The following is a 72,089-nucleotide window of genomic DNA, read 5'->3' on the forward strand; positions in this document are numbered from 1 at the left end:
AAAAAAAACCTTATAGTAAATTTAGTAACTGTTTAAATTATTTGCACTACATTCATGATGGTGACTGTCAGAAATATCACCGGTCTATGTCAAAATCAACAAGATTGGCATAAGAGTAATTAATTCTATAAAAACTCATCAATCATATTAATTATGTATGAAATACCACATGATATGTTAATTTCCTGTTATAAAACATTCACTTCTTACAGTTATCATAGTTTCCGCAATAAATTTAATTTTTACACATGTTTGTTCAATTCATTAGGACACGGATGATAAAGAAACGTTGATATTTAACTGTTTTTATTATGTTTTATAATAATATTGTTGTTAGAATCATGGAAATCATTAATTTTCTTATGAAAGTTTTTGTTCAATATAAGACAATAAACTATGTATTATCAATTAATTAATTTGTAATATAGACAATATTTTCAGCTCAGTTGATTGTATTTATTTAGAAGTCTTAAGTAATTATCTAATCCTGTGTTTTCTACTTTTATTGTATAAAACATATCAAGTAATATAAGTGTACACGTGTATACGAAAAGGAGATTTTTGTTGAAAATTTGTGTTGTCCATAATCAAGAACAATACACGATTATGATCGTGAAGACGTTTGATTGGAAACAGGATCAGGAATATGATTTAGTTGTCCACCGTATCGTACTTCACAACGAGACATGGTAATACTCTATGTCCACCCGTCAGTCTGTAACATACAAACCCGCGACCATTTGCCAACTAGCTCTCATAATTGGTAGGATTATTTGTCTTCATGTAATCACGACTATACTCAATAGTTATTCTGAATTGATAACTGTTGCGGTGGTTGTTTACTAAGAACTTGACATCATGTTTACTGTTATTACGCTTTGTAAACACAAATGAGACCGTTAACTCGAAAACTTTAACACATATAGGATTATTTCTTATCATATAGCTCATAGAGTTTGCCTATCATCGGTCTGTTGCAGCAAAACTCACATCATGTGACCACTATAAGGATGTAAAATGTGGAGCTGAAGTAAAGCAGTCTATAATTGAGACACTTTCATTCCCAAGATAAAGAGCGACAGGGAACATCTTTATTCAGCATGTTTATCTTATATAGACTTTAAAAACTATGAAAAAAAAACGTAATATTTAACATAAGAGTTATCTTTTATATTTACAAAACATCCTTTGCCGGACAATACAGTTACATAAAGTTGAATTTCACAAAGAAACTACAGTAACTGTTCACTCCTTCAGACAAATTTGACTCTAGGTGGAATTAGCTATTCTTCCAATCAAATAGCTCCTAAAGTGTTAAAGTTTTGATATATGTTTGGCTTTCAAATGTTTTTGAAAGCGGATCTAGCGTTCCAAATGATTAAACTCTAGGTAAGAGCTTCGAATGCAACCATTTTCATCACGCTGACTATCTAATTGCGGATCATTTGATAAAACAAAGGCGGATTTAGTCAGCAACAAAACAAATGATTTCAATGTTTATTGCTCTGACTAGCTTGATGTTTGTTGCTTTCGTTATTTTTTGGCGGATTTAAGTAACTAGTAGAGGTAGATCTGAAAAAGGGCTTTCGACGCACAATATTTATGAAGTGTTATTTTTCGTTTATTAACACGGGGTCGATACTGCTGCTGGTGGACTTTTAGTACCAGAGGGTTTATACACAGCACAGTAGTCATTGATTTGGCGTTAGTGATTTATCTCAAATTCTCCGTTTATAAATATAGAAATTGTAGAGAAACTAAGGTTACAAATTCTTTAGGCAAATTTGAGGAATTTGTTTTACATTTTTTGCTCCTTTTGGTCGTATGACTCATCACACTTTTAGTTATTTACCCATCCTTGGCTTCCTTGTGGTTAGATTTGGGCGTTTCTAACGAAGGTAGATACAGAAACCTGCGATATTTATGCATTTGAAATGTCATCTTCGTTAAATGAATATCAGATGTTTACTTTTATTATTTCAATATGAATTATTTGTACACTTATTTTTTCATTTTTTTTTTGTAATATAATTCGTATTATATATTTTTATGTATTAAACATAATGGAAATTTAATGCAAACTTTATTCTTGTCATGGGTTGTCTTTCTTTGACTTTAGGTTTAAGGCAGTCATTGTCTCAAGTTTGTTGTATCTGATGTATCTTATCCCTATTTTTTCTACCACTATTTCTGTTTGTTTTGTTAACACATTGTTGTCAAAATAATGGAATTTACTATGAATTTCGTACAAATGAGAGCTTAAGCTAGGAATATGACAGTTGTTTACCCTTCGTTTGATGTGTTTGAGCTTTTGATTTGGCCATTTGATAAGAGACTTTCCGTTAGGAATTGTCTTTGGAGTTCGGTATATTTGATATTTTGAGGGTTTTTTTCTTCTTCTAATATTTATTACGGGTATGCTTCGTCTTCAAATGGACATCAGTGGTCTCGGTATATACTTCACAATCATTCATAATCATTACAATATACAAACATCTCAAGCATTGAACTTTATGATTTACAACAAATGACTAATTATTGCTATCAACACATAATTGTGACAGGTACAAAATCATTGAAACATTAACAAATGACAATAAAAAAAAAACATAGACTCAAGACTTATAACAGACACGTTGTTCAACTATCTTGTTTTTGTATGTGTCCCTAACGCCATTTTTCTTTATTCAGATATGATTTTGCTTTAATCTTCTTGTTGGGCAAGTGTTTCAATTATGTTTGCTTGACATTACATCCACTACATCTCCTTGTAATCATAGGACTTATATACCTATCCAAATTCGTCATCGGTCATAATCTCAAATTACAGGTTACTTTAAAATATACCCTTTTTGATAGAAAATTTAATCGAAACGAGATGAATAATTTAAAAAAGTTTCCAATATTGAAATTGCGGCAATTTTGAGTTTTAGTCAAGTCAATCTAGCATAAATTTGACCCTAACCTGAAAGTAATTGCAACAGAAGATTTTTAAGTTTTAATCTTTAGCATTATACCCCAAACATACACAGAAAAAAGTCCCATAAAATCTTACTTGAGGAAGACTAAAAAATCACCATTGAAAACTCCTCTGGAGATTGGCATTGAAAAGGGAGATAACTCTTACAAAAAGGCAGAAATATCAATGAAAATTGATACAAAATAATAATTTTACCGCTTCTATTCATCAGAATGTATTGATTCTTGATTTTTTAGCGGTCTTTAGAGTATAACAAACAACTCTAACGGTGTTTTCATATCTTTGATAAAGCTATAATCTAGATTTCGTAATTTATTAGATGACCATATATTGAATTTTTCAATATGTCAATGTAAAGAATCTCAAATTTAATAAAAATAATTAAGCATGTATTCTTCTTTTTGTGGTTTAAAGTTTCTTTAGACAAGCAAGATGCTGAAAAATATAAAATACAGAAATAAACAATACCAAATTTTCACATTATTTTTTCAAAAGGGTCATAAAGCTTTAAATTTGCAATTTCTTCAATGAAAAATGCACACAAAAAAATAAAACTACCCATAACGCTTCGGTTTGGACATTTCCTGAGCAGAAGATTATATAATTTAGTCAAATACCAACTTATAACGCCATCAAAGTATCATACTTTACCTAAATTTCAAGAAAATCAACCAAAAACTGACCAAAAAGACTCATTTTTGAGAGTTATCTCCCCTTCCAATGTTAATTTTCATAGGAAATTAAAAATGCTGATTTTGAGTTTTTCTCAAGTTAGATTTTATGGGACTTTTTCTATGTATATATAGGGCATAATGTTATAGATTAGAACCAAAACATTTTCTGTTGCAATTAGTCAAGGTTAAATCTTAGTTTGACTGGACTATTTGTGTGACACTTCTAGAGAAAAGTAAAATAACAAAAATTCAGAACTCTGAGAAAAATTAAAACGGAATACGGTAAATGGGATTGATTGGAAATCCTAGACTAGTTTCTTTTGTGCTTCTTTCTTGTTTGGTCTTTTTTCACTTTTTGTATCGATTATTTTGCTACATTGTCCCGTAGAGAATCTAGTGACTTAAATTTGTAAAAGAATTTGTTGAAACATTTTGATATTAATGTTCATGTCTTTGCTCAAATAATGTTTACCGAAAACACTCATGAGATATATAATTTTATTGTTCATTCGTTTGATTTGTATGAGCTTTTGATTTTGACATTTGATTAGGGACAATCCGTTTTGAATTCGGAGTTCAATATTTTTGTTGATTTTACTTTTTAGTACACTAGATACACGTCTCGTCAATACAAGTCTCATCAGTAGAGCTTGAATCTAAACAACTGGAAACTAATATCAATATCAATAACATTGAATAACATTTGAAAATTAAAGTTTATGAAAGTTGCTAAAAAAACGGTTCAAGTTGTTTATGGATGTATGTAGGAAATCTGAAGGGTTTTCAATGCTTTCATTATTTTTTAACAGTAAATTTACCCAAATGACAGCACAAATCGAACCCAGTGAAATCAATATATTTTATAAACATTATAGAAATTCTTATTTCAAACATTCAAGCGTACGATATGTACGTTAAGAGATGCGATCGTATTAATCAAGTTTTAATTTCTTACCATATCTTTACTTGTACCTAACTGGGGAGAGAAGATAAAGCTCTGAGTAACACATTATCTTGGTGGTACAGAAGATAACATTATAACACAGCTTTAAGTGTCATAAACAGTTTTGATATTGCAGAACAGGCGTACAGTTGTTAATAATGGTTAATAAACACTCAGTTACTTTCTTCATTTGAATTGAACCGCCACTGATTTTGTAAAAAGAATACAAATTTTCATAATTTTTCAGTAAAAGTCAGAAGTTTCTAAAGGGGCAGTACAAAACAAAGGTGAAACAAAGAGACCATATTGAAAAAAACACCAACAAATATATACACATCAGTCCATATATCCCTCATTGAACGACACATTGGAACATGAAGTTGGATAAAAACAGGAGATGCTGTTATGCGATCCAGAAAGTAAGGCAGTTCTATTTAAAAAGAAGCACCTGTTGTGTTGATAATATTAAAAAGAAACAAGAGAACATACCTGTTGATATATGGTAAAACGAAATTTCTACTCTGGTGAGCTTATTTGGGTCTAAATGCTGACTTAAAGTATTCTGTTCTGTCTGGTTTGAAAACATGTACGTCTAAAGGCTGACTCATGATCAAACTTTAGACTCATCAATATATAACTAATTAGTCAAAAGAAGTTTTTGATATCTGCAGTAATCCATGACATTTTTTCCTGCTTTATCCTGTGGTATGATGCCATCTACAGTATTTTCAGTATTTTCGAGTATGTCATTTCTTAAATAATTTGATGGTTCATCTTGGTTATATTTTTCATTTGTTGATTTTAGATCTCTTTGATGGTTAACTTGGCCACTTTGCATTTATGTAAAATGATATCTTTTTTTGTTCCATTTTGGGTTGTGAATTTGGTACGGTTTTGAAATCTGTAAATACCATGTCATGGTCAGATATACCAGGTACCATATTTTATCAACCTGATGAAGCAATTTGTGTACTTTCTAATTGTGACCAGGGGAAAAGCAGCTTCATTTATTATTTTGGACTTTAATATGAAATTCTCAATTTTGATATTTTAGACTCTAATTCTCTGTTTTTTATAATTCATTTCATTTTATATTTTCGTTTCTATCAACATTTCGTATCCAGGACTTAAAATCAACATGCTTTGATATGCATTTAATTCTCAGTTTGGACATTGGGTGACATGTTATACTCTGTTAGCTAATTAGTGACAATTTACCTTGTTCATAATTGTATATGTTCTTATAATTGTCATAATCAGATTATCATTTAATATTTATTCTTCAAGTACTAAAAATAGTTTAATCTTTGTCAGTGAACAATATTACTCAAATTAATTGGTATTTGTTATGTCTATTCTTGTCTTTTCAATTGTGTATAAATACTTGTTTATAATTTTTATAAGCAAGATTTGGAATCAGGACTTTACACTGAATACAGTACATCTGTAATAAAAGTATAAGTATTCCATGCTGAATTATTGGTTTATTCATAGCTAGTTTCAGAGTCTCAAGAGTTAGTTTTCACAAGAGTTTCAGTTCCAGAGTTCTGATTGCTATTCAGAGCAATTTGTTCATTGTGTGATCAGGTGCACCACACAGTTTCATTAACAAGAGGCCATTCAGTCAGGCTCTTGTTACCCACCCTACAAGTCACCCAGATCTTGTAGATCTTGCACCACTTTTACAGCCTTATCTTTTTCAATAACCTGGTCCTTCAATTCCTGATTTTGGTGTACATATTCCTGTACGTTTATACGCGAAGCACTTTCTTCTTTCTGTTTACGAATGTTTTCAAGCTCTTGCTTGAACTGATCTCTCTCGGATTTAACATTCTCTTGATGGTTCAATTGAAATTTTAAGTCCTAAACGTACTGTTGTTGTTCTGAATTTTTCCGTTTTTCATCTAATAATTTCGACTTAACACTATTTAGTTCTGTTTTAGAACATTTGCAATGTCCAAATGTTGAATGAAGGCTGAATTTCTCATACCAGAGAACGGTAAGGCTCGAATAATATTTTTACGCTGAATAAAGCTGTGTATCCTAGCTGTGTTGCGCTCCTTTTGCTTTCTAGATTTCACTTGAACTGGTGTACTTTGTCTGTCTTTTGCTGCTTTTGAAAAACACTTAGTGGAATAGTGTCCGAATTTCCCACACGAATAGCATCTTTGATTGATTGAATTGCATAAATAGAATCTGTGAAATTTACCGCATCTACCACATGTTGGACTGTAACCTGAATGAACGTTCCATGGTCTCCATTGTGGTCGAAAGCTGTACTACATCACAGAATATTGTCTACGCGACTTGTCTGGGGAACTCGCTTGGCTGGTTGAGGTCTCTGAATTGTGTGCTGAGCATAGAAGTCTCAGCACGCCGTCGTCGTCTACCAATCTGTCACCGGGGAAACAAGGGTGACTTGTCGGGTTGTGTAATCAGGTGCATCACACAGTTTCATTAACAAGAGGCCATTCAGAGCTATGTCGTCACTCGAAAAGGGTACTTCGACTCATCACTCAAGTATAATGTTTCTTTGGCGTCTTCCAACATGACAAACACTTTGTAAATAACATTTCATAAAAATAGTTCCATATTGAGCTCATAATTTATGTACAAGTGCTGGTTAAAAACATCTATTTTTTTTTATTGTGTTGGTAAGCCACTACAGAGGAGCTTGGTGAGTTTGGTCTTGAATTCCTCACTGCTCTCAATCTCTAATAGCTCGTCTGGTAGTTTATTCCAGTCTCTAATGGTTCGAGGAAAAAAGCTGTACTTGTAAATATCTTTGTTTGGCCTGATTTGTACATACTTTTAGTATTCGGTTGGTGGATTCTCGAAGTTCTTCTTGGTTTTAAAATGTGCGATGGAATTAAAATAACTACCTTTTCATGGATGGCTTTATGAAAGAGTGTTATGCGTGCTATTTTTCTTCTGGTTCCTAAAGGTGTCAGGTTCAATTCTTCTAGAAGAGTTGTAACTGTTCCAGGCTCTCTTGAGTAGTTTCTTTTGATAAAGCGTGCTGCACGGCGCTGGATCATCTCAATCTGGTATATATGTTTTTGTAGGTGAGGGTCCCATGCGCTGCAAGCGTACTCAAGGTGAGGTCGGACAAGGGCAAGATAGGATTTTTTCTTGACAGGATCCAAATTTCTTCGGATAAAGCCAAGTGCTCTGTTTACTTTAGTGACACCTTTATTAACTTGTTTGTCCCATGACATTGTGTTGGTAAGTTCAGCTCCTAGGTATGGGTTTGATGATACTGATTCTAGGATATGTCCATTGATGGTGTAGTTGTAGTTGATGGCTTGTCTCTTTTTGGTTATTGTAAGGACATAACATTTTGACGGATGGAAAATCATTTGCCAAGTTTTGGTCAACTTTACCATTTTGTCAAGATCTTCTTGTAGATGTTTGCAATCGTCTTTTGTTGATATTGCTAGGTAAAGTAAGCTATCATCTACGAACAGGCAAATCTTTGATTTTATGTCGTTACCTATGTCATTTATGTTTTGGAGGAACAGCAATGGTCCTAAAACTGTTCCATGTGGTACGCCGGATGTTACGTTAGCAGTACTTGAACTTTCTCCTTCCAGTGTGACTTGTTGTTCTCTTTGTGTCAACCATGCTTCTACCCAAGCAAGTATGTTTTCGTCGATACCGTATGATGCAAGTTTTTTCAACAACCGCTGGTGTGGTACTGTGTCAAATGCTTTACTAAAGTCTAATATAAGCATGTCGACCTGTTGGTTATTATCCAGATTTCTAGTTATATTCTCTGCTGTTATGACAAGTTGTGACTCACGCGATCTTTTGCTTCTGAAGCCATGTTCGAAGTCCACAAGTATATAATGCTTATCAAGATGGTTCATGATGTGCTTGAATATGATATGTGCCATTATTTTACATGGATTTGACGTCAAGAATACTGGGCAGTAGTTGACTGGTTGACTTGTATTCCCTTTCTTGAATAGTGCGATGGCATTTGCAATTAGCCAGTCCTGTGATACACTTTGATCTTCTAATGATTTGGTGAAGATTAGCTGTAAATATGGTGATATTGACTCTGCACACTCTTTCAATATTTTACATGATATGTTGTCTGGACCATTTGCCTTGCTTGGGTTCACTCCCTTCAGTAGTTTGATTAATCCATCTGTACGAGTCTGTACTGATGTGTAGCTTTGGTATTTCCGGTGTTTCATTTTCATTTATATTGGGGAAGCTATCAAAGTCTTCAACATGTTCAATCCTGAATACTGATTGAAATTGTGCATTAAGTGCTCTTGCCTTTCCTTTGCTGCTGTCTATTGTTTCCCCATTAACTTTGAGTGTTGATACTCCCACTGTGTCTCTCTTTTTAGATTTTATATATTTCCAGTACTTTTTTCCTATTCTGTATTGATCTTGTGTGTTTATTGAAGCTTTTGATGTTGATGGGCTAACTTCTAAATTAACATATCAAATATATATACCTCTTATACGATAACTCAATAACTCAAGTTCTGTTTTTACTGCTTTTCTATATTGCTTGAATTTATCCCAGTGCTTTTTAATTTGGTATTTTTTTGCAACTTTATATAGACGTTCTTTTTCCGTATCATTTTCTTTATGTGTTGATTCACCCTACAAGTCACCCAGTTTCCCCGGTGACATAATTATGAGATTAAAGCCGTGTTTGATTTAGTCTTCTTGGTTCTCGTACCATTTGTAGTAGGCTATGACCATGGTCGACTTGGTGTATGTTTGCATGATGAGTATTATGTTTTTAGGATTTGGTTTTCTAATCCTGGTCTGGTAAATTGAAACCATCAACCATGATATTACTATTTGAAATGCTTGTTTATCGATTGTCCGCTCTGGTTAAGGTTTTCTCAAGTTCTAAGTACAAATGTTCATTGGATCGATGAGCTATAAAAGTATACAGCTTCAGTTTGTGTCCAATAAGTTAAAGTTTGCATTAGACAATTTCACAGTCATGCAGTTTGTAGTTCGGGGAAGAAACTTGTAAAAACGCATCCTTGATAGTAATAAGTACACGTACAACCTCCACTCCAGTTTATGATTATGTCCGTCCAGGAAGGAATATTAGACTGTCAGTGAGCTAAGTGTTTTTATTTGTTCAAAGTTTTTTTATGATCTGTGAGGTACAGCAATGAAAATAAAAATCAGATTGTTTAAAGGACCATTTAAATAAATTAGAAAACATTTTGCTTTACATAAGGATCTGTAAAAGACCAAGTAAAAACAAAACCAAAACCCCATGAGGAGGCTCTTTTATCTTTTAAAATATCACTTGAAAATGATTTTTTTTCTGTAATTCATTAGGATGATTTCTTTTTGCCTTGTAAGATCTTGTAACTTGTTCATTTCTGTATAGTCAGACCAGAGACATATAATTATATATTTTATGTCTCTGGTCACACTGATTACTTTTTTCGTAATTATAAATGTTAAATAGTTATTCTTTATTCTTTTGCTTTGCGTTCAATTATTCTTTATTCTTGACAGTATTTGCTCGTTAGTTATCCGATAAGCTATCATCGACACCTAATCGTCTACATTTATACCTTTCGTGAGCCCCACACTCACCTGTTAAAAATCACCTGATTGTCATGTGATTTAGTTGGGTCTTTACTGCGTTTTAAATTATCTATTTTGACCTTACCTTTATAAGCAGCGAAAATACATCATTTCAGTTTATTCATAACAAACAACAACACGACGGTAGAAGGATGAAAAATGTTATATTATTTCAAATTTTTACAGTCCTGTTGGCTCTGGTAAATGCTTGGGAAGTTGAAAATGTCTTAGTTTCATCAATTAAGTTCAAAGATTTCAAGCAGCCAGAACAAATTCACATATCGTTTGGAGGTAAGCATATATTTTATGAATTATGTAATTATTACACTTACATAAATTCATTCATTTCATTAGGATATTTTAGTCTGACATCCTGGCCAAAATCTCCTTTTCAGATCAGTTGCCAGGATTCAACGCTTAATGATGTTGGAAGCAGGACAAATCGCCCCACTGGAAAAACGCCCCACACCAAATCGCCCCACTTTTTCACCAACTCGCCCCACTTTAAAAAAATTGCCCCAATCTGATTTACTAACTCGCCCCACTTTTTAAAAAATCGCCTCACTTGTGAAAAGGGTTAAATCCCGTTTACTTTTCCCCTGTCAACTCCCCCCACTTATATATATAATTATTTAAAATCTACTTCAATGTATAATTTTCAGTTCTACCAACTAGCCCCACTTAAATGAAAACTAATTACACAGAATTCAAAAAAAATAATATTTTTTAAATCAAATGAATGAATGATGTTTAACATTCTTAAAATATAATTGCAAATACATTTTCGTATCATTATTGGAGAATAACTTTATACTTGTAAGCTTAGTTATTTGTATAACAATTGAAAAGAAACCTGTAAATTGTATCATAATCATAGTCACAGTCATATTGTTGGCTTTTTTCAAAACTACCTCTACCCTTTTTTATTGGGAAAATACGCGTCATTTTTATCAAATTGGGAAAATTATATCAAAGCATGAATTTGACTGGAACTTTAATTTGCAGACCCCCTTTCAAGAGGTAAACTCTCATTTGAATTAAGACCCCTTAATGTCAGTGATGATACATAAATAGACCCTCAAATCTGCACATATAATCATTTAAGGCATGAAAAATGTTTAAATGAGTGTTTTTTCAGTTTGTACATGTATTCATGCACAATTACCACTGAGACTGCATCATGTGCATTGTTTGGGAAAAAAATTGTCTTTTAATTTTAAGCCATTTTATTTTCAAATTGGGATTCCTCTCCAGGGGAAAAAGCCTTTATTCTCCGGTAATTTAAGGCAAACAATATCTAATAATCACTGATTGGGCTTGACAGTTAACTTTTCCTTAATACACTTTTCATGAAAAAGAACATTTATTTCAAAATAAAGTATAATTTACATTTTTGAGATGTACACAAATGAATAAATGTTTCAAGAAATACATATTTTTCAAATTACTTTTGAATATATGCAGTAATAATAACATTCTAATTAATTTTATATACAAATGTAAACAATACTAGGACAATACTTGTATACAATACTTGTACATTAATCATATACGAGTATTGTTGACAATACTAGTATACAAGTATTGTGGTCGCCAAGATCAGTTGATCCTTTTAAGGGAACTTTTGTGTATTAAGCTTGAATATTGTGTCCATTTTTGCCCCAACTGTTCAGGGTTGTACCTATGTGGGCATCTCCAGTTGCACTCAGCGAAGCAGTTCATTTCTGTTGTATACATATATATTTTTTTTATGTTTAAATATCTCTTTATAGATGTTCCCACAAAAATGTTAGTAACATGGAGCACCATGAACGTTACACAGAATGCAACCTGTTTGTATGGAGTTCAAACAACAAATATGATTGCCAAAGGTTACACCAGAAAATTTGTTGATGGTGGACCACAACAGCACACACAGTTTATTCACAGGGTTACACTTATAAATCTGAAACCTGGAACTCGATATGGTTATTATAAATTTTTAAATTTTTCTTTATACATAGTTGTTTTTTTTGACAGAGATTTAAATTAACCCACACAATTTTGACTGCTGTTTCCTGATTTTTGACAATTTGCCGATTATGTCTGTTTTTTCTATGCAATCATTGTTAATAATATACCGGTAATGCAATTTTAAGTGAATGTGATACATGTACAAGTGAAATGTTGACAAGCTATAAAACATTGATGTTTATCCAGGCCACCATTTTCAGCGTTATGAAATGCATGTACCAAGTCAAGAAAATCGGTATGGCTCGTTTTCAAATATTTTGGAGTTTGCCATTTTATAAGAGACTTTCCATTTGGAATTTTCTTTTGAGTGGTATTTTTGTTATTTTTATCTGACATGTCTGATGTGCTCCATGTTTCTTTTAAATTGTTAATGATGGAACAATTTATCTGCTTGTATATTATTTCCTACACATGTAATTAGATTTTCCAGTGTATTTTAAAAAGTTTATTTAAGTAAGTGTGCCTACTAGTCTTAGTATGGCATATACTCAAGTCAAGTGTAACAATCAGGCCTCCTACTTTTCTTAAGGAATTTTGCAATGTCTATATATAGATATGATATTCTACACAAACTGTATCTGTGATCATTTGTACATGTTTTTTTTTTAAAAGTATCAAGAAATCTTGTGATGTTCATGTTATACATTATAACTATATGTATTTGTGTTTCTTTTTTAAAAACAAATGTTTCAAGGAATATTGCTATGTTCAAATTATATTTATAAATGTATTGTATTTGTGTGTGTGGTTTTTTTTAAAATTTCTAATGAACACTCAAAGTGAAATGATGTACTGTATTAGCATTTAACTTGTAAAAACTGTAACATTTCAGTGTACAGTTGTGGCAATGGTGTACTTATGAGTGAAAAGTTGACTTTTGTTTCCATGAAGGATGGATCTGACTGGAGTCCAAGGATAGCTCTGTTTGGTGATCTCGGCTTTGTTAATCCTCAATCTGTACCAAGGCTTATTAATGAAACCAAAAAGGGAATGTATGATGCTATTTTCCATGTCGGTAAGTATACATGTACATGTAGAATCTCTGGTCAATGATGAACATTTGAAGTTCGTTGAACACTGAAATTGATGGTTCTCTTAAGTCTATATCCACATATACATTGCATCCACAAAACCCATGAAAATTAGTACTAAAAAATGACAATAAATCCACAGCTACAGCAGTTATCTTAAAACCACTGGGACATTTTTATTATTAAAATGTTGGAGTGATTTACACCTGAGTTCTGAAGTATTTTTAACTTCATATACAAGTACTTTGTTTCACAAATAAGACATTGCTATATTGATGTTACCCTATATTGCCCTATAATAATAGAAATACTTGTATATGATATGAGACCAACCAAAATGAAATTGATTGCTTGTATTCATATATAAAAAGACATAAAGGAAAAGAAAGACAAGTAACGGTGTACTAATATCCTGTTGATGTTACTTTTCAAGGGTTTACCCAAGTGTATCTCTTATCAAAAATGTACTTTGATATTGAATGATAACACATCTGCCAAAAAATTAGTCATCCTGTGATTTAAATAATACAGATACTATGAACACATTCTTGTTTTGAATAAAGAATTTGCTATTTTGAAAATGTAAATATTTGATTTGATTATTTATTTTTCAGGTGACTTTGGATATGACCTTGATGCAGTAAGTAATGAAATTTGCAAGTAGTCTAATGAAAACTAGCCCTAGTCAGAAAGATACCAGAGGGTCATTCAAACTCAACTGACAATGCCGTGGCTTAAAAAGAAAAATACAATCAAACAATACTACACAGAACACAACGTAGAAAACTAAAGACTAAGCAAAATTAACTCCTTCAAAAACTGGTGGTGATCTTAGGTGCTCTAGAAGGATAAGTAGATTCTGCTCAAGATGTGGCACCCATCATGTTGCTCATGTTAATACAAACCAAGAAACAAGGTTACCAATGATGAAACAAAACAGGTTCCTAAAATCTGATCTCTCATTTTTAGCTCACCTGGCCCGAAGGGCCAAGTGAGCTTTTCCCATCACATCCGTCGTCGTTAACTTTTACAAAAATCTTCTCCTCTGAAACTATTGAGCCAAATTAAACCAAACTTGGCCACAATCATCATTGGGGTATCTAGTTTAAAAAATGTGTGGCGTGACCCGGCCAACCAACCAAGATGGCCACCATGGCTAAAAATAGAACATAGGGGTAAAATGCAGTTTTTGGGTTATAACTCAAAAACCAAAGCATTTAGAGCAAATCTGACATGGGGTAAAATTGTTCATCAGGTCAAGATCTATCTGCCCTGAAATTTTCAGATGAATTGAACAATCCGTTGTTGGGTTGTTGCCCCTGAATTGATAATTTTAAGGAAATTTTATTGTTTTTGGTTATTATCTTGAATATTATTATAGATAGAGATAAACTGTAAACAGCAATAATGTTCAGCAAAGTAAGATCTACAAATAAGTCAAACATGACCAAAATGGTCAGTTGACCACTTTAGGAGTTATTGCCCTTTATAGTCCATTTTTAACCATTTTTCGTAAATCTTAGTTATCTTTTACAAAAATCTTCTCCTCTGAAACTACTGGGACAAATTAATCCAAACTTGGCCACAATCATCATTGGGGTATCTAGTTTAAAAAATGTGTGGCGTGACCCGGCCAACCAACCAAGATGGCCGCCATGGCTAAAAATAGAACATAGGGGTAAAATGCAGTTTTTGGCTTATAACTCAAAAGCCAAAGCATTTAGAGTAAATCTGACGGGGTAAAATTGTTCATCAGGTCAAGATCTATCTGCCCTGAAATTATCAGATGAATTGAACAACCCGTTGTTGGGTTGCTGCCCCTGAATTGATAATTTTAAGGAAATTTTATTGTTTTTGGTTATTATCTTGAATATTATTATAGATAGAGATAAACTGTAAACAGCAATAATGTTCAGCAAAGTAAGATCTACAAATAAGTCAACATGACCAAAATGGTCAGTTGACCACTTTAGGAGTTATTGCCCTTTATAGTCAATTTTTAACCATTTTTCGTAAATCTTAGTTATCTTTTAGAAAAATCTTCTCCTCTGAAACTACTGGGACAAATTAATCCAAACTTGGCCACAATCATCATTGGGGTATCTAGTTTAAAAAATGTGTGGCGTGACCCGGCCAACCAACCAAGATGGCCGCCATGGCTAAAAATAGAACATAGGGGTAAAATGCAGTTTTTGGGTTATAACTCAAAAACCAAAGCATTTAGAGCAAATCTGACGGGGTAAAATTGTTCATCAGGTCAAGATCTATCTGCCCTGAAATTATCAGATGAATTGAACAACCCGTTGTTGGGTTGCTGCCCCTGAATTGATAATTTTAAGGAAATTTTATTGTTTTTGGTTATTATCTTGAATATTATTATAGATAGAGATAAACTGTAAACAGCAATAATGTTCAGCAAAGTAAGATCTACAAATAAGTCAACATGACCAAAATGGTCAGTTGACCACTTTAGGAGTTATTGCCCTTTATAGTCAATTTTTAACCATTTTTCGTAAATCTTAGTAATCTTTTAGAAAAATCTTCTCCTCTGAAACTACTGGGCCAAATTTAACCAAACTTAGCCATAATTGGGGTATCTAGTTAAAAAAATGTGTCCGGTAACTCGGCCAACAAACCAAGATGGCCGTCATGGCTAAAAATAGAACATGGGGGTAAAATGCAGTTTTTGGCTTATAACTCCAAAACCAAAGCATTAAGAGCAAATCTGACAGGAAGTAAAATTGTTGATCAGGTCACGATCTATCTGCCCTGGAATTTTCAGATGAATCGGATAATTGGTTGTTAGGTTGCTGCCCCTGAATTGGTAATTTTGAGGAAATTTTGCTGTTTTTTTTGTTATGTTGAATATTATTATAAATAGAGATAAACTGTAAACAGCAATAATGTATAGCAAAGTAAGAACTAAAAATAAGTCACTATGACCAAAATAGTCAATTGACCCCCTAAGGAGTTATTGCCCTTCATAGTAAATTTTTAACAATTTTCATAAAATTTGAAGATTTTCAATAACATTTTCCACAGAAAGTACTGTTATAGATAGAGATAATTGTAAGCAGCAAGAATGTTTAGTAAAGTAAGATCTACAAACACATCACCATCACCAAAACACAATTTTGTCATGAATCCATCTGTGTCCATTGTTTAATATTCACATAGACCAAGGTGAGCGACACAGGCTCTTTAGAGCCTCTAGTTTAGTGTTTATACCAAATGGAATCCATAGAAAATTTAATTAAAATACAGGTGGAAACTTTACATTTTCTTCATATGAATCAAAGGTACAGACTGATATCCCTTCAATGCAGTGCAATAGTAAAAGATTCACAAAATCAGACATTACAAAAACAATCCAAAAAGAGACAATAAAAACAAATATTATATATATAAATGTGGTAAAATCTAAAAATTCAGAAACAATAGAAAAGAAAATATATGAATTACCAATCCATGACACAAAATCAGTACATGCACAGCAAAAAAACAGAGAAATGTCCCATGGAAATGAAAAGGGCAAACTTTTATAATAACTTATTACTTGAGATGTCATATGCATGATGTGCTTAGAGACGACATCAAAAGTTCAATGTAGGATAAAAAACTTAATTCACATAGTTTTTTCACTGACCCCCCACCCGCCCTCGTAACTTAATTTGGGAAAATTTTATTTACCTTTATGGATATCTGTAAAATCTATTTTGGATTAACAAAACTTGCAGTAATGTTGACCCCCACCCCCAAACTATTTGATTTAAGTTTTTTATCCTACATCGATCTTTTGATGTCGTCCCTTAGGTATTTCAGTATTAAATGAACCAAACTTACCATTATACATTGAATTAATTTTTAAAGAAGACAAATATTTCAATCATTGTGTAATAAAAAAAAGTTTATTTTAAAATTGATTTATGGTTTAATATTTTATTTTGAATATATAAACATACATATATTTAAGTACTGTGAATTTTAATTTTAGCAAAATGGTCATATTGGGGATGAATTCTTGAATTTAGTGCAACCAATTGCTGGTCAGGTACCATACATGACATGCCCTGGCAATCATGAAAATGCATAGTAAGTAATTACCTGTGTGTCTTAAAAGGTATCAGAGAAAATTTAGGATATATTAAATGTACTAACAGACAAATTTGTTCAGGTAACAATAGGAAACAAAAACTACTATTTTGAATATGTTTCATTAAAAAATACTATTCACTGGCATCTACACTGTTAATTTTTTATGCCCCACCTTCAATAGAAGTTAGGCATTATATTATTTGGTCTTTGTGTCTTTTCATTCGTCCGTCTTACCGTTCATTTATCTGTCCCGCTTCAGGTTAAAGTGTTTGGTTAAGTTAAGTCCAATCATCTTGAAATGTTCCCTATGATGTGATCTTTCTATTTTTAATGCCAAATTAGAGTTTTTACCTCAATTTCAAGGTTCACTTAACATAGAAAATGCGAGTGCATGACTGCAAGTGCATCTGTTTACTATGGACAATTTGTTTTGTATATTTTCTTTACAGCATAGTTATTTTTTTAGGATACAATTTTTTGGGGAATTTGTAGTCTAAATTTAGAAAACCATTTGAACAAATTACTTATTTAGTATTTAATAGTTCTGATCTTTTGCATGAAAAAAACTCTAAATTCAACGAAATTATGGTGTAACAATAATTACCTGTTCAGGTCCTTGTATTTTTTTATTAAATAGCATATACTATTTTGAGTTAAAACTGCAATGAACAGGCAATGAACAGGCTATTATAAATTTTTAACAAATTCCGTGTTTATTCTGTATTTCAATGTTCTGTGCAGTGCACAAGACCTTCTATTACAAAAAAGATAGCCCATCTTCAATAGAATGTACTGTGTGATGCACAACACCATCTATACAAAATACATTATATGGAAAGTGTTATGTATTTCTCAAAACAGAAATACAGAAAAAACATAGAATTTGTTAAAAAGTTCAAACACAAGAAATTTTGCAAATTCCATATTTAAAAATAATTCGAGGTTGAAATAAAAGCCTGTTAATGATAATAAAACCAACCCCATTGTAATATTAACTTGGATGCTAGGGGAAAGAAACGTCAGCATAAAATCATGAACTTTCTTTATTTTTCCATAAAATTATTAAAAAGGCAGATATTTTTAAGAATTTACAATCAAAACACACTGTATTCATTAAAATGTACTTTGTGAAGACATACAATTGTTAATTTCATATTAATTTTATCTTTTTAGCAATTTCTCCAATTACAAGAACAGATTTACAATGCCAGGTGATGAAGATATGGACAAGATGTTTTACAGGTATAAATATCCACTTATCATCATTCATGTCTCTAAATCATCTTATGTCTTGAAAGTTGTGAATAATTTAATAGGAACTATGCTAAGTGTGCCATTAAAACAGATAAGACTAGATGACAAAGACCAACTAGATATAACAAATGACAACTTTTATATGGCATAATTGAGAAAAAAAAATGTTTACTTTTCTATAATAAAATTTAGAATGGAAATGTGTGATTTGACAAAGAGATAATAATGCGACCAAAGAGCAGAAAACAGCCTAAGGCCACCAGTGGGTCTTCAACACAATTAGAAAATCCAGCTCCGGAGGCAAGCTTCTTATGTCTTCATATAAAAGGGGATTAACACTAGTTTCAGTAAATTTTGCATGTTAACTCTGTATCAAGGAATCTTATATTACTATGCAATTAAACTTAATATTTTGAATTTGTTGACTTCCAAAATCAAGTTGGAATTTTCATGATATCCTCAGCAGACTTCTAATAAGATTTATTGAAATGATCAGCAAAACAATATTTTGGATCACACAGTGTCCATTCAACACAAATGTTCTTGCAAAATCACATCAATTAAATGCAAAAATACTTGAGGAGAGATATACTCCTTGAAGCCTATAGTTAATTGAACTATTTTCATCTAGTCTGATATGCTTAAAATATATGTTCAATTTCAGTTTTAACATTGGACCAGCACATATAATCTCAATATCAACTGAATATTACTTTTACCTGTATTATGGTATTATGCAAGTGCCTAAACAGTATGAATGGCTGGAAAATGATCTGAAGGTCTGTATATTTTATTTGTTATTTAAAACAATTGCCATTATTTGCATTTACCATTTATACATCTATGTATGTACTGGGGATTCATTTTTATTCATGGGGTATACATTTTTGTTGATATCATGGGTTAATAGAAGGCAAAGTATATTAAAAGTTCAACCGTGCACAATTTTTTGCATACTTTGTCAAAACAACCAAATCAAATATCCATGAAGATACAAATTTTCTGCAATCCACAGTATTTAACTTTTGTCATCTTCTTCATTTATCAAAATCTGTATGTGCATTGACAAAAAACAGCACAAAATTCTAGAAAATAGAACAAAGAACACACAGTGTTTTTGTTGTTTTGACGTCATGACAGTCTTTATGAATTTTAAAGTGTACACCCCACATTTAAAATCAATGAAACAAATCTAAAATAACACACACAGGTCAATCACTTAATTGTATTGGTTAAGTCTGTCTTTGTCACCAAACAAATGAGTTTTTGTGTTGCTGGGTTTCTGTCTAGTATGTATATATATGTTAAATCTTCTTTTTGGTCAAAATATATGGAAAGAGGTTAAAAACTTTCCTTTTGTATGCATGTGTTCATGAATAGCTATAAAAGGAAGATTTGTATGTATTAACAATTGTATACTAGAAGAATTGTCAAAATTGCTGTACGTTCAAAAACAACTATCCTTTCCAGTTAATAATTTATATTATACATAATGTATAGAAATGCAGCAATTTAACAAATATCAAACTTTTCTTATATATTATATATATATATATATAACTTGTTGCAGGAAGCTGCAAAACCAGAGAACCGTGCCAAGAGACCTTGGATTATAACAATGGGACACAGACCTATGTATTGTTCTAATAATGATAATGATGACTGTACACATCATGAAAGTCTGGTAATTATCATAGAATAAATTATATTGCTCAATGTAGCTCCTATGTAATTGTGTAGTAGCTTCCATCATAGAAATAAAGGGGAGATAGTCAATTATTGGAATATAATACAAACTTTTTTTTTAAATTTCTAATCTGCATTTTATGGCTGATTTGAGGTTGTAAAATCATCAGCAAAATGAGATGATTTAAGATGGAAGTAGTTATTAGAAAGACTTTATGAAATTTAGATGCCAATTCTTAAATTGAAAACATTACGACAAAGATGCCACATATGTAGTAGAGAAGATGACTTTTTGTACTATTGAAACAAGTGAAATGATAAATTCTATATTTTTTTTGCTTGCAGATAAGAGTTGGTGTGCCATATTTACATTTTTTCGGATTGGAGAAATTATTCCATCAATATGGTGTTGATGTAATGGTATGGGCACATGAACATTCCTATGAAAGATTATGGCCAGTTTATGATAGAAAGGTAAGTTATGAGGAATAACACTACTAGCATATTATTCACCACAAGTTATGTCTACGAAAGCAAAAAATCTCATATTTTAATTTTATTCTTGAATGGACTGAATAATCCTCACTGTGAAATATCTGTTTTTTAAAAGGAAAAATGAAGTCTTGTCATATTTCTACCTCAAAATCTTGATAAGTTTTGACAAACTTTATTGTTTCAACTTGCACATCCTTATCAATTTGAAGAAGAAGAAAAATTGATATTGGTTTGGGCTGCAAGTATCTCATGATTTGCACTTTCTTCTTTAACAGATTTAATTATTCCCAATAGATTTAAAGTTTATTATAACTTTATTGATGCTGCTGGCAATGGAAATATATTTAGATTAAAACATATAAATTAGGTTATATTGTTACTATGATTGATATGTTTAAAAATAGGTTGACAGAATTATAATATGAGTTATCTCCCTTGGTATATATTTTTAACAGTTTCCATTTCACTTTATGTGTTTGGCTACATTTTTGTAAAAGTTTGTGCTAAACTTAGTTGTTCAACATTATTTTTTAAGTTAATTATATCAAATTGGTTCATGACACGATAAGGAATTTGTCCAGCAACTAATCGGTCCAGTTTTAGTAATGATTTATTTATTTTTTATTAAAATATACATATTAATTGTAGGTGATGAATGGTAGTAGAGATGAACCTTACACAAATCCTAAAGCTCCAGTTCATTTTGTCACTGGATCTGCTGTAAGTTTATTGTAAAGAGATAAGTTGAAAAGGGATAAGCTGTAGCATTATGATGACTTTGCACAATAGTTATCAAATGTATCAGGCCTATTGGTCTACATAAGACTCATCCGTGATGCTCAGATCAAAATAGATAGAAAGTCTAACAAGCATAAAGTCGAAGAGCATTGAGGATCCCAAATTCAACAACCAAAGACAATAAAAAAATATACAGGGTGAACACAGCAACATATAATTTTCTCATTGATTTTAACACCACATCTGTCATTATTCATATCTGAAGCAACAAGGTTTGAACACACATTTAAAAAAATAAAAAAAAAAAAGAAAATTTGTTGTTTGTAAATGAGACAACTAACTGCCAGAGACAAAAGGACATCATTGTTAGCAACTATAAGTAATTGACCAGCCTCTACAATTAGCAAAACATAAATCTAGGTATGAAAAAGACATTTATGGTAATTTCAGAGGTAAATTTTATGTAGATATATTATGAAATTGAGAATGGAAATTGATATATTTATGCTTTTATTCACTACACAGGGGTGTCAGGAAAGACATGATCCTTTTAAGAACCAAACAATTCCTGAATGGTCAGCTGTCAGGAGTTTAGATTACGGATATTCTAGAATGCAAATAATGAATAGTTCCCATCTATACTGGGAACAAGTTTCTGATGACAAGGTGAGAAATAAATTGATTCAATATATAGTGGTTTTTTTTTTATTGACTACCAGTTGGTGAAGAATATTTAAACTGTTTGTCAGTACAGTGTGGCATACTTTTCGTTTGAGTAAACATACTTTGACAGTCTTTTCCCACACAGTAGACAGATTGAGCATAATAATTATACAATAAATTATTATAGAATATGTAAACTGTTTATCTGTACAGTGTACTGTTCTGTTCATTTGTACAATAAATTATTATAATGAAGTAATGACCCCTAGGCTATTGTTTTTTGGTTAGAGATCAAAAGTCAATATTTAGATTTCCATGAAAACTTTGACAACTGAATGCAAACTAAACTGCTTCGTCAACTGTTTGGAATTCATTCACCTCAAATTTTTTTTGGATCGTATAGTGGTATGATGTCGTCTGCGTTGTCCGAAGACACATTTGGTGTCCGGGAAATAACTTAAGATTACATGAAATGGATCTCTTTGAAATTAAATAAGAAGGTTCAATACAAATAAAGGAAGGTTGGGATTGAATTTGCGGATGATAGCCACAACTGTTTAGGATTTAGGGGCCCAAAACAAAAACAAGCATTTTTCTACTTTCAGGATAATAACTTGTGTAAAAGTATTTCAATTGCTCTGAAATTGTACCACAATGTTAAATACCACTAGTAGAAAGTTTGGATTCATTTTAGGGGTTATGGTGCCAATAGTTTAGGAATAAATGGCCAAAAAAAGGGACAATAAACAAGTATTTTTGTAGTTTCTGGATAATAACTTGTTTGTAAGTGTATGAATTTCTCTGACATTGTACCACAAAGTTCTAAATCACAAGGTTATTGCCCCATTTATGCAGGAATTGAAAAAAGGTCTTAAAACAAAAATTTGTCTAGTTTCCAGACAATAACTTGTGTTTAAGTGTATGGATCTCTCTGAAATTGTACAAGGTTTAATACTACAATGGAAAGGCTTGGATCAAGTTTTGGGATAATTGCTCTAAGGGGGGAGATTCATAAAGTTTGGGAGTTCCAATTTTTTTAGAGGGTTCAATTTTTATCTTCAAAATTTCTCAAATTTCAAATTTTTGAAATTTCAAGAGGAAATCTTTAATTGAATAGTATTTGTAAGATCTTGACATATGTTTTGTGTCAGAAACCTATATTATGTAAAAGATCACAATCCATATTCAGACAGTATCAAGCTTGAATATTTTGTCAAAATTTGCCCTAACTGTTCAGGGTTCAACCTCTGGGTTGGTATCAGGCTGTGCTCAGCGAAGCATTTTAATCAGACTTAAATTGACTGGTTTCTGTGTTGATAGTAAAATCATATTAGTTTCTTGTCATATCTATTGATATGCATAATGGTATGAAGTCCTATTGAATTTAAGGATCAAAGACATAACTTCTAGGTTCAAAACTTGTGAAGTATGTAATAGATGATATAAGGATTTAACTAAAAAAATCAGTTCTATCCTTAGACTGTTCACTTTTATTTTAATGAATTTTACTGTAGATCATAAAATTAACCAGCTAGAATATATATGCTATTAGATCCAAAGTTTGAATGTTATTTGATTCCTCAACAGAATAAATTTCGTCTTATACAAAAATTCCTTAACATTTCATATTTGCCAATATTTTTTAACAAATTATTTATTATTTTTTTCAGGATGGAGCAGTGATTGACAAAGTGATGATAATCAAAGACAAACATGGTCCATATGAATAGACAGAAGTATTTTATCTATTTTTACATGCTGCAATCAACAATCTGTTTTATAAGTCAGAATTATTTTAATTTTGTTTATATTAAACTAAATGACTTGTTTGACAAAATATTATTGACTTCCAATGTATCTCCCATCCAATATAAAGAAGTAAAATTTTATAAATTGTGACCTTTATCATAACATTATTGCAAGTGTAATAAGGCATTATTGTATTTTTTCAGGGTCAAATCAAATTTGTTGTTTCAGAAATGGTGAAAATAAATACATTTAAAAAATGTATGATTCTGGCATATACTATTAAACAAGAACAGTATAGAATATTATTTAACTGTAATACTGTGAAATAGATGAAAAATTTATTTATTTTTAACACACTATTGTTGTCGGTTTTCTGTATTATAACATTTACTCTGTGAAATAGATTTTGACACCACAGGTTATTTTCCATGATAGTATTCACAATCACGAACTACTTTATAACCTAGCATCTCCATCCAGCAGTAGTCTTACTAGGGTATATCATTGTAATAATATGAAGTCATGAAAGTATTATTACTTTCCATCTTTTTTATATTTTACAAATTTTTGATAAAGAGCATTCAATTTTTTTTAGGGATTTATAATAATCGATTATACTTTGATTTGAATTTTTTAAAATTTTTCAGTTAAAAAAACAACCAAGTACAAAAAATATCCTAATGCTTATTTACTATTTGTATTTTAGTAAAATATAATTTTGATATTTCAAAAATTATTTTCTTTGATGACATTTTTTTCATTCATTATTAGAAATTTATTTTAAATTCAGTAAATTTTGATATATTTTAAAATGCAGATAGTGCATTACTTCTAGGTTATGGTAAACTGCTGAGTAAAGAAGCTTAAATTTATAGATTTTTTTTTTATGCTGAAATGTATTTCTCTATCATGTTATTTCTAAATTATGAAAAAAAGATGGCTGCTACTTATTCATTTTATACTTTACATTATTAATTTTTCATTGTCTCAGTTATAAATGTGGATTATATGTGATTGCATGATAAAGAGAACTGATAAATTCCTAACATTCAGGGTAAATGTGATATGCTTGATTTTTTTGTTTCTGTATATTTGATGTTAATATATAGTTGTTATTCATTCTTTCTTTGTTTTTATACGACCGCAAAAATTTTAATTTTTCGTCGTATATTGCTATCACGTTGGCGTCGTCGTCGTCCTGCGTCGTCTTGCGTCGTCGTCCGAATACTTTTAGTTTTCGCACTCTAACTTTAGTAAAAGTGAATAGAAATCTATGAAATTTTAACACAAGGTTTATAACCACAAAAGGAAGGTTGGGATTGATTTTGGGAGTTTTGGTCCCAAAATTTTAGGAATTAGGGGCCAAAAAGTGCCCAAATAAGCATTTTCTTGGTTTTTGCACTATAACTTTAGTTTAAGTAAATAGAAATCTATGAAATTTTGACACAAGGTTTATGACCACAAAAGGAAGGTTGGGATTGATTTTGGGAGTTTTAGTTGAAACAGTTTAGGAATTAGGGGCCAAAAAAGGGCCCAAATAAGCATTATTCTTGGTTTTCGCACAATAACTTTAGTATAAGTAAATAGAAATCAATGAAATTTAAACACAAGGTTTATGACCACAAAAGGAAGGTTGGGATTGATTTTGGGAGTTGAGGTCTGAACAGTTTAGGAATTAGGGGCCAAAAAGGGGCCCAAGTAAGCATTATTCTTGGTTTTTGCACCATAACTTTAGTATAAGTAAATAGAAATCTTTGAAATTTAAACACAAGGTTTATGACCATAAAAGGAAGGTTGGGTTTGATTTTGGGAGTTTTGGTCCCAACAGGGTTTTAGGAATAAGGGGCCCAAAGGGTCCAAAATTGAACTTTGTTTGATTTCATCAAAAATTGAATAATTGGGGTTCTTTGATATGCCGGATCTAACTGTGGATGTAGATTCTTAATTTTTGGTCCCGTTTTCCAATTGGTCTACATTTAGGTCCAAAGGGTCCAAAATTAAACTTAGTTTGATTTTAACAAAAATTGAATCCTTGGGGTTCTTTGATATGCTGAATCTAAAAATGTACTTAGATTTTTGATTATTGGCCCAGTTTTCAAGTTGGTCCAAATCGGGGTCCAAAATTAAACTTTGTTTGATTTCATCAAAAATTGAATAATTGGGGTTCTTTGATATGCCAAATCTAACTGTGTATGTAGATTCTTAATTTTTAGTCCCGTTTTCAAATTGGTCTACATTAAATACCAAAGGGTCCAAAATTAAACTAAGTTTGATTTTAATAAAAATTGAATTCTTTGGCTTTTTTGATATGCTGAATTTAATCATGTACTTAGATTTTTGATTATGGGCCCAGTTTTCAAGTTGGTTCAAATCAGGATCCAAAATTATTATATTAAGTATTGTGCAATAGCAAGAAATTTTCAATTGCACAGTATTCACCAATAGCAAGAAATCTTCAATTGCAAAGTATTGTGCAATAGCAAAAAATGTTCAATTGCACAGTATTGTGCAATAGCAAGAAATCTTCAATTGCACAGTATTGTGCAATAGCAAATATTTTCAATTGCACAGTATTGCACAATAGCAAGAAATATCTAATTGCACAATATTGTGCAATAGCAAGAGTTATCTTTCTTTGTCCAGAATAGTAGTTGAATCAACTTAAATCATTGTTTTATACAATGCACAATGTATATTCACTTTTACTACCAACTGATAAATTAAAACACTCTTTACCATTCAGTGATAACAAGCACTTTTTGTTACATTTTAATATTTTATGATGTATTTAAATGAGTAGTTATTGTTGCAACACAAGGTTTATGACCACAAAAGGAAGGTTGGGATTGATTTTGGGAGTTGAGGTCTGAACAGTTTAGGAATTAGGGGCCAAAAAGGGGCCCAAGTAAGCATTATTCTTGGTTTTTGCACCATAACTTTAGTATAAGTAAATAGAAATCTTTGAAATTTAAACACAAGGTTTATGACCATAAAAGGAAGGTTGGGTTTGATTTTGGGAGTTTTGGTCCCAACAGGGTTTTAGGAATAAGGGGCCCAAAGGGTCCAAAATTGAACTTTGTTTGATTTCATCAAAAATTGAATAATTGGGGTTCTTTGATATGCCGGATCTAACTGTGGATGTAGATTCTTAATTTTTGGTCCCGTTTTCCAATTGGTCTACATTTAGGTCCAAAGGGTCCAAAATTAAACTTAGTTTGATTTTAACAAAAATTGAATCCTTGGGGTTCTTTGATATGCTGAATCTAAAAATGTACTTAGATTTTTGATTATTGGCCCAGTTTTCAAGTTGGTCCAAATCGGGGTCCAAAATTAAACTTTGTTTGATTTCATCAAAAATTGAATAATTGGGGTTCTTTGATATGCCAAATCTAACTGTGTATGTAGATTCTTAATTTTTAGTCCCGTTTTCAAATTGGTCTACATTAAATACCAAAGGGTCCAAAATTAAACTAAGTTTGATTTTAATAAAAATTGAATTCTTTGGCTTTTTTGATATGCTGAATTTAATCATGTACTTAGATTTTTGATTATGGGCCCAGTTTTCAAGTTGGTTCAAATCAGGATCCAAAATTATTATATTAAGTATTGTGCAATAGCAAGAAATTTTCAATTGCACAGTATTCACCAATAGCAAGAAATCTTCAATTGCAAAGTATTGTGCAATAGCAAAAAATGTTCAATTGCACAGTATTGTGCAATAGCAAGAAATCTTCAATTGCACAGTATTGTGCAATAGCAAATATTTTCAATTGCACAGTATTGCACAATAGCAAGAAATATCTAATTGCACAATATTGTGCAATAGCAAGAGTTATCTTTCTTTGTCCAGAATAGTAGTTGAATCAACTTAAATCATTGTTTTATACAATGCACAATGTATATTCACTTTTACTACCAACTGATAAATTAAAACACTCTTTACCATTCAGTGATAACAAGCACTTTTTGTTACATTTTAATATTTTATGATGTATTTAAATGAGTAGTTATTGTTGCAAACTCCATTAGAAATTTGAATTGAGATCAGTTTTGAAAAAAAGGGAAAGGGGGATGTGAAAAAAAAATGGTGGGGGGGGTTTAATTTTTCTCATTTCAGATTTCATAAATAAAAAAAAATTTCTTCAAACATTTTTTTGAGAGGATTAGTATTCAACAGCATAGTGATTGCTCAAAGACAAAAAAATTATTTTAAGTTCATTAGACCACATTCATTCTGTGTCCAAAACCTATGCTGTGTCAACTATTTAATCACAATCCAAATTTAGAGCTGAATCCAGCTTGAATGTTGTGTCCATACTTGCCCCAACCGTTCAGGGTTCAACCTATGCGGTCGTATAAAGCTGCGCCCTGCGGAGCATCTGGTTATATTATAAACTACAAACTATTAGGAAATAAAAATTATTATTATGTTTTTAGTATGTCTTTTTATGTGTTTGAATATTGATGAAATAATGATGCAGGGTTCACTCCATTTTATTCAAAACTGTTGCATACAATATTGCAACTTTTCTTTCATGCAAAACAACAGTACACAAAACACAACATTGAAAACAAAAGACGGAGCAACCAACCCCACCAATTACTGAGGATTATCTCGCGTGCTTCACATTATACAACCTTGATAAGTTATATCAAGTGATAGTGCAGCACAAAACAATGTTATTATTTTGGTTTGAGCAGAAAGATTAGGAACCTGGTTTATGTCAAAGAATGGCTCTCCCTGTTTGTGAAAAAAAATTCCATGGAAGATACCAAGACCTTCATTGATAAATATTCAGTATAAACTTCAATAATAATAATACAGGATGGTCTTGAAGTATAGATTTTAGGTACTGACATCCTTTATCAATTATAAAATTACATGTTATAGTGTTCTTTTTGTTTGTCTTAGTATACTTTCACTCCTTTACTGTTTAGTCTATTTTGGTAATTTTCTTTTGTGTGCCTTGGTATTTATACATCCTGCCATTGTATTGTGGTTTATTTTTGGGTAAGGATTGCATGAAATGCAATAAAAACCTTATGGTACTTACTTTCTGTCTAAATCATCACTACTTTTGAGACACACAAAGTATAGGGCACTGATCATACATTAACCTATACATCCTTTCCATGAACATTTCCTGAAAGGAGTAGGTCTGGTAAGGGCTGATTTTGGCCTCAAATTTCAGATTAATCTGATGAACGATTTTGGACTGTTTTTAAACAATTAGGTATCTACTTCAGTCGATTCAATTAGTTTATGTGAAAGATGTAAACTGATTTAACAATGGCTTACTGACTAGATCTGAGCAGATTGTTTAACGGCCTTAAACAATGAGCAAAATTCATACCGTATAGTCTTCTTTAAAGACAAGACCAAACAACGGCCAATTTTAAGTCAAATTTGTGAACATTTTTTAACCGATTTTATAGGCTTTCTACACAAATATTCGCCTATTTTAAAAAATTAAAAAGAGAAATGTTTAAAAAAACAACGAGCTGAAATTGTATTGGTTTTTTTTTTTTTTACAAAATATGTGAAATAAGCTATTTACTGTTAATTGACCTTAAGTCATAAATCAATAGTCTGAGAATTGTTGAAATTGTTGTTAGGGTTTATAAATATTTTAATATAAGCATCATTGATGAGTCTTATGAAGACAAAACGCGCGTCTGGCGTACTAAATTATAATCCTGGTACCTTTGATAACTATATTCAATTTTGTCAGCAGAAACAATCAATTTGATTCAGGTAGAAAGATACACACTTAAACTCCAAGTCCAATATAGACGCATCTTCCGTTTTTACAAATTTGGCAATATTAGAGAAGTCGAAAAGAAGTTTTCATTTTCACAGAATTTCATGTTTATGACCCAAAAATTGATTTAAGAAATTTGACTCTTTCAGTTTATTTAGAAAAACGTTGTATGCACAAAACAAAAAAAATTATAAATTGCCTTGCGCATTCCTTTTTAGCTCACCTGGCCTAAAAGGCCATGTGAGCTTTTCTCATCACTTGGCGTCCGTCGTCGTCTGTCGTCGTTAACAATTTTTCAAAGGCCATGTGAGCTTTTCTCATCACTTGGCGTCCGTCGTCGTCGTCGTCGTCGTCTGTCGTCGTTAACAATTTTTCAAACATCTTCTCCTCTGAAACTACTGAATGGATTTGAATGAAACTTAAAATGATTGTTCCTTAGATTATCCTGCACAAAGTGTGTGCTTCGATTTTTGATCCGTCAAAAAACATGGCCGCCGTTACTTAAAATAGAACATAGGGGTCAAATGCAGTTTTTGGCTTATATCTCAAAAACGGAAGCATTTAGAGCAAATCTGACATGGGGTAAAAATGTTCATTAGGTCAAGATCTATCAGCCCTGAAATTTTCAGATGAATCAAACAAACCATTGTTGGGTTGCTGCCACTTAATTGGTAATTTTAAGGAAATTTTGCAGTTTTTGGTCATTATCTTGAATATTATTATAGATGAAGATAAACTGTACACAGCAAAAATGATCAGCAAAGTAAGATCTACAAATAGGTTAATATGACCAAAATTGTCAATTGACCCCTTAAGGGGTAAATGTCCTTTAATGACAATTTTTCACAATTTGTTCATCATATTTGCTACTTTTAAAAAATCTTCTCCTCTGAAACTACTGAATGGATTTGGATGAAACTTAGCATGATAGTTTCTTAGATTATCCTGCACAAAGTATGTGCTTTGATTTTTGATCCGTCAAAAAACATGGCCGCCCTTACTTTAAATAGAACATAGGGGTCAAATGCAGTTTTTGGCTTATATCTCAAAAACGAAAGCATTTAGAGCAAATCTGACAGGGGTAAAAATGTTCATTAGGTCAAGATCTATCAGCCCTGAAATTTTCAGACGAATCAAACAAACCATTGTTGGGTTGCTGCCACTTAATTGGTAATTGTAAGGAAATTTTGCAGTTTTTGGTCATTATCTTGAATATCATTATAGATAAAGATAAACTGTAAACAGCAAAAATGATCAGCAAAGTAAGATCTACAAATAGGTTAATATGACCAAAATTGTCAATTGACCCCTTAAGGGGTAAATGTCCTTTAATGACAATTTTTCACAATTTGTTCATCATATTTGCTTACTTTAAAAAATCTTCTCCTCTGAAACTACTGAATGGATTTGGATGAAACTTAGCATGATAGTTCCTTAGATTATCCTGCACAAAGTATGTGCTTTGATTTTTGATCCGTCAAAAAACATGGCCGCCCTTACTTTAAATAGAACATAGGGGTCAAATGCAGTTTTTTGGCTTATATCTCAAAAACGAAAGCATTTAGAGCAAATCTGACAGGGGTAAAAATGTTCATTAGGTCAAGATCTATCAGCCCTGAAATTTTCAGACGAATCAAACAAACCATTGTTGGGTTGCTGCCACTTAATTGGTAATTTTAAGGAAATTTTGCAGTTTTTGGTCATTATCTTGAATATCATTATAGATAAAGATAAACTGTAAACAGCAAAAATGATCAGCAAAGTAAGATCTACAAATAAGTTAAATATGACCAAAATTGTCAATTGACCCGATCAGCAAAGTAAGATCTACAAATAGGTTAATATGACCAAAATTGTCATTTTAATACTTTATGCATTAGGTCAACTATATTTGGTGTATGAAAATATTTTATGATCTATATGTCGGTTACGCAGGTTTTATTTGAACTTGACCTCATTTTCACAGTCCATTGCTAAGTTTTAAGTGTTTGTGTTTTGGTCTCATTTTCTTTATTTATAAACAGTAAGTCATATATATTTGTAATATTGAAGAATTGTTAGCTGTACATGTTTGCCTGGCATGGTTCAATATGTTCAATAAGGCATTGTTTACCAGGTGAGCTATTCAGGCTCTTGAGAGCATCTTGTTTGTTCAGTAAAGACAGATTTTGTTCATATAAAAATATCATGTCTACAAAAGTGTTGCTATAATATGTGTTTCATGTTTTTCCATTATTACGAGATAATAGTTATCAAAGGTACCAGGATTATAATTAAATACGCCAGACGCGCGTTTCTTCTACATAAGACTCATTAGTAACGCTCAGATCAAAATAGCCAAACAAGCACAAAGTCGAAGAGCATTGAGGACCAAACATTCCAAAAAGTTATACCAAATACGTCTAAGGTAATCTATTTCTGGGATAAGAAAATCCTTAGTTTTTCGAAAAATTCAAAGTTTTGTAACAGGAAATTTATAAAAGTGACATTTATATTCATGAACACGGAAGAGCTGACTTGGATACACAAGATTTAAAAGTATCTACCATAAGAGGGAGTATAATTCACTCGATCTCTAAACACATACATGCATAAAGATTATAAATAAAGGAAACATTAGTATACCGCTGTTTAATTTTCAAAATTCGATTACTACATGTAGTAAGTGAAACAAATCCGTTTCAAAAACAAGGGCACAACAGAAATACTGAACTACAACAAAAGCAAAGGCTTACATTCTTGGAAACGAACAATAGATTGTTGTAATTTATCGGATATCTCGAATATGATACATGTTTCTGGTAAAACCGTCAGGTGCTTCAGAGTAAAAGTCTTTAAAAGAAGCTAAATACATAAACCGTAAGGAGTATAAAAGCAACGTTACAAAAGTTGTGGTTTCGGGTCTGATATGAAGCTGCCGAGCTTCGGAACGAATAGACTGATAAACCAGGTAATTTGAAATACCAGACAACAGCAATAATCAACCTGAAACATCGCTATAAAATTATTGCAAAAAGTACTCAAAAAAACTATAAAAAAATCATACAATTTCGATAGTAATACTACTTTTGTAATGCTGGTGGACGTTTCGTCCCCGTGTGTATCACCAGCCCAGTAGTCAACACTTAAGCGATTAAGTGTTGACATGAATATCAATAATGTGGTTCGTGTTTAAAAAACTTTGAATTTTACGAACAAGTAAGGATTTTCTTACCCCAGGCATAGATTACCTTAGCCGTATTTGGCAAAACTTTTTGGAATTTTGGATCCTCAATGCTCTTCAACTTTGTACTTGTTTGGCTTTATAAATATTTTGATATGAGCGTCACTGATGAGTGTTATGTAGACGAGTGTGCGTCTGGCGTACTAAATTATAATCCTGGTACCTTTGATACTATTTGATCTCAAGTTACAAGAATGGTTTGAAATGATCCTGCTCCTGTGTAGAAAAGGGCGGGGAAATTTGTGAACGAAGCCCAAAGAGAAGTGTGTGACACAACATGATATTGGAATTTTTATATTCTAAATTGTTTTAATCTTTGCCATAAATTAAGTTCTGGACAAAATTGCGATATGTACTTCTCAAAAGAAGCAACTAAACATTCAATGAAAATGAACGTCATAATATACCCAAAAGCTTACAAATGAACAAAAAATAAAAACGAAACAAAACATATAAGACTAACAAAGGCATGAGGATCCGACTGGCGCAAAAATGGACTGGTAATTATGTTACCTCCTATACATTTCTAGGAATATGACTGGTTAAAAGCGACCTCGTGGAGACCGTGTATATTCAATATTAGGTTAATAGGGAGGCGGGGGTTAATTCAATACCCGGTTAGTAGTGGATTTACGACTTTGGCACTGTTTGATCATTTAAAAGTATTGAAAGTTCTGTTTATTATTGTTAAATCAAGGTTGTTGATAATAAAAAGTTATTGTTTGCATTTTTTTCAGTGCAGACCAATTGAAGAAAAATTGAACACTTGAACACCTTGATATAGAAATAAGATGTGTTATGATAGCAAATGAGACAACTCTAGTCTTAATTCAACAAATAAAGATAGTCGGTAAGATAAATTCGTTACAATATACGGGGTCAGTAAATTCCATATGGGGTTCGAGCTTCGTTCTCACCCCATATGGAATTTACTGACCCAGATATATCATATTAGGTCACTAATACACTATGTTACTAATAATATCTGCTAGGTAAAAACACTCTTGCTTAGTTTAGGTATGAAATATCATATATTGCAAAGCTGTCTTTGCCATATACAAACCATTATAAAGGAGAAACTAGCATTACAGTAATTGATGAAGAAGGGGTAACATATCGTCACATTTTGAAGATGTCTAATTACAGAAGTGAAACATCATTGAAATCCCAAGCAAACCGTGCTCGTGAAATAAAAGGGAAATATTTGATAGTTTGAGCAACGCAATCTCTATATCTTGAAATGGATATTCATGGAAAGTAAAATGTTTATTTTTTTCAAAACACTCCAGAAGTACAGCATAATCTCTCCCTTTAACATTTAGAACTATATTTTATATGATATTGAAAAGAAAGTAAAGTAAACGAAAATGTCATCGGTGATACTTATATAATGCAGTGTTTGAACACTATTTATATAAATGTGAAATGAATGAAAAGCATATTCAATCACTAAAGGAACATTGCATTAATGTGAAAATGTCCAAAACAAACAGGTTAGGTGTTGTTGGTCAAGAGGCATGTTATTGTCGATCCAATATACCCTATTTTTGTCAGTGATAGTCCAAATGTCCCTTGAATCCGGTTAACCTATTTTATTTATTTATATTGTGTTCTCTTCCTGAACATGCATATAATATGTTTCAGTGGATGTTAAGTTAACAACAACCGATTCCACTATAATAATACAGGGTAATAGATTTGAAAGCGTAAACATAGGTTTTTAAATAAATATTTCTATTAATGATTATGTCACCAATTGTATCCTCTTTATCGTAGTATTTGGTCGTCCTGAATATGCATGAAATATTTGCCACTGGACGTTAAGCAACCAACAATCAATCAATCAATCGTAGTATTTGGAAAAACATATTATTAGGAGATTGCATGTTAGTAGCGTAAGCGCGTCACTGTTTGTGATATCATGTGGCGCCTGTCGTTGGTGTTATATATTCGTTGTTGTTCTGTGGTTTGCATGTTGTGTCGACTTATATATTTTTTGTTTGCACTTTTCTCTGTAATGAATGTTCTTGCATGTGTTTGTTCTGCATTTTTGTCACGTAGTGTTGTCATTTAAGCGATATTTTTTTTTTAACATTGTCATAAAGCGTGATTTGGCTAGCCATTAAACCAGGTTCAATCCGTCACTTTCCGCTGTTCCATTGTTTTCCTGTTATAGTCAATGTGTTTCCATCGTTTTTTTTTTATTTGTAACCCGGATTTGTTTTCCTCAATCGATTTATGACTTTTGAACACCGGTATACTACTGCTGCCTTTATTTACCCTTTATCCAAATGCTTGTTCATTTGGATACTTTATTAAATGCGACTGTTGTTACTTACATCTTGATACCATAAGAAGAATAACATTATTTTGAAATGTCTAATTGTACTTCTAGTATCACTTGATTTTTTGGTGTAATGAATAACCCGTCTAAACATGGTTTATATGTTTAATATCTTTTCGTAGACTTTTAGTATCTTAATATTGACAGATTAAGTAAATTAAAGATTACCCTGTCATTTTCATAAAACGAACTTTTTTTTCAAACAGCATACACATGATAAATGAAATAACAAATCATTACAAATTGACATTGTATCACGTTTAAGTGACATTGCCTGATATCTAATGATCAAACAAAATAATTAAAACAAACATTTATTATCTCAACAAGGTTTTCCTAAGCTTTCCTCTGAGAGTCACCAATGCAGGAGGAGGTTTTGTTATTTGTTTTACTTTTTTCCTACCGTCAAAGACTTTCCACATCTCTGGAATTTTAAAAATATCGGTCCATTTTGCATTTTTGTCATCGAAGTCACTGCCACTCTCTGATGGATTTGCAACCACAGATGAAGCTGGCTCTATATCCGGAAGCACTGTTACATCATCTACAATGTCATTAGGGACTTCTTCACTAGAAATATCAATATCACTATCAATTTTTACCTCTGCATTTTGAATGTTTCCCTCTTTATTTATAATGTTGCCCTTTTTAATTACAATGGTATCCTCTTTATTTATATAAAAATCATCTTTATTATTGCCGTCAAATGTAACGGAAGTACTCGCTTTATCGACAACCAGTATTTCACGTTCGGTCGTCTTTTCGGATGACGATCGTTGTTTTTGTTTGTGCAATTCTAAATCCTTGAGTAATTCTTTATTTCGAGTATATAACTTTGCCTCGTCTAACAAGACGCTATTATTTTGTCTAATGATTTTAACAGCTTCTTTTATATAAGAATTTCTTTCCTGTTTACGTTTGTAAAGTCGATGTAAATTTCTTGTCACTACATCTGCTTTCTTCATATAAACAGTAACTATATCTATCGGAGGATTTGTTTCTACTGATGGCGTAAAGTTTACTTCCGCTGAATATCTCAAATCCACCGAAGTAATAGTTCCGTGTCGACGAAATGAATGGCTTCTTTGAGTTGTACTTCCATTCGAAGAACTGTCACTAAAATTGGATTTAACTAAAGAGTTACTGGATTTCGTTATAGCGGGAAGTTTCCGCGCCCTTTTTATAAGTTCTGCCTCTTCCTCTTTTTTTAATCCTTTACCAAGGGACGCTGATTTAAGTTTTATAATGTGTAATTCCTGCTGAATATTATTTTTCTCCCAATCTTGTCTCTTTATCAACACAGTATGTGCACGTTCCAATGTTGTATTAAACCGTTTCAGTTGTTTCTCCTCTCTAGCATGTGCTTGTCTAGTTCTCATTTTTTCTTTCGCGTCCAATGATGTAAAATTGCTAGAAATGTCTGCATCGTGGTATAAATGCTCTATTCCGAAATTCATATCGTTCTTAAATATCTACGGCTATAGATAACAATAGTCGCACAATTGGAATTTTAAAACAAAAATATTTTCATCAACAATTTTTGCTCAGTTACATTATAAGGCATATACTATTTCCATTTGATCTGTAAATCGTATATACCATGACTGAATCGCAATCTTTAAAGATCTTTTATTTATCGATCTGCAAAATAATTTCACAAATTATTAAACATTCAAATAAATATACGAGAATTTAAAAATTAATCTTCCTGTCAAATATAGCAAAGTTACTTTCTACTATAAATAATGATTGGAAAAAGGTTACTTTATATTGAAAACTTAAATCAATGACTCGGAAAAATTTAAATGCATTGGTCTACAATGCTATGTCAACGTTCCGTCCTACAGTATCAAGTGTCGCACTTTACAATGAATCTTTGATTTAATTTTTTTTTCATTCAGTATTTTAACCTATACTTTAAAGTGATTAACATCAAACATGAAAATTAAGGGAATGCTTGTAAGGTTATTTCAATAAATTTAACCGGTAATTGAAAAACTGCTTAACTTTTTTGGCCTGGATATATACAATGAAACGAAAAGGGGACTGCTATCCCTGTTTCCTTTATAGTGATTAATGAATGAACAAAACACAATATTATCCCGTGTATAGCTATGTCAACGTTATATACTTAATACCAATTAAATCTATTGTTAAGTAATTGAATAATACACTTCATATACACCAACGTAACAACTGATGGTGATATGTCGTTTTAAAAGAAATTCAGTTTTGTTAATAGCCTTAAGTTTTGTAGTTCTCTGTAAATATAAATGGAGTTTTCATTTAATGGGAACAGGAATGCGTTTTCTACACATCTTTCTGCAAATGCACATCACGCGAAAGTAATAAAATAAATGATACTTGGCTGTTTTTAGTATAACCTGTCATTACAAATTCATATACTTCTATCTAATGTATTTCGTATACTTCATTATGTCATACATTTAATTGAATACATGATTAAAAGAGAGCAACGAAGTTTAAGAATTCCGTGTTCAAATTCATCAATTCGCTGATCATTTAAAAAATTTCTAATTGTACCAAAAACACACAGAGCGCGATTTCAACTTTAACTATTACTCAAATATGTAAAGGAAAGCTCGTTGACAAATAGTTTTACTTAATAGTTAAAATTGATGAGATATGGTATACATGTAGTTGATAATCAGACAGTAACTTAATCAATTCGACATGAAAAAAGTGTGAATAAATTAAATTCATAATAACACTGCCGAAATCCTGTCAAACTTCTAGCAACGACTATTCGTGGGGTTAGTTGGAGGCATGTTGCAAAATATCTATGCCTATTAAACGTTCCCTTATTTTTCAGTAGCGGTCTAAGTTTTCAGCCCTTCATCCCTTAATATTTTTCATTGTGAATTGGTTTCTCGTCCTGAATATGTATGACATGTTTTCCACTGGACGTTCATTTTTCAGTAGCGGTCTAAGTTTTCAGCCCTTCATCCCTTAATATTTTTCATTGTGAATTGGTTTCTCGTCCTGAATAAGTATGACATGTTTTCCACGGGACGTTCATCAAACAACTAATAATCAATATTATGAAAATATATCCAAATACATATGTGCTAACTTGATTTTGCATGCTGATTCTCACTGCACGCGTTTTTAACGTCTTTAATGTAAATTCAATTTTATACAAATATAAATTTAATTCCATACAGATGTAAATTTCTTCGGAGGAATTTTTACAGGTATATACGTTTTAAAGGATGTTTAATAATGATAACACCTGTCCAATATATGAAAAGTCTGGAATTCGACTTCCTTAATCCGTCTTTAAACAATCTTGTCAAATTTATAAGATTTCTCTATCGCTTTTTAAACAGAAACGAAGATCAAATTAAATATCAGATATATTTATGTCTTTTGTTGTTTACATATATCGGTAATGTCAAAAGTACAATCTTATTTAAAGCTTACAAGTTCAAACCGTTTTATCTCCCCCCATGAGATCTTTTGGTATCTATATACCAATTTCTGTAACATCAATTGTATATGTCTTCACGTAAGTCAAAACCAAAGCGTTGAATATAAAATTTAATTGAAAAAGTTACAGAATATTAAAGTATAAAATGCAATATGATTGTTCAAAATAAACCAAATTTAGAAAGAAATTTAAAAGTAAAACAAATATTTATTAATTTCTTGTATACAAGTAGGTTAAATATGTAAATTAAAAGTGAGAAAATATTGAACTCCGTTACAAGTATATTCACTTTAAGATATTGGATAGATTTAGTGAAACATGCGAAAAAGAACCAACGTTCCAATTGTTGGCTTGGGTCAGAAAACTTTGTTCAGTGAAGTTTTCACATATTTGCATGTATAAATTGAACCGCTGTCAATAAACCAAAAACCTCCGCGAGCGAATGTATTATAAAGAAAATCGGTCAACATTAGGACTTTAACTTTTTTATTTTTGTCACGGTCAGCGCATTCAAACTCGAAGAAGGACTGATGAAGTTATGATTTGGTTTACATGGATGTAAAGAAGAAAAAAATAAAATAAAGGAATTGACCTTTCCGGCTCAGGAAATGTAGATAACATCCCACACTTCGAAGGTCTATGTTGATTTTAAATTCTTGATACTTATTAAAAGCTATACAATAGAAATACTTATTGAAATATATTCAAGTATAAAAAAAAAATTATCAAGAAGAAAATCATAACTTCACTTCAAGCTGACATTCTGTAAACTGAAAATATGTTTTTAGGGAATGGAGTACTGATAAATATCAATCGAACCAAGTACATTACCTCCACAGGACGGATATAGTTACCAAAAATACAAATATTTAATTGTAATTAATCATTTTACGTTAATAAAATTTGAAAGTTAGACCTATTTAAATTCATTCTAAAGCATATTATGAACTTGGTCATATTTGTAATACGCATTCCAGCATTTTTATAAGCTTCTGCATATGTTTTAATCAACAATAATTATTATTTATGATGTTTCTTTCCATTACTGCCATTGTTCCTTATCAAGTTTCAAGTTTTTAAATATTTTGTAATTTATATAATTTTGAAAGTTTTTAATAAATAACACTCCTCAAAGCACAAAAAACACAATTCTTTTAATATCAATTTGTTATCCATTTTTTTATCCAGTATTATCAATAAGTAGAGAAAATTATTTTCAGGAATATCAAGAAACTATTTGATTTGTAATAATAAAAGTTTAGGAAAAACAAACCTCATGTGAAAAAAAACCCCAATTCAAATGAAGAATTTTGATAATTGACATTTAAAACACAAACTATTTTACTAGCTTAATAAAATGTTTACAGTATGTGAGTGAATGCAGGGTCTGAGGAGTAAAGTGTGTGAATGTCCAAATTATTTAAGAAACCACAGAGTTTAAAAAAAAAAGATATTTTTCCCTATCAAAACCCTCGAATCCATTCATCCTATCCACATATTTACACGTTTGTTGACATTTAGAAGAAAAAGTCATTTTTCCTTTCCTGGGAAGAGTGCTGCTCTATCTTAAGTACTAATATTCAGTGGGCTAATATATGTATATTCCTCCTTTTCCTTTTTCCTTTTTTTTATTCTCCTATGCATCTTCTCATTATTTCGCACAATTATATCTATAAAACAACAACCGATAGGTCAGGTCTATATTTATATATGTTACATAGTTCGACCGGTGCTGTGAGGTTAAAGATCAAGAAATGGTGTACAAAAGCCGTATAATTGTAATGTGTTGATCTTATTTAATTATTAAATAAATATTTTGGAGAGGTTATAGAGGCACAACGTATTTTGACTTTTTTGATATGAAATTCTTTGACATTAATCTTTGTGATAACGATAACAAGAAGCTCCAAGAATAGAGACTTATAGGTTTCATAACGAGTGAGAATTAGATATCGATTGATATCAAGCGATATCTAATTCTCACAAGTTGTTAAACCTATTTCTCTTATGGCAAAAAGTTGTATGTGCGTGGCCTATTTGTTGTGAGTTGTGTTGCTACGGCCGTTTTTCTTTGCAACGCGTACTGATATGTATACTTTTTGAACTAATATGGTTTTATTTTATTGTGTTGTATGTTCTTGTGTGAACAGAATACTGTTCCATTGACTCCCAGATATATCTTTTTTTTTTATATTTTTATAGGTTTCATAACGAGTGCACGGGTTCCTTTCTTTATTTCTTCGTCCATGATAAGATTTATATTAGATAATGCAGACGATAAAGCAGACGAAAATCGCGAAAACCGGAAGTAAACAATCAGTTGTCAAGAAAAAAAGTAGTCCCGGCATGACCTTTTCCAGTGAATAATGACCTGATCAACGGCCAATGAAAATATTGGAAATTTACGAGATAAGCCAATCAAATTAACGTAATTTTGATATCACTTTTTCATATCACACTCCGTACGGTGTGATACGAAAAATATCTATTCACGTGGGAGTTAGATAACAGACCCCAACCATAAGAGAATATTACTAATCCAACAGGATTTGTAGTAAACGTTCTTATTGTCGAAAATGTGTATTTAAATAGTTTTACTTATCACATTTTTGGTACTTCTCAATAATAATAAACAAGCCTATGGCGAGTTTATTATTATTGAAATTAAATAACGAGAGTTGATATCAAGCGATATCTAATTCTCACAAGTTGTTAAACCTATTTCTCTTATGGCAAAAAGTTGTATGTGCGTGGCCTATTTGTTGTGAGTTGTGTTGCTACGGCCGTTTTTCTTTGCAACGCGTACTGATATGTATACTTTTTGAACTAATATGGTTTTATTTTATTGTGTTGTATGTTCTTGTGTGAACAGAATACTGTTCCATTGACTCCCAGATATATCTTTTTTTTTATATTTTTATAGGTTTCATAACGAGTGCACGGGTTCCTTTCTTTATTTCTTCGTCCATGATAAGATTTATATTAGATAATGCAGACGATAAAGCAGACGAAAATCGCGAAAACCAGAAGTAAACAATCAGTTGTCAAGAAAAAAAGTAGTCCCGGCTACATATAGTTCACACTATACGGACTTCATATACAGGAGTGTGCTCCTTACGCAGAAACTGTTCCAACAAAGTTATGAGGAGGACAGATTAAAATTGACACTCCGTAAATTTTATGGACACCATCACGAATTGGTGGATCCATATGATGTCTCTTTAACCAAACTAGCTAAGGACATTTTTACCACATGGTAGATTGTGGTTTGTCATTATGTCGTCTAATCTTTTAATTACCAAACGTGACTTATTCCCGATTGTGACTGTTTTGCTGAATGTGAATTCGCATTACTATAAGACGTGTTTCTGTGTTAAATAGCATTATGTATTCGGGTTTAGTTTTCTGTAATTAGTTAATACTTCAGTTTCATTATGTATATCTCTTTCATATTCATTTGTTAAAATTTACTGTTTGCAATAGCATGAATTGTTCTATATAATAAGGATGTTCTTATCCCGGGCATAAAAACAATGCCGTATTTGGCAAAACCTTTTCAACTTTTGATCTTCAGTGCTGTACAACTTTGTACCTTTTTCACTTTCGATCTTTTATATCTGGGCGTTATGTATTCGGGTTTAGTTTTCTGTAATTAGTTAATACTTCAGTTTCTTTATGTATATCTCTTTCATATTCATTTGATAAAATTTACTGTTTGCAATAGCATGAATTGTTCTATATAATAAGAATGTTCTTATCCCGGGCATAAAAACAATGCCGTATTTGGCGAAACCTTTTCAACTTTTTATCTTCAGTGCTGTACAACTTTGTACTTTTTTCACTTTCGATCTTTTATATCTGGGCGTCACTTGTAAGTCCTGTGTGGACAAGGCGCGTTTTTGGCGTATTGAATTTTAAACCTGATGCTTTTTGTTATCTATTAATCATGTTTTTCTTTGTCTAATATGTTCTCCTATTTATTTGTATTGACGTAGTCCTGTAATATTATGTTGTCATTTCAATGTTATATTTAACTTTGCCATTAAAGTGCGAGGTTTGGCATGCCACAAAACCAGGTTCAACCCACCACTTTTATTCCCCTTTAAAAGTGTCCTGTACCAAGTCAGGAAGATGGCCATTGTTATATTATTGTTCGTTTCTGTGTGTGTTGCATTTTAACGTTGAGTCGTTTGTGTTTTCTCTTATTTTTGAGATATTGAGATCAGACGTGGCACGGTACTTGTCTATCCCAAATTCATGTATTTGGTTTTCTTGTTATATTTGTTATTCTCGTGGTGTTTTGTCTGATGCTTGGTCCGTTTCTGTGTGTGTTACGTTTCGGTGTTATGTCGTTGTTCTCTTATATTTAATGCGTTTCCCTCGGTTTTAGTTTGTTACCCCGATTTTGTTTTTTGTCCCTGGATTTATGAGTTTTGAACAGCGGTATACTACTGTTGCCTTTATTTAGTGTAAATCAATTTTTGGGTCTATTATTGTAAAGATTTCAATTATTACAAGAATTTAAAGGAACAATTGTTTATTGTCTTCAAACAACGTGCCATCAGTTTTCAAATGCCAACAGCACAAGATTAAAGCCAATAGATGACTATAAGAGTGTTTTTCTGCCATGTGCGGTCACGTTTTTAATATCTAATATAATAGTTTGACAATCACTAAGTATTGGAGATGGCCTGTTGATATTGGGTTTTATTTATCAAAGTGAATTATAGGTCTAACGAGATAAAAAATAAAAAAAGGGTAGCAATTGTTTAAAACAAATAAATTTTATATCTTTGAAAAAACTTTGACCAATAAAAAAGCCTATGTAGCTACAAGAAAATTGTTAGACGGCATTGGAACATATTACCATAATTTGTTTATACTGATCAAGTTTCAGCTGTATCCCTGTAAGTAAGTGACAATATGTTTACAGTGAATAAGTCAGTTGAAAGAGCGTCGATTCCATAGCAACTCATATCTGTGTCAAATAACATTTTTGATAAAGACAATTTATATCAAAATTAAGAAATTAATATTTTTTACACTGTCTGCTCGAATTTGAACTAATTTCAATCATACCAATAGCAACCCTAATCATTATATCTAGAGAACAAGTGAAACTCAACAATCGAATTGAAAAGTCGAATATTTTTAGCGAACTTATTTACAGGGTTCCACGTGTGAAAGACACTAATAATGACTCTGTGAATATTTTATGTATATATTTACATTTTTACTATGGATTTTGCCAAATATAAAATGAATGCCTTCCTTAATCGGTATTTGTCTTTTTTAAAATGAAGCAGGTGATGTTATTATAAACAAATAAACAATAAGTGCATTATAACTTATAAGCTAACAATTTAACATTTGTTAAATAACAAATGCAATAAAACTGCCAGTTTGTCTGTAGTAACATTAAAACATTAAGGCCAAGATGACATTTTGTTCATGTAAATAAAGTCTTTGTTTGATTTAAATTCAAATGATGAACTCTCACGATCTTTTTTATCCTTTTTGTTTCGACTCCACCTTTTTACCATTAACATAAACCGTTTTTTTTTTCACAGAAGAAAGGCTTGAAAAGACATTAAAGCTACTGAGAATTAGATTTGTCGAAAAAGTACAATTTTGCCATAATTCTTCACCTTTCGCATGATCTATACCTACATGATAGACGTTTAATGCAGTATGATTACAAAGTGAAAATTAAAAGAGCATAAATTTTGCACTTTGTTTGCTATACTTATCGAAACTTGATTCAATCAAGTGGGGTAGGTTTAATATTACGACATAAAATTGAATAAAATTTCAATTTCACTGAAATTTAAAAAGGCAAATTACAATATAATGCACAGCATTTATAAATATTAGTAGGCTTTATTTAAAAATATAATTTAATAAAAACATGCCAAGTATATACTTTTTATTTTGCATTTAAAAGCATGAACTGAGAGAAAACAAACTTTTACTAATATGTTATGTCTCAAGAAAGTTTGAGCTGATCTGAAAGCAGTTGTATTAAGCAAGCTATCAATAATGTATGAGCCGAGCTAAATACAATTTTATCAAATTGTGTAGCATTAATAAGCTGTGGTGCATTTCGATTATCAAGTCATAAAAGCAAGTAGACATATGGTGTACCATTCTATTTTCAATATAACTGCAAATTATGTTTTGTCGAGTTTTTGCTAGACAAGTGCAAATAATTGCAACACGAACATATTTATGATTGTCTATTTATTAGAGGTTAAATTTATCAACCACCCTACAATCTCCTTTGGCAATAGGTCCAAGGACACAGTTATCGTCCTTTGGTTACGAATATAGTCCCTAGTGTAAACAGTGTATAACTTGCATGTTTTATTTAATACACTTTCCCAATTTATTTCTTGATATTAAATGCATGAAATATTAAGTTGGGGGATGTAATTACATGTTAAAAAAATTTGGGTGCTGAATCTATATGATAAGTAGTGATTTGGTCCAGTTCAAAAAGGTCAAATTTCATCATGTCTGAAGCTGTCAAACTGAATTTTACACCCCCTTAACACAGAATTGTCAATATTTTAAGTTAGAGCTGATAGAAGTTTCTATAATTTTGATATTATTTGTGTCACTGGTAGTACACTACACTGTAAAAATCTTTTTGAGAAAGAGCAGGTGGGATTTTTTTAATTTGAATTTATGGTCTAAAAGAAACGCACTACGAAATAACTGTTCTCGGGCCAATAACATAAAAATAATACTCGTTTAGATGCAAAGAGTCCCAAACACTTTCGGGGCTTACTTTCATTAGGTACTGTTGATAAATTGTACAATTTTACTAAAAACAAGGCTTCTTTCAATAATAATGTGCTAATGTAGGCTATTTTGGGTGAATATCTGTCCTTATTGGTATATGCGATTGGGGTAAATGTTATACGTGTATTTGTCTTTCTGAACTTTAAACTTTTAGTAAAACCATAAGAAGGTTAACACAGAACATATAATATTGCTATACAAGTGGTTTCCGTTTCATAATATCAATTTCCACCGGTGCAATTTCCGCTTGTTTTTGTGACATTGCTGTACTAAAGTGTCTCAGACTATATCATCTAATTCATTTTTATTCACGTACACAGAAAGGGTTGAAATTTTCAGTATTCTTGCTATTTCAAAGGCAAAATCTTAACTCATTACCTACCTTCTTTATTTTCAACATGTATGGACTATGAGCAATGTAAAGCTCGACTCATTAGAAACCGCTGTATATCATTGAAGAGCTAGTACTGTATGTTTACTTCTATATGTCTTCAAGGAAATTGTCTTGTGTTTATTTGTTAATACTTATCGACTTTAATCCATCATTCATAAATATTTCCTATCGACTAAAATCGTTTTATCAAAATGACTGCATTTCATGATCAACTTTTAATGGATGATAAAAATAACTTCTATTTGTTATTCTCAATAACATGCCGCCAAAATATGCAACTGATATATTGGAGTCGCTTAACGTCCAGTGGCACATATTACATCATGACCCATACAGGTATACGAAATCAAGATAACGATAATTTGTCGTTTTGTAGGGTGAATATATTAAAATTGATGAAGAAACCAAGGCAAAGTTATGTGGTCTATGCTAATCTCATGATTTTTTAGGCTTGTGTTGTTTGATTGCTGTCTCATTGACTTTTACACAACTCTTTTTTATGTCATAAGGGAAAAAAGTCACGGTCTCATTTACAATTAAAAAAAGCTATCATGTTGATAAGCTGTAACCAAATCTTCTGAGATACTTTTACTTTTAGATTTTTAAATGTATGAAGTAAAATTAGGATATTAACAACCCTCTGTAAACTATAGATAAGCATTTAGAGACATACTTAATGAAATGTCAATAGTTTGGCCTTTAAATGGAATCAAAGAAATTCAAAATGAAAATAAACACAGAAAATTTCACATTTAATAGAGACACCTTTTAACTAATAAATTTATATTGAAAATATTTTGCAAAAAAATAAGAATGACTAATTCATTGTTGAAACAAATCGTGTCAAAAGGTTTTTTTTCAATCAATGATGTCGGGAGGACATAACTCAATAATACCTAGACTAAAAGACTTGTACCAAATAAAATAAGAAGATTATTGTTTCATAAGATATTGTACACTCAAACTCGTAACATATAGGTCAATCAAACTCACAACATATTGGTCAAGCAAATTAACAAGATATGGATCAAACAAACTCGCAAGATATGGGTCAAGCAAATTAACAAATTATGGGTCAAACAAACTCGTAAGATGTGGGTCAAGCAAACTCAAAAATTGAACATAGCACAATAACACCATGTCGAGATGTATAAGTTCCGAGCCACGCTAAAAGGATTCATTAACCAAAAATGGACTAAACAGTATATTTAAAATTTACATAAACAAAAAAAAAAAAAAAAACCAAAACAAAACAAAACAAAAAACAAAACAATATTACAAGTAACTGTTTGAGAAGTTACTTTTGAATTTATATAGCTTCTAACACCTTTTACAATTTCAACTTGATGGTAGCATTAGTATTTTGACTTATTAATTGCCTGATTTTTTCACGGTTCAAACAAAATCTTTCTTCATTGTAATAATAAAACGTTTGTTTAGTATAGTACATTTAGATTAAATATGAAGTTTGTATTTGGTATGATTAAAAAGTAAAATCACAAAAATACTGAACTCAGAGGAGAATCCAATCGGAAAGTCCATAATCACATGGCAAAATCAAATGCCAAAACACATAAAAAACGAATGGACAAGAGCTGTCATATTCCTGACTTCGTACAGACATTTTCAAATGTAGAAAATGGTGGATTAAACCTGGTTTTAAAGCGCTAAACCTCTCACTTTGATGACAGTCTCATCAAATTCCGTTATATTTACAATGATGCGTGAACTAAATATTCACCTTGCAACTTTCAAATACGAATCCCTCAGAGTTTTGAAAATGTTATTTAACAGACAGACCCATACTGACTCCCCTCTTTCTGAACACGTTTTAATCATTTTAATTCAATCTTAAAAAGCAAGATGAAAGTGATCCATGAACATGAAATTGCAGAAAGGGAAAATGTAAGCAGATGAAAATGGATGAATGTAATACACATTTCCGGATATTGCTAACTACATGCAAACTTTCTTCATTCTGTATATCAATCAGCTTTAAACAATTATTTCCCATTCATCACTTTTTCAAATAAATGCATAATATGGATAACAGAAAAACTGTAGGATTATTCAGGATGACATTTTATATTTAGACTGAGATGATAAATTTCGTTCAAATATGATAAAATATGGAATCTAATATCGTAAAAACACAAAATGTGTAATAGTTTGACACTGTCTCAACATATTTAAGTTTTGCTAAGCAGAAACCCAACAAGGTTTACATGAACCTGTATGAAATATATTTAGTCATATCTTATGGGTTAATTGTTGCATGCTTAACGTCCAGTGGCAAATATCTCATGCATATTTAGGACGATGCCGTCATGAAAATATATGCAATGTCGGTAGACAGGCATACAAGGATGTAGCATTTAGACTGCCAATGGAAAATGGGAATATGGATACTGGCTGACACGCTCATGGGGCATACATTGTAAAATCCAAACTGATTTAACAAATGTTCAACTACTGGAAGAGCGCAGTACATTTTATATACTGCAGTCATTTATTCGGTTGATCACTTCTAACGCGTTAAGAGTTGTATACAATAAACGAATTGCAAGAAGGGTGTGCATGCATAGTAAGAAACGCTAATCTGTTGACGCAACTGGTTTTCCTCCTTTAGAGGTCCATGCTATTCCCTCAGATTTGTATTTATCAAATTTTAATATATTATTTTCTAATAAGATTTAAGAGATTTGATCATTCGTAAAAAGTAAAATTACAAAAAAACTGAACTCCGAGGAAAAATATCAAAACAGAAAGTCCCTTATCAAATGGAAAAATCAAAAGCTCAAAGACATTAAACTAAAGGCCAACACCAAATAATTAACCGTATTTGAGGCCTACTATTTACCTTATATCTTACCGGTTTGATTGAAAACTAATCCTCTCTGTACCAAAGAGATTCCGAGTGTATCTGATGACTATTTATCTTAGATCTAATAAACTTGTATCAATGGTCCAATAGTTTGATGAACACTTATCTTAGACCAATTAATTTGATATCTTGGACCAATTAAAACTCATATGCCATTTGTTTCATCATAGGCAACAATATTGAAATGTAATAAACAAAATGGTAAAAGCTTTATCAACTAAAACAGACGGTATTTTAGGTAGCAAATATTTATTCTCGGATATCACAAGCACAGATTTACATGTTTTCAATAAAAATCACGTAGCTGTTTGCAACTCCATTCAAAACCTTACGAGATGGAATGACTATAGTTCAATAACTTATCGACCAATTTCATTCTCTCTATTCAATTAAAAATGTCAACTCTGCGTGATAAAAAGAATGAATTTCATATTTCAGAATAGAGAATGTTATTCAAAAATATTCATTAGGATTTTTTTTATTAATCTTTTCTTACGAATCGTCGTCGATCGTTCTATTTATTTTCGAAAATACTCAGTCTGAATAAAATTTCATTTTACTTCCTCCAGTAAAAAACTTATTTAAATTTATTTCACGCAACTAGAGAAGCTAGTTTAAGAATACAATATCAGAATCCCCATGATTTTAGTATATTGCTATCTACAGTGTAAGAAAAACGTAATACAAGATTACCGATACTCTGTGGTCCGAATCCAGTGACTTGGTAATTTGCGCGCACATTAAATTTGTGACCGCCATGTAGAGTCAAATTCATTTGCCATTACGAATTTACAAAGTAAAATAGCTAGAACTAAAATAGTTTATCTGAATATATAACTTACACTTTAACATAAAGTTTTTCTATTTACAGTTTTGGATTTTCACGGTAAAACTGCTATAAATCTTACCTGAAGATCATAATCATGTGCATCCTTTTCAATTCAATTCAATTATAGCTTTATCATGATGACCTTATGAGAACTATATGTCAAAAGGTACTCGATGAAATAATTGATTAAATATTAAAATCCATAAATCACTTCAGGAAGTAGGTAAATATATAAGTCAGGCGTTGTTACGCTACTGATACCCCTAAGTGTGACTAGTGAATTAAAATGTCTTTATAAAATATTTGAATTTGTCAAATACACATTTTCTGAGATTTTGGTTGGATTTCGTCAACTTGACTTGTTTACTTCATTTCTTAACCAAATAAAAAACTGGAAGCTTTATTCAAATTTTGTTAAAAATTACGTTTTCATGGAGTATACGTGTCCTTAAAATAGCAGAGATTGTTGACAAAAATAATTAGAACAACTTGAGTTCTCTTGTTGATTGCCACTTGATGGTCATGGTTTATCTAATAACTAAAATTGTTTAATTAACAACAACTCAGAAACCTCACCTGGAGATAAATCCTGTATTATTCATAAAGGGTAATAACATCTACCAATAAAAAATAAAATTGGCTCAATTGGTGATGTTTTCAAGCGGATAGTTATGGAAGGGTTAATAATGTATGTAAATACTATTAGTCTGAAATAGTTCGACTGTCACTAGAAAACAGGGATTTTGAATAGAACAAGGTCACTTTCCGACTCCTGAAACGAGTTGATGGTCATACAAGATTTTAACGTACAGAAATAATGTTTATTTTAAACTCAAACGTCCAATGTTAAACCTGATGTTACTTTGATTACCATACATCCCTTCCAATTAGACACACACCTCATAAAGGGTATTTATTTACTAACAGTTATTTTTGTCTGCAACAGTTTATCATTGGTGTTACCAGCAACATTGTTAGATGATATCAAGGAAACACTAATAATAGAGGCTACTATCCAGAGCCCAAAAGATAATAGACAGTTAGTTCCAAAATACCTCAAAGAAAATAAAATAAGGAGCAACCCAAACAGAAAAAAAATAAAGCAATGCAGGTGTTCCTGAAAAATAACCAGTTCCTTTTAAACTAGGGGAAATTATAATTATGATAACAAACATTTTTAATACAGTAAATATTCAAATTTGGCTGATATCATAATTCAGAAAGGGGGCGAGATTGGAGATCCAACGAATGGAATATACTCGAGGTCGCCTAACTGTTCAACTTGCATTTGCAAGTATGGGCTATATCGATTTTTTCAAAATTTCACTATTCAATTCTGGCATCGACAGGTAAAACTCACGAAATAGTTTATAGATAAAGAACAAAAACAAAGAATGAATTCAAAGACAAAACACAAAATGGACCATAACACAAAAACACAATGGCGGGATGTACATGTACCGATTCTCGTCATAAGTTTATACTGAAAAAATGGATGAATAATAAAGGATAAATAGAGACAACAGTAGTATGCCACTATTCAAAAGTTAAAAAAAAATCTTTTGAAAAAAGTAAAATCACAAAAAAACTGAACTCAGAGGAAAATCAAATCGGAAAGTCCCTAATGACATGGCAAAATCAAATGACAAAACACTTCAAAAACGAATGGACAACAACTGTCATAATCCAGAATTGGTACAGGCATTTTCAAATGTAGAAAACAAATCCGGGTTACAAACTTAAACCGAGGAAAACACATCAACTCTAAATAAATAGGAAAACAACGAAATAACAGAAAACTGAAGTGCAACTCACAAAAAAACCTAACAAAACAACAATGCAACACACATAAAAACGAACTACAGTAGATAACAACTTGCATATTCCTGATTTGACCTGGTTTTGTGGCTAGCTCAACCTCCGCGCTTTATGGCAATGTTAAACAAACCCGATAAAATGACAATATTACATGACAAGAATACACTTACAAATATAATTGCAAAAGCACCATGCTTGACATGTTAACCATAGAAAACCAAAGAATAACTTAAATTGATTGAGGACAGTACACAAAACAGCTTAATAGAATTAGGAACTGTGTGTCTGTTACACGAGTTTACTTGAACAAAATAAGGGAAGATGGGCGAAAGATACTAGAGGGACAGTCAAACTCGTACATTGAAAATTACAAACTGACAACGACATGGCTGACATAGAAAAAGACACACAGACAAATAACATTCTGTATGTATGTGTCTGTCCTAAGTCAGAAGCCTGTAATTCAGTGATTGTGTTACATATTTGTTTTTTGTTCATTATTTTGTACATAAATTAGACCGTTAGTTTTCTCGTTTGAATTGTTTTACATTGTTATATCGGGGCCTTTTAAAGCTGACTATGCGGTATGGGTTTTTATAATTGTTGAAGGCCGTACCTATAGTTTTTAATTTCTGTGTCATGTTGGTCTGTTGTGGAGAGTTGTCTCATTGGCAAGCATACCACATCTTCTTTTTTTTTATGTATAAACAAATAATAGTACCCAAGATACAACATAGGAAACTAGACTAAGCAACACGAACCGAACCAAAAACTCTCAGATGCTCCGGAAGGGTAAGCAGATTCTGATCCACATGTGACACCCATTGTGTTGCTCATGTTATTTAGTACCTATAAGCTATATTTCCAGACCATCATGTATCATTTGTGAAGTTGAAAGGACACATTTATCAACAAGGTCTCGGTATCTATCGATGATTTTTTATAGAAACCAGACGAGACTTTCTTTAACATAAACTTTCTGCTAAGTAACTAATGACGTTTTATATAGTCTGACTAGCAGCAGCAAGCTCTTGAGAATGAGTTGGGAAATGTATATTCCACATGCACGTTAAGTTGGCATATTGCTGCTAAGGTGGGGGGCTTTATTTATTTCAATATTTCGTCTCGCTTGTCATAGATATTTGTATTTGAATGATCGCTTATGTCAAATTCGAGGTATAAGTCTGAAAATGAGGCGGAGGAATCCTTGTGTTGTTTCTTTAATTTCTTGCTTTGAACGATATACTAATGGAACCAAGTCAGAATGTAAAATTAAAAGATCGGAATTTTCTTGTTTTTTTTATACTGTTTCTGTCGGAAATCTATTTCCAAAATCTCTTACATAGTATAACATTACAGCTATTCATGATGTCATGATGCATATCCCGTAATGATATATTTTAGTTCACACATTTAAACATATCTTGTACTAACATCAGATCTCTTGGTCAAAGTTTATAAACCAGTTGATTCTCATACAAAACATTTCAAATCTATCTCTTATGTGCTGTGTAATGTACAGTTTTTAATGTATATATGTACTGATAAAGACACATTTTAAAGTGTATTGTTAGAAGACAATTAACGACAAGAATGTGTACCAAGAATTATAAATAATTGTGCAATGTGAACCTTTGTATATAATATGGATATAAATGAAATTGCGTTTTCTTTGTTTTAGTCATTTTTGTGTTCGGAATGGTTTGTGATGCAGGATTCTATCTTGATATTGTATCAACTTTTCTTCTTAATATGTATGAAATCTGTCATAGTTCAAAAGTCGGCATTTCGGATGAGCAGAAAAAGGATAGACGTCACAAGATTGAAACTAAACTTCTTTTTGTTCGAATAGCAGTTGGATTTTCAGCTAATATTGTTGGATTTATTCTGGTTTGCGCCCTCAACCGAGACACTTACATATCGGGATCTACAGCAACAGGATTATTCTCTACGATTATTGTATATACCATCTTACTCTATACTTTAGTAACTTTATTTCTCCTATGGAGTTTATATTATGAACATGATGGATTTACACTAACCAGTCAAAAAAACAACTTAATGACTGCTTACAGGGTTTTTGAAATTGTGTTTGACATTTTTATTCTATTCTATAGCCTAGTTGTTTCAAAATGGGAAGTGACCGACTTTACAACTGCTACAACGGTAATTGCATGCTTTGATATTATTCTTAACATATCTCTGTGTTACAAACATTGCTATTGTTCTGACAACGATGACTAATAAACGATCTGGTAATAAAAACATCATTATTAAGACCAATAAATTTTCATCTTTCGAAAAACCTCATTGAATGGCGTTCACTCAGCGAAATGTCGATTCAATAGGCAATGGAACAACCCGAAGTGTTTAATACCGGGCTGGTAATCCCTTCGGGGCCGAAACGTCCACCAGCAGTGGCATCGACCAGTGGTGTAAATGGTTATCAAAGATACCATGATTATAATTTAGTACGCCAGACGAGCGTTTGGTCTACATCAGACTCATATCAAAATATTTATAAAGCCAGACAAGTACAAAGTTGAGGAGCATTGAGGATCCAAAATTCCAAAAAGTTGTGCCAAATACAGCTAAGGTAATCTATGCCTGGGATAAGAAAATCCTTAGTTTTTCGAAAAATTCAAAGTTTTGTAAACAGAAATGTATAAAAATGACCACATTATTGATATTCATGTCAACCCCGAAGTGTTGACTTCTGGGCTGGTGATACCCTCGGGTATATATATATTATAATAACCATACAGAGGTAACAAGACAAAGATTACATCTGTTTGACTCACAACTTGGTATTAATCGATTCATAAATCTACACAAAAGAAAATCACTAAGACGTGTAAGATCAACTAGTATGATGTACAAAGGAGTCCGGTAAGGGCCGATTTTGGACTCAAATTTAAGGTTCATCTGACGAAATATTTTAGACACTTATTAAACACTTAAATGTCTATTTCAGTTGATTTACTTATTAGTTTCTTGAAAGATTTTAACTGATTTAGTCATTAAAAACTCCGATTCAAGCTTAAATATGAAAAATCTATCAAATAAGCCAAATAATGTCACTTTTCAGATGATTTTTGTCAAAAATGAAAGTGGCCGCATCCGTGTTCATCCTCAACTTTTATATAAATTATGTAATATCATCAAATACAACTTACATTTTGATATTAAGAATGAACACAAATGCGGCCACTTTCATTTAAGACAGAAACCGTCTAAAATTTTACTAAAATTGTGAAGATTTCAGTAATTTATCATGACTTAATGATGCTAGTACCCGATATATGTGCATTGTATTGTCAAAAACAGCCCATATTTAAGTAGCGGAAGCATTCTACTTTCGAATAAATAACTTAAAGTTTATATTTTAACAATTTTGTTAAACTGCTACATGTTGGGGCTAATAAAGGGGTCTTATTGGACCTACTCCTTTTCTTCTGAGGTTAAAATTATATTTGGATTAATTCAGTTTACTGTAAAAAAAAAGTTGAAGTGTTTTGTATTACATAATAAACAGTTTTGATCTTTTTAGTGTTTGGAAATTACACATGAATTTCATAGTAGGGTGCAGTCAATTCTTGAAAAACCATATTCATTATCTGGTTCGTCTTTTCGATATGCTTATAACATCATTGGAAAAATGTATACCTTAACATAGAATTTATCTGTTATTGCGTTAGGAAAGTGTTTCGCACGCTAGATTTCATGCAAAGTTGATCTCAAGATTTATAGAACGTATTTTGATCTATTTGAACAAATGTATAACACTCCCGGAGACAAAATTTCTAAATAACAATATGCCTTTTAAAACCGATATAAAACATTTTTTTTCAGTAAAGGAGTTAGCTATTTTCAAAGAATGATGTTCTTTTAGATCTAAGCATTATTCAGTTACTGTAGAGTATACAAACATTATCTTTTGTTTGAATTAGGTTGTTATTAATAAATTAAGGAATCACATTTTGAAGAACAACATCCCAAACCAGTTGATTTATCATATCATATTTTTATAAAATGTACCATTATCTTAGATATATATCGTAGAAAGTACTCAAGGTTGTAGTAGACTAACAAGATGGATTGACATTTATCTATTGATACTGGTCTATTGTTAGATATATTGTTTTTCTTGTTTATTTAAAAAAAAAGAAGATGTGGTATGATTGCCAATGGGACAACTGTCCACAAGAGACCAAAATGACCCAGACATAAACAACTATAGGTCACCTTACGGCCTTCAACAATGAGCAAATCCCATACCGCATAGTCAGCTATAAAAGGCCCCGATATGACAATGTAAAACAATTCAAACGAGAAAACTAACGGCCTTATTTATATATAAAAAAAAAAAAAAATGAAAGAAAAACAAATATGTAACACATAAACAAACGACAACCACTGAATTACAGGCTCCTGACTTGCGACAGGCACATACATAAATAATGTGGAGGGGTTAAACATGTTAGTGGGATCCCAACTCTCCACCTAACCTGGGACAGTGGTATAACAGTACAACATAAGAACGAACACTATATTCTTGTGTTTATGGTTCCAGTTTCATTGACGTGTCACTTACATGTTTAATCATAACTCTTTGTCCGGTAGTTAAATCATAAAACTAGAGGCTCCCAAGAGCCTGTGTCGCTCACCTGTATTTACCGATGCTTTGGAAATCATGTAAAATAAGATTAAAATTTTAATCAATAATAGTATTAGATATTAAAAGCAATATCAAAGATAATAACAAAAGCAACATAATGTCGGTAAAGTTACTAAGTAAGTTTTCAAGGTAGATTAATCTAAATCTGATGAACATTTTTGACACCTTTCAGCTTTGCTCTAAATGCTTTAGTTTCAGAGACATAAACCAAAAACTGAATTTTACCCCTATTTTCTATTTTTAACCATGTCGGCCATGATGATTGGAAGGCGGGTTGATCGAATACTTTTTTTAAACAAGATACCCTAATAATGATTATTGCCATATATGGTTAAGTTTATCTCAGTAGTTTCAGGGTATCACCAGCCCAGTAGTCAGCACTTCGGTGTTGAAATAAATATCAAATATTTTTTTTTATAAATTTCCTGTTTACAAAACTTTGAGTTTTTCGAAAACTAAGGAATTTCTTATCCCTGGAAGTAGATTACCGTAGCCGTATTTGCCACAACCTTTTGGAATTTTCGTTCCTCAATGCTTTTAACTTTGTACTTGATTTTATAAATGTTTTGATATGAGCGTCACTGACGAGTTTTGTGTAGACGAAACGCGCGTCTGGCGTATTAAATTATAATCCCGGTACCTTTGATAACTATTTTACACCACTGGGTCGATGTCAATGCTGGTGGACGTTTCGTCCCCGAGGTAACACCAGCCCAGTAGTCAGCACTTCGGTGTTGACAAGAATGTCAATTATATATATATGGTCATTTTTCTAAAATTTCATGTTTGCAACACTTTGAAATTTTCGAAAACTAAGATCCCCCCCCCCAGAAGTAGATTACCTTAGCCGTGTTTGCCACAACTTTTTGGAATTTTGGTTTCTCAATGTCCTTCAACTTTGTACTTGTTTGGCTTTTTAAATGTTTTGATATGAGCGTCACTGGCGAGTCTTATGTAGACGAAACGCGCGTCTGGCGCATTAAATTATAATCCCGGTACCTTTGATAACTATTGCAGAGCAGAAGATTTTTGTAAAAGATTACAAAAAAATATTAAAAATTGACTATTAAGGCCTTAGGGCACCCACAGAGGACTTATTTGTAGCTTTTTCTTAGTAGAACATTGTTGTTGTTTATGTACAGTTTATATCTATATATAATAATATTCAAGATAATAACCAAAAAATACAAATTATTCGAAAATTACCAATTCAGGGACAGCAACCGAACAAAGGTTGTCGGATTCGTCCGAAAAATATAGGGTGGATAGATTTTAACCTAATTTACATTTTTGTTGTCAGATGTGCCGTAAATGCTTTATCAGAGATATAACCCAAAAACTGCATTTACCCATGTTTTATTTTTAGCCATGTCGGCCATGTTTATTGAAAGACGTGGTCACTTTTTTTAAACTAGATACCCTAGAGATGATTTTGGCTTAGTTTTGTTAAATTTGGGCCATTTGTTTCAGAGGAGAATATTATGTAAAAGATAAGAGACGACGACGATGGACTTCAAGTGATGAGAAAAGTTCACTTAACCTTTCATGTCATGTGAGCTAAAAAGGGTAACACAGATATATAGAGAAAACAAATAGGACTAGTTTCACAACATTAATAATATCGAATGTTACATGTGATACGGACGAAATCTTGACGTTGATTAAATCTAGTTATTGCCTTGAATCATGCTAATCTCAAATTCTAACTGTTAAAATATGTCAACCAAAATAAAAAAAAAAAAAAAAAAATACATGTGTTGTTAAACTTATTGAATTAATCAGGAAAACATTAATGTGTGAGAATATAATTATAGAAGTGATTGGGTAACTATCTGTTCTCCATACATAGAATATTATCATGGTAAATATTTGCTAAAATTTCAAATTTCAAATCACTGATAGTCAATATGGTGAAGAGCTGCGTATTTGTTATTGAACTGAATATTTTAATTTTATAATCAATCGAACGATTCACAGTTTAACGTCAATCTTTAAAGACCCAAATGTTGCAAAACACCTATTCTACCTCCATGACAAATATGTTGTTGTCCCCGCAGATAAAGCCCCAAACAACATCGTTTTTGTGTGTAAAACTCATTAAATTAACTGCTTGATAAACGAATTAGGTATTGACAATTCACTTGGAAACTCAACATATATCCTCACGACACTTACCAAAGAGGAAATCCTGGATAATCATAGGTCTGTTCTGTGTTCCTTTGGAATTTCAACCAAAGATGAAGAACTGGATCTGCCATCACTATATTGGATACCTAAACTACATAAGTGTCCTTACAAACAACGGTATATTGCTGGGTCTTCCAAGTGCTCCACGAAACCTCTTTCGAAATTATTAACATCTATTTTATCAGCAATCAAAGACGGCTTCAAAGTTATTGTGAAACTGCCTATTCTAGAAGGGGCGTGAATCAGATGTGGATACTTAAAAATTCCAAATATCTTTTAGCGTACATAACTTGGGAATGTTACCAGTAAAGGAGTAGGTCCGGTAAGGGCCGATTTTGGCCTCAAATTTAAGGTTCATCTTTATACGAAAGATTTTGGACATTTTTAAACACTTAAGTGTCTATTTCGATCGTTTCAATTAGTTTATGTGAAAGATTTTAACTGATTTAGTCATGTAAAACGTTCCGATTTAAGCTTAAGTATGACAAATCTATCAAATATACCAAAAACGTCATTTTTCAGATGGTTTTTGTCAAAATTGAAAATGGCCGCATCCGTGTTCATCCTCAACCTTTATATATGTAATGTAATATCATCAAATACAACTTACATTTCAATATTATGAATGAACACGGAAACCATCTTATATTTAACTAAAATGCTAAAATTGTGAAGATTTCAGTAATTTAGTACCCGATATATGTGCATTGTATTGTCAAAAACAGCCCATATTTATGTAGCAGAAGCATTCTACTTTCCAGTAAATAGCTAAAAGATTACATTTTCACAATTTTGTAAAACTGCTATATTTTTGGGCCAAAAAGGGGTCTTACTAAACCTACTCCTTTACATGTGCATATTGTTTACATTGAAATCTGTGGTAACCTTTCATTCGAGGTAGGGGTAGTTAAGAAAATTTGTGTTAGTTTAAACTCTGAGAAGTTCTGGGCATATAAACGTTGAAAATATGCCGCACAGCCCTATATTTTGACCTTTGAAAAAAATTGTGGTGCATACAAACTTTCAATTGTAGGATAAGATTTTTTTCAAAACTTCATAGTAAAAGTGGTACAGTTTTAGTCGTAAAAGGAGTTCCTATTGGAAATTGCATGGTCAATATTTATAGAAGGGCAACCTATATAGGGTGAAAAAGGGGAACATTTAGAATTTAACCAAATTTGCTTTATTTCACAGATTTTAAAGAAATTAACTCGAATATGAAGTTTTATAAATATTTAATGCAGATTGATAGAATCCTAGGCATTAAATATAATGACTCAGCATAAATTCACAATTTACAGTATGCATAGTTTACTTAAAGTCCTGGATACAAAATTAATTCATAATATTTGCATATTTGTAAGTAAAATTGTTAAGAAGTGCTTATATTTACTCTTCACAGTCATTGAAACTCATAGATCCTTCCTGAATATTATTTATGGGGTGTTTGTGTCCTTTGGATAACCCAAAAGTAAGCCGTGACACCTAAATCTGATTTTTTTTTATCACCACAGCATAATAAATACAAGCTAGAAAAACAAAAATATCTCAACAAAACTTACAATAGTGTGTTCTATCCTGAATGTGTACTAAATATTCCAAATGGCTTGAAACAGCAGAATGATTTAAGAAATTTGAGGCCCCAGGGCCAAAAAACAGAGAAAATTGCCTACCCCCTGGGTCATAAAACAAATAATTTAAGTTGCAAATGCTATGATTTTACAGTTCTTGATATAGAAAACAATAACTATGCTTGAAAGTTATGCAAAAATGGAAGTTATGCAAAAATCAGATGTTAGCAGTCATCTCTATAACATTTTAAGTGAATTTAAATCTCCGACTGGTATCTGCATACATACAACTATAGCAAATATGGCTTTGTTTAAACACTTCTAGTATATATATTAGCTAAATTGTGTCAGATATATGGTTACAGGTGATACTCTTGTGACAAGAATTCTAAATTGACCATTTGAGGCCAAAAATGTGTACTTTAATTAATAAATAGGCATACAGTAAGATGTGGACTGGAGACAGAGGCTGGATTGGATACTTTATATAATTTTGAATGTTGTGATGATTGACTGCTAAACATTACATTTATAGTATTCTGATATGCTTTCAATATGTTATCAAAAACAGTTTTAAATAGGTTCTAGGCAATTTTTTTTATCAGAAATTATGCAAATAGGGTAAGCTGGCAATAATTAAAGTCTTGTTTTCAAATTCTTTAAAAAAATAAAACAGGGGAGGGGGTATAAAATGTACAGTAAAGAAAAAGTTAGAGTATACACAGTGATTTCTTTCAGGCTATAATTCTGATAAATGAGTATTAATGTGAGAAAAACTGAATTTAGAGAGTTTTCTATTTGAATTAATGTTTGTGTTGTGTCTGTTTGTGTTTTTCATTTTAAGCCATGGCTTTGTCAGTTTATTTTCGATTAATGAGTTTGATTGTCCCTCTTTTACACAAAAAGAGGGATTTATGGAGAATTCACAAACTTTGTCTGATCTGCAAGTAGTGTGATTTATGGTTTTGCAAATATTTATGTAGCATTTTATATGTGTTTTTTTTTTTTTTTTTTTTGGATCAAAATCCATACTTCAACAGACCGTATTATTAACGTACCAGTTGGAATTAATAGAGGGACAAAACATACCAGAGGGACATTAAAACTTATATATCGAAAATAAACTGACAACGCCATGGCTTAAAAAGAAAAGGACAAACAATAAAACACAAGACGCAACATAAAAACAAAAGACTAAGCAACTAGAATCCCAACAAAAACTGGGGACGATCTCAGTCATGTGCTCTGAAAGAGTTAGCAGAGCCTATCAATTGGAATCAATATTTGTCATGCTTTTACACCAGTAATATTTGTTCATCATTTGTATCACAATTTGTGTCTGATATGAAGATCCCCTGCTTTGGGTTTTGTGTTCACTTAAGTTTTGTGTTATGTTAACTAAACGCTAGTTGCTTTTAGCCTTAAAGGTATTTATTTTCACAGTTATCCAGGAGTGCTTTATCACCTTTCATGTTTTTTTTATTATTATTATTTTTTCATAAAATATAAAAAAAGATGTTGTTTGATTGCCAATGAGACAACTGTCCACAAGATACCAAAATGACACAAAAATTAACAACTATAGATCATCATACGGCCTTCAACAATGAACAAAGCCCATACCACAAAGTCAGTTTTAAAAGGCCCGAAATGACAATGTAAAACAATTCAAACGAGAAAACTAACGGCCTTATTTATATATATATAAAAAAAATGAACGAAAAACAAATATGCAACACATAAACAAACGACAATCACTGAATTACAGGCTCCTGACTTGGGACAGGCACATAGATAAACAATGTGGCGGAGTTTTTGGGATCTCGACCCTAACCTGGGACAGTGGTATAACAGTACAACATAAGAACGAACTATAAAAATCAGTTGAAAAAGGCTTAACTCATCAGATGGACATAAATATAAGTGGACGTGGCCGGGAACTTGTACATCCCGACAACAAAAAGACACTAGGAACAAATCTGAGAAGACTCGCAGTTATCTGGCAGCTAGTTCAAAGCCACTAACAATTATAAAAAAATCATGCATCTAAAACTAAATTATCAATCAGTACACATCCAACATCCAAGGGATTTAGTGTAAATACGTCATAAACAGTCAGAGAAAAAAATGACCTTGTGTAATGCCAAGTTACAGGTATCGACAGATTGTAGATCCATGATTGTGTATATGTATATAACATACTAGTAATATTTAGTTAGTTTTTAATTTACTGATAACAAAATCAATATTTATACCAATAAAACAATATTCAATGATCTTATTACAGTGTTAAATTGGCAACCTTTTAGAATAAAATTATTTAAAGGAGGAATAAGTTTACAAGGATCATTTCTAAATTTCCAGGCACGGTTAACAACATTTCCGTAAAAATAAAACTGAGGATGTGCTATCCCGTTTGAAATAAGTTTTCTACAAGTACAAACAAACTTCAAAATCAAATCTTTATATTTATGGAAAAATTTAGAAAGGTTTTAAGTAATTTACGGTAACGATATCCCTGGTTTAATAATTTACCAGTAATTCATAGATTGCGTTCGTTAAAATCAAAAACGTCACAACAGACACGGGCATAGCGAACGAGCTGTTAACTATAACACCGTAAGTGGTGCCGAAGGAACATCACCATCTAAATATGGAAAATTAACAATAGAGAACGAAAAATCGTCCCTTTTGTCGTAAATTTTAGTGTGGAGTTTCCCGTTTAAAACCGCAATATCTAAATCCAGGAAAGGACAGTTAAAGCCTTAATTGACATTGTTTCTTGAGGTTGTATCTGGACCAGTAAAGTATATATATATAGGTAAGGCAAATATGTTTTTATTCATAAGTTCTGTACATCGAGAAACAAACAAGACAAGAAGACAGCTCTGGATGTCGGAAAAATAAGCCATTTTGGAAACCTAAAATCAGGGATTTGGGATAACGGTGAAAGTGAGAAGTGGGAAAAAGGTCTAAAATTTGGGAAGTGAACTAGAAACTAGAGGCTCTCAAGAGCCTGTGTTGCTCACCTTGGTCTATGTGTATATTAGACAATGGACATGGATCAATTCATGACAAAATTGTGTTTTGGTGATCGTGATGTGTTTGTAGATCTTACTTTACTGAACATTCTTGTTGCTACAATTATCTCTATCGATAATGATCTTTGCCCAGTAATAACAATGGAAAATATTTTCTAAAAATTTACAAATATTTATGAAAATTGTTAAGAAATGACTATAAAGGGCAATAACTCCTTAAGAGATCAATTGACAATTTTGGTCATGTTGACTTATTTGTAGATCTTATTTTGCTGAACATTATTGCTGTGTACAGTTTATCTCTATCTATTATAATATTCAAGATAATACAAAAATCTGCAAAATTTCCTTAAAATTACTAATTCAGGGGCAGCAACCCAACAACAGGTTGTCCGATTTGTCTAAAAAATTCAAGGCAGATAGATCTTGACCTGTTAAACAATTGTATATCTGGTCAGATTTGCTCTAATATATAGAGATATCTAGAGATATAAGCCAAAATCTACATTTTACCCCTATGTACTATTTTAAGCCATGGCGGCCATCTTGGTTGTTTGGTCGTCAGACACATTTTTAAAAATATATACCCCAATGATGATTGTGGCAAATTTTTGATAAATTTGACCCAGTAGTTTCAGGAGAAGATTTTTTTAAAAGATTACTAAAATTTTATAAAAATGGTTAAAAATTAACTATAAAGGGCAATTACTCCTTAAGAGGTAAACTGACAATTTTGGTCATGTTGACTTATTTGTAGATCTTACTATGCTGAACATTATTGCTGTTTACAGTTTATCTCTATCTATAATAATGTTCAAGAAAATAACCAACAAGATGCTCCGCAGGGCGGAACTTTATACGACCGCAGAGGTCGAACCCTGAATAGTTGGGGCAAGTATGGACACAACATTTAAGCTTGATACAGCTCTGAATTTGGATTGTGATTAAAGAGTTGACACAACATAGGTTTCTGACACAGAATGAATGTGGTCTAAGAACTTAAACTTAAAAATTTTAAATTGGACATTTACCTATTATGGTCCAATATCCAAAATCTAAATACATGGTTAGATTCAGCATATCAAAGAACCCCATATATTCAATTTTTGTTGAAATCAAACAAAGTTTAATTTTGGACCCCGATTTAGACCAACTTGAAAACTGGGCTCATAATCAAAAACCTGAGTACTTGTTTAGATTCAGCATATCAAAGAACCCCAAGAATTCAATTTTTTTTAAAATCAAACAAAGTTTAATTTTGGACCCTTTGAACCTTAATGTTGACCAATTTGAAAACAGGACCAAACATTAAGAATCTAAATACACGGTTAGATTTGGCATATCAAAGAATCCCAATAATTCATTTTTGATGAAAATAAACAAAGTTTAATTTTGGACCCTTTTGGCCCTTATATCATAAACTGTTGGGACCAAAACTCACGAAATCAATCCCAACCTCATAAACCTCATGTTAAAATTAAATTATACTAAAGTTATGGTGCAAAAACCAAGAAAAATGCTTATTTAGGACCTTTTTAAGCCCCTAATTCCTAAACTGTTGAGACTAAAACTCTCAAAATCAATCCCAGCCTTCCTTTTGTGGTCATAAATCGCATGTTAAAATTTCATAGATTTCTGTTTACTTATAATAAAGTTATAGAGCGAAAACCAAGAAAAATGCTAATTGGACCCTTTTTGTTCCCCAATTCCTAATTTGTTGGGACCAAAACTCCCCACATTAATCTCAACCTTCCTTTTATGGTGATAAACCTTGTATTTAAATTTCATAGATTTCTATTTACTTGTACAAAAGTTATAGTGCGAAAACCAAATGTCTTCGGACGACGACGCAAATGTCATACCAATATACGACCAAACAATTTTCCATTTTTACGGTCTCATAAAAAAACTGAAAAATTGCCTTAAAATTACTTATTCTGGGACAGCAACCCAACAACGGGTTGTCTGTTTTGTCTTACAACTAGATAGATCTTGACCTGATAAATAATTTAACCCCGTCTGATTTGCTCTAAATGCTTCGGTTTCAGATTTATAAGCCAAAATCTACATTTCATCCCTATGTACTATTTTTAGCTCACCTGGCCCGAAGAGCCAAGTGAGCTTTTCTCATCACTTTGCGTATGGCGTTCGTCGTCGTTAACTTTTACAAAAATCTTCTCTGAAACTACTAGACCAAATTTAACCAAACTTAGCCACAATCATTATTAGGGTATATAGTTTAAAAAATGTGTGGCGTGACCCGGCCAACCAACCAAGATGGCCGCCATAACTTAAAATAGAACATAGGGGTAAAATGTAGATTTTGGCTTATAACTCTGAAACCAAAGCATTTAGAGCAAATCTGACATGGGTTGAAATTGTCTATTAGGTCAAGATCTATCTGCCCTGAAATTTTCAGACAAATCAAACAACCCCTAATTTTGCAGTTTTTAGTTATTATCTTGAATATTATTATGGATGGAGATAGAATGTAAACAGCAATAATGTTCAGCAAAGAAAGATCTACAAAAAACTCAACATGACCAAATTTGTCAGTTGACCCCTTAAAGAGTTATTGCCCTTTATAATCTATTTTTAACCATTTTTCAAAAATTTTAGTATTCTTTTAAAAAAATTTTCTCTGAAACTACTGGGCCAAATTTAATCATACTTGGCCACAATCATTATTGGGGTATCTAGTTTAAAAAATGTGTGGCTTGACCTGGCCAACCAACCAAGATGGCCGCCATGGCTTAAAATAGTACATAGGGGTAAAATGTAGATTTTGGCTTATATTTCTAAAACCAAAGCATTTAGAGCAAATCTGACAAGGTATTAAATTGTTTATCAGAGCAATTTCTATCTGCCCTGATATTTTCAGACAAATCAGACAGCCCTTTTTTGGGTTTCTTTTCCCGAATTAGTAATTTTAAATATAATTTTGCAGTTTTTGGTTATTATCTTGAATATTATTATGGATAGAGATAAACTGTAACCAGCAATAATGTTCAGCAAAGTAAGATCTACAAAAAAGTCAACATGACCAAAATTGTCAGTTGACCCCTTAAAGAGTTATTGCCCTTTATGGTCAATTTTTAACCATTTTTCAAAAGTTTTATATTCTTTTTAAAAAATCATCTCCTCTTAAACTACTAGGCCAAATTTAACCAAACTTGTCTACAATCATCATTGGGGTATCTTGTTTAAAACATGTGTGGCTTGACCTGGCCAACCAACCAAGATGGCCGCCATGGCTAAAAATAGTACATAGGGGTGACATGTAGATTTTGGCTTATATCTCTGAAACCAAAGCATTTAGAGCAAATTTGACAACCCCTTGTTGGGTTTCTGTCCCCAAATTAGTAATTTTAAATAAAATTTGGCAGTTTTCAGTTATTATCTTGAATATTATTATAGATAGAGATAAACTGTAAACAGCAATAATGTTCAGCACAGAAAGATCTACAATTAAGTTAAACATGACCAAAATTTTCAAATGACCCCTTAAGGAGTTATTGCCATTTATAGTATATTTTTAGCAATTTTCTGAAATTTTTGTAAATTTTTAGAAAATATTTTCCACTGTAATTACAGGGCAAAGTTCATTATAGATATAGATAATTGTAGCGACAAGAATGTTCAGTGAAGTAAGCTATACAAACACATCACCATCACCAAAACACAATTTGTCATGAATTTATCTGTGTCCATTGTTTAATATGCACATAGACCAGGGTGAGCGACACAGACTCTTGAGAGCCTCTAGTTAGCCATGGCGGCCATCATGGTTGGTTGGCCAGGTCCTCGGACACATTTTTGAAACTACATACCCCAATGATTATTGTGGCCAAGTTTGGTTAAATTTGGGTCAGTAGTTTCAGAGAAGAAGATTTTTTAAACGAATTCTAAAATTTTTGAAAAATGGTTCAAAATTTACTGTAAAGGGCAATTACTCCTTAAGGGGTCAACTGACAGTTTTGGTCATGTTGAATTATTTGTAGATCTTACTTCTCTGAACATTATTGCTGTTAACAGTTGATCTCTATCTATAATAATATTCAAGATAGTTACCAAAAACTGCAAAAGTTTCTCAAAATTACTAATCAATGGCGGCCATTTTGGTTGGTTGGCAAGGTCACGCCACACATTTTTAAAACTAGATACCCCAATGATGATTGGGACTAAGTTTGGTTAAATTTGACCCAGTAGTTTCAGAGAAGATTTTTGTAAAAGTTTACGGACGACGGACGCCAAGTGATGATAAAAGCTCACTTGAACTTTCAGGTCAGGTGAGCAAAAAAGAAAGATTTGGGAAAAGAACATCCCAGTGTCACCCACTTATATCTGGAATAGCCAATGTGACATTTGTAGTGCTTATAAACCCCCTAATAAGTGTCCAAGCGCCCCACTAGGAACCATGCATATTGGTGCACCACTTTATGGATTAGCATAACATTTTCTATGTGCCTTTTCCAACACACCTAGAGGCAAGAACTGTGAGTGATTATTTCACAAAGGTTACAATTCTTCCTATAAAAGACTAGACTGCTGTTGTATATCCACCGTTGATCTTGAATTAAGTCATACGTCGCTTTGGCAGTCCCTTAGTTATTCATTCTGATCAAGGCCGTGGCTATAAGGTCTCATTTTTCAGGAAAAAGTAAAATTCGAAAATCTAGGCTAAATCCTAAAAAGTCCCAAATATAAGGATTTACTTATCCAGGCCTTGACAACCTTAGCCGTATTTGGCATAAAACCTTTTCGAATTTTGGGTCCTCAATGGTCTTCAACTTTGAACTTCATTTGCTTTATAACTATTTTGATCTGAGCGTCACTGATGAGTCTTATGTAAACGAATAAACTCATCATAGATACCAGGACTAAATTTTGTATATACGCCAGACGGGCGTTTCGTCTACAAAAGACTCATCAGTGACGCTCGAATTCAAAATAGTTAGAAAGGCCAAATAAAGTACGAAGTAAAAGAGCATTGAGGACCAAAATTCCTAAAAGTTTTGCCAAATACAGCTAAGGTAATACGAAACGCGCGTCTGGCGTATCAATTTATAAGCCTTGTACTTTTGATAACTATTAACGATAGCAATCTTTCTTTGGACTCTTGTGGATAGCAGTCTCTTGGAAAATCATACACTATCCCGTTATTTTGATTGAATTTTCAAAACAACTACAGCCACCAGCCATCGATTTGCAAGGTGATAAGTTGGGATCAAAGCTTGATAAAAGTACACGTGAAAAACAGCAATTGCAACATAACACTGGAACTGATAGAATGGAATCGGCAAAAGAAACCACATTTTAGCACGAAGAGAAGACAAAAATTGATCTTAATTGGTAACCTTTTAGAATAAGTTTATTCAAAGAAGCGATAAATTTACAAGGATCATTTCTAACTTTCCAGGTACGGTTAACAACATTTCCGTAAAAATGAGGATGTGTTATCCCGTTTGAAGTAAGTTTTCTACTGGTACAACCAAACTTCAAAATCAAATCTTTATATTTATGGACAAATTAAGTAAAGGTTTTAAGTAACTTATGGTAACGATATCCCTGGTTTAATAATTTAACAGTAATTCATAGATTGCGTTCTTTAAAATCAAAAACGTCACAACAGACACGGGCATAGCGAACGAGCTGTGAAATATAAACATCGTAAGATGGTGCCAAAGGAACATCACCATCTAAAAACGGAAAATTAACAATTGTAAACGAAAAATCGTCCCTTTTGTGTGGAGTTTCCCGTTTAAAACCAAAATATCTTAATCCAGGAAAGGACAGTTAAAGCCTTAATTGACATTGTTTCTTGAGGTTGTAGTAAGAATCTGGACTAGTAAAGTATATATATAGGTAAGGCAATATGTTTTTATTCATAAGTTCTGTACATATTAAGAAACAAACAAGACAAGATAAAGCTATGGATGTCGGCAAAATAAGCCATTTTGGGAACCTAAAATCAGGGCTTTGGGATAACGGGAAACAAGTGGGAAGTGGGAAAGAGGTCTAAAATTTGGGAAGTGGGAAAATTACATAAAAAAGACAGATTCTGGAAGATGACCATCCCGGTGTCACCCACTAAATAGCCAATGTGACATTTGAAGTACTTATAAACCACCTCATAAGTGTCCAAGCGCCCAACTAGGAACCATGCATATTGGTGCACCACTTGATGGCGTATCAAATTATAAGCCTTCTATTTTTGATTACTATTAACGACAGCAATCTTTCTTTGGACTGTTGTGGATAATCATACCCTTTCCCGTTATTTTGTTTTCATTTTCAGAACAAAAAAAAAAAAAACAAAAAAAAAAAACAAAAAAACAGCCAGCAACCATCGAATTGCAATTAGGGATTGAATGCTTCTTTTTGTAACTTTATTGGGGTGTAAAAGCGTTGACCGAAATACATTTTGTATGAAGTGCTGAAACACTTCATTCTAAAAATGTGCACACGGTTAACGCTTTTACAACCATAAGCATTCAATACTTATGAATAAATTTTTTAGCTAGGATCATGAAAACACGATTTACATCACGTTTATATTTAATTTACCTGTGCACTTTATAATGGGACTTCGTGTCATCATGAATGATAAGTTTTATTGTGTAATGCAATTGCTTAAGGAATAACACGTGATTTACAGTTAGCAAATCAGAATAACATATTATAAGGAAACATACATCTAATGTAATTATGGTGATATGAATGAATGAATGAATATATTTTATTACAAAAGCAAACATAATGCTATAGCAAAATAACATAATATACAATTACAATAATGACAGTAGTGATAAGTTAGGACCAAAGCTTGATAGAAGTACACGTAAAAAAGAAGACTGGAACTGATAATATTGAATCGGCAAAAGAAACCACATTTAAGCACGAGGAAAAGAGCAAAATTGATACAGATATTGTGATATTGTAAGTGGATCAACAAGACAGAGTGTATCCACAGATTCTACATCAATTGAAACCTTGCCAATGCCTTTAGAGCAGATCGCAAAGATTTCTACAGAAATGGAATTTCATAGCAAATAGATAGCGATGAACGTACAAGATTGAATAGCAGGAAAATAATACAGTGTTTGGCATAACCTTTTCGAATTTTGGGTCATCCTTGCTCTCGTGTTTTTATTTACCCCGTTACATTCTTTATTAACAATTCTTTCAACGAAACCTCTTTGATCTTGGTTCTTTTAGGTAGGTCTATCTACGCTGCTGATTTGGTCTTTAACAAACTGTCAATAGTAGTCTACTCCTACGAAAACGTCAATTTCGAACATATTTTCAGTAGTCATTTGGCATTGCCTGACAAATCCACACAGAGAGGAATGAAAAAAAAAAGGCAGAGGTTTTTAGCTCACCCCAGTCAATTTGACAAATCTCTAAAGGACACAGAGATCTTTCAAATCATGAAAGCAGCCGTTCAGAGTGATAGCTACAGACGTTGGTTTGGTAATTCCTTTTGGCTATGGATGTGTGAAAAAGAGGAGATGAATGAACGAACGGGGCACTTGTGCAGATGATTTCTTCGTCAATTTTTCCATATTGTCAAAATTTTCTAAAAAATAGTAAGAATATTCACTAAAAGGGAGGACTCTGTCAAAATTTTCTGAAAAAAAAGGTAAGACCAGTTATTTTCTATTGAAAATATTTAACGTTAACGTAAATCTCTTGACGGAAACGTAAATTTCTATTACTTTTTGGAACTTTTAAAATGCAAAATGCATAAAATTGCTATACAAATTAAGTGAAATTATTTTATTTGGAAATGGAAATGTTTATATCCGCATTCACGGCAGTATAATATCATTTTGAAAAGTATTAAAACTAAAAATAGACTTTAGATCTTACAGAATTGTTTACTCGGATACCCTTTTACTTAAATGAATAATACGTTTTCTATATCTGAACCTTTAAGCATTTGTACTTTGACTCTGTTAAACAACCAACGGTTTTTTGAAGAACAGCCCATTCATTAGTTTTCAACAGAAAAGACTATACTCAACAAATTTTGATAGCACAAGACGTATCAAACTTAAGGCAAATCCAGTAACTTGACAAGCCATTAGAGGCATTATCCGAAATATCACACAATGAAAGGTTCTACGGAGGGGGAAAGTAGAGTTGTTCCTCCACATTTAATAAATTTGTTTACTGAGCTCTCTGAAGGTTTTCCGAAAAAGAACATGTTTTACCAAAATATGCAACAGGTACCATTTGTGGGATTTAACACAATGCATGATACGCTTGAAGTTGCTGTTTTGTTCTCTTCGGTATGTACAGAACTTATGAAAAAAAAAAACACGCATCTTTGTCATATATAATGAGTGACCAAGGCCGCCTGAAAGGGAGATGCGTCGGGTGCCATTGCAGCTCTTTAAAAAAAAATTATATATATAATAAATATTTTCAGGCACGGATGAGCACTTCCACGGGGTACCGTATTCATGCTGTCACAGAATAGGACACATATGATACAGTTTTAGAGATCATCTTTACTGTTATTAATAGGATCAGCAAATTATGCGCGTTGCAATTGTTAAAGTATGAAGAGATTGCAAACTGCTGATTTAATATCTGTCTATAGTAAAGATCTTCCATGTTCAGTTCTTTTAGAAGAGGAATAGCAACGACACAAGGATTGCATTTTTCAAAGTGGTTCAGATAATGTTCATCTGATTCATGTTCGAAAGCAATCAAGAACTGTGATGAATTATTGTATCTGAATAGGTATATACATTACTTAAGGTGGCTGGACCCTTTAACACTGCGCACATTTTAACGCATGTTTTCAACGCCGAGCGCGTGTAATTGAATTCAGAAATCATGGCTGACAGTGGTCGTCTCAATGGACGTTTTTGTTCAAAGTCAAAACAAAAGTTGTCACTCGAGGCAACAGATAAAAAAAATATAAAGAAAAACGAGATCGGAAAAACGGTTGGTGTAGACTGTTAGAATAATATAGATTTTTTTCCTATCCAATTCGTTTTGTACTTTTTGTGGAGAGCCGGTCGTCTTGCAAAACATTGTCAGGGAAATCCAACACGGAGCAGCATCAGAACTTATTTTACGTTGCAACGCTTGCGGGGAAGATTCTTCTGTATCTACATCAAGATATCGACACGAGAGAGTAACTGTCAGGAAATTTAAAAAAAAAAAATGATATCAATACAAGAATAGT

General features: G+C 31.9%; 2 protein-coding genes across 2 annotated transcripts; one reads left to right on the forward strand and one right to left on the reverse strand.

Annotated features, from left to right (window-relative positions):
- Positions 1 to 10,290: 10,290 nt before the first annotated feature.
- Positions 10,291 to 24,051, forward strand: LOC143068596 (acid phosphatase type 7-like). The gene is made up of 12 exons (XM_076242783.1): positions 10,291 to 10,468; positions 11,950 to 12,144; positions 13,023 to 13,205; positions 13,836 to 13,861; positions 17,216 to 17,313; positions 18,490 to 18,558; positions 19,235 to 19,349; positions 20,141 to 20,254; positions 20,602 to 20,730; positions 21,400 to 21,471; positions 22,015 to 22,155; positions 23,823 to 24,051. Exons 1-12 carry the CDS (start codon positions 10,330 to 10,332, stop codon positions 23,880 to 23,882), a joined length of 1,341 nt encoding a protein of 446 aa, XP_076098898.1. The 5' UTR covers positions 10,291 to 10,329; the 3' UTR covers positions 23,883 to 24,051.
- An 11,270-nt stretch (positions 24,052 to 35,321) lies between these two features.
- Positions 35,322 to 49,765, reverse strand: LOC143068597 (uncharacterized). Its single transcript, XM_076242784.1, has 2 exons — positions 49,672 to 49,765; positions 35,322 to 36,871 (listed from the first exon to the last, which is right to left on the reverse strand). The coding sequence occupies exon 2, from the start codon at positions 36,685 to 36,687 to the stop codon at positions 35,548 to 35,550; it is 1,140 nt and encodes a 379-aa protein (XP_076098899.1). The 5' UTR covers positions 36,688 to 36,871; positions 49,672 to 49,765; the 3' UTR covers positions 35,322 to 35,547.
- Positions 49,766 to 72,089: the final 22,324 nt, after the last annotated feature.

The sequence above is a fragment of the Mytilus galloprovincialis genome, chromosome 3, assembly GCF_965363235.1.
Source record: "Mytilus galloprovincialis chromosome 3, xbMytGall1.hap1.1, whole genome shotgun sequence".
Classification (NCBI taxonomy): domain Eukaryota; kingdom Metazoa; phylum Mollusca; class Bivalvia; order Mytilida; family Mytilidae; genus Mytilus; species Mytilus galloprovincialis.

Bases quoted from the DNA above. Each gene is read 5' to 3' on its own strand.
- LOC143068596 (XM_076242783.1), top strand. From the start codon at position 10,330: ATGAAAAATGTTATATTATTTCAAATTTTTACAGTCCTGTTGGCTCTG. The intron at 10,469-11,949 runs GTAAGCATATAT...ATCTCTTTATAG, and splicing joins AATTCACATATCGTTTGGAG to ATGTTCCCACAAAAATGTTA. The intron at 19,350-20,140 runs GTCTGTATATTT...AACTTGTTGCAG, and splicing joins GGCTGGAAAATGATCTGAAG to GAAGCTGCAAAACCAGAGAA.
- LOC143068597 (XM_076242784.1), bottom strand. From the start codon at position 36,687: ATGAATTTCGGAATAGAGCATTTATACCACGATGCAGACATTTCTAGC.